Here is a 72,089-nt window from a genome sequence, read left to right on the forward strand (position 1 = left end):
AGGGTTACCAGGGTCCCTGGTTGATGCTGTAGGCCTGCGCCATCAGCCTACCCTAATCAATTTATCTGTCTGTTATAAGATGAAATGAATAAACATTAGAGGGCCCATAACTCATCTTTCTTTAAAATACTCTATTTTCAAATTGAATTACTTATTACCTTAGCTTATCAAACCATTTAAATTTGCGTAAGGATTGAAAGATAAATCAGATATTTTACTGCATTTATAACTGTAAATGTAATGCTTTAGAAGAATTTTAAGGATTTTATACAGCATTAACTATAGCTGCAACCTCTTTCATCATGTAGTCACTGAAATGTTGGAATGATTCATAAACATAAGCCATAAACATAAACTGCTCCTACCAAGGAGAGAATGAACAGCATATTTAACATCTTTTTGTGTGAAATACACATTTATGGGATCAGAATTATCCTCATTTCTGTGTAAATCTTTCTTCAGCTAATGTCTTCTCCTGCATAGCTCACCATCTGATTCCACAGCGCTTTGCACAGTCTGAAAGGCCATCACACAAAGACCAGCATTCTCTGTTACTAACAGTGTTATTTATCCCATCATACAAAATTGCAATATCTGTCCCTCCTTCCTGGGAAAAACAGTGTGAATCAATTTAGTTTCATTGTGAATTTAACAATGGTTGGAGGGCCACCCAGCACCCTGTCAGTTGCCAGATTTGGCCTTAGGGTGGCAAGTTGAATATTACTGACCATAAACATGGCATCGCCCAAATCACAGTTATCAATGTATCTATAAGACTGTTATTTGTAACACTGAAAAACAAATCATTATTACTACTCTGTACTTCCTTCTTAGGTGAAAACAGCATTAGCATAGCCTCCCATCAGCCCTAACTCTCTGGCTGTGGAGAAAAAACCCTGACATTTTCCACACTACTCTTTCCACATGCACCATGCTTTTTCTTTCTACCTCTGTTTGGTCGTATCCATTAAACTGCAGATTCTGCACCTCCCAGAGGGTCTCCACAGGGTCTCAGGACCCTTCCTACCCCCCTTTTTTCACCATCCCTTCTCGTTTTAATCCCTCACGTTATAAATACACGGAGAAGGTAATTATCAACCATCAAGGTACACAGGTCAGCACAATTACACCATTAACATGTCACCCTGGCTGCCTGCATGGAGTTAGCCTCTGCCAATAGCGAGTTGGCACCTGGGCACTAATGAGTAGCTAGGTAATTAGAGGTTGGCTTGATTCTACCTCACTCACAAGCAAACATACGCGTGCACACACACACACACACCTCTAGAAATGCAACACATATCTGGGTTTGGGTCTGCATCTCTCTTTCTCACTCTTTCTCTCAGCCTGAATGGGTGGGCTAGCCATATGTCACAGCAGTTGTGCTGCCTTACTGCAGTGGGTGATATGGTTTAATGAACCTGGTTCAAAGGAGGAAAGGGGAGGAGGTGTGCTTTTTACATTTATTTTAAATGGTAATTAATGTCAAAGTTTCTGAGGTGGGAGGGTCAACAGCAGTGGGGCACACACAAGGTCACTGCCAGTGTTTAACCAGAGTGACTGATTGCAAACGTGAAACCATGTTGATTTGAAGTGGGCTAACATAGGACTGTGATGATAACTGCATCACAGCATTACTGCAGTCATCATCATCACCGCAAATTTCACTTTTAAAGATCAGTCTTGTGTTATTTTATTGCGCATGGATCTATTAATACACCTATGGCTTAGTGCTGTCACATATAAGTCAGGAGGACAGTCTCTGATTGACAAGTCAGGAACACAGCCTCTGATTGGTCGGGACTGGTTGTCTGGCACACTGTCACCTATACTGTACATTTACTCACATTTACTGTGGAGTTTTTGTAAGGTCCACAGATGGGCCAAGCAGGAACTTCCAGGAGGGTGCAAGGGGGAAAGCACCACTGCACATATGTATACCCAGGGAGAAAACCAGGCGATCAATTCTTATTTTACTGAATGGGCACCATCTTTGCGTACTGTATGTAGTTCATTATTATACATCTATGGCTTCGGTAGGAGCACCACCACTCTCAGCTGCCGCTCGCCCCCTCTCCCTCACTTGCACGCTGCACACACACATTACGCACTGCCCTGTCCTTTAAAGAAATAACACTATTCTTTGGCTCATGACATACGCTTGTGACAGTACGCTTCAGTAATGTCTAATAAAAATGTAATTATTATTGGTAAACCGCCATCCTGCAGGAATATGTTGCTTTATCATTGTGGTAAGAAATAATCTATACCGTCACATCCTTAGACGGATGCTACAAAAAACATTCTTGCTCACCAAACACAGTTACAGCACAAGGACAGGGAATGGGGGTGTTTTTCTATTGAATCTTGTTTCAGTATATCACAGGTTTCATATGGGAACTGGGAACTGGCACAGAGATTTGCAACTACTCTCCCCAGCACAGGGTGTTTCACTAAGGTACACACTTGCTCCTAGACCTTATCTCTTCACCGGAAAATTACCACCCTCACTATATCATAACAGCATGAGTGGGATATCACACACAGTTCCTGGCCCTGGTGTGTCATTAGAGGTGGGATAAAGGAGCTCTTCTGCTTAACATTATGTGTCACATTCTCTATACTTGTCAGTTTACTTTATTTTCACGCTCTGAACCATTTTTTCTCTGACTGTAAAATATGTAATGATACAATGTAAAATTCATTTGTAACGGCTGTCACTGGCATTCCCCCAGGCAGTCAGTATCAAAAGGATGCAAGGACAGAACAGAGGAAAATGTACAAATATCATCAAAACATCTTGTGCTCAGTGTTTCCCACTGGTGGTGCAACAAAAGCCCAGGCAGCCCTTTCTATGTAGTTGGAGCTTCTGTGATACTGTCACACTACACTGACTTGGATTCATCACTGGAGATCACTTTCCATCAAACCTAGTAGGAATGAAATGATTTCTACCAAATGTTGAAATATGGGGATGCCTGGGTCTGAAAGTGTTCCCAGTGGTGAGGGAAGCAAAACGTGGTGGAGCATGCGATGACTAAAATCCAAAGAGATACAAATCAAATACAGTAGAAACGTAAGCACTTTTGGCAAATCTGTTTAAAACCTCAAACACAGCTTACGTTTGTCAAGGTGTAATTCTGAGGTCTAACTACAGGAGACATTTAAGTTAAACGCCACTATGGAAATTTATACAGATTCCTTTATAAGTGTATTGGTCACCTGAACACCAGTAGTGGAAAATCTTTTACTTAAAGGACCAGTGTGTAGGATTTTATGGTATCTAGTGATGAGTTTGCTGATTGCAAACATTTTTTGTCACACCCTTCCAAGTCTATAGGACAGGGTTCAGCAACCTTTTCTATCAAAAGAGACAGTTTTGGCTGGAAAAAGGGAAAAAGAAACCTGTATGGAGCAACAGCAATTACATTTTCTATTTTTCTTAGACTTTCTTTTTTTGATGTCCATAGCTAACCTATAGGCAGACAAGCTAACAGCAAAATTTAGAGGAAAAGGTGCCAAGCTATGGACATAGGTTATGATGCACATTTGAGATAAAGATTTGTTTTTCATTTGGTACATAGACTACATATTTTTATAACTGGTGAATGTAAGAATCACTTTAGGTCTATAACAATTACAAGTGAAAACTAGAACTGCAAGCAGTTATGAACGGGGGCCAAGCCTCCCCGCGCGAGCCGGTCCCCGCGGCCCTCGGAACCCACCGCCGCGGGCTCCGAGGGACGCGGGGCTCGGGGCGATCGCGGGGATGCGCGCCGTCGTCCGAGCTGCGGTTTTCATGACCAATCATTAGGTAACTTTGCGGTCGGCCTCAGGAGGGAACCCACATCATGCACAGCGAATTTAGTAGGAATCTGAGCAACTTTTGGGAAACCTGATGTTTTTGGGTTTGTAGCGCCCCCTATTGGCCGATCTGCACCAAATTTGGCACAGCAGCTGTGGATGACCTCTGGAACGAGCGTCTTAAGTTTGAAGTCAAAAGACTTTAGTTTGACCTAAATATGACACAACATGCGTTTTTTGAGCTAGCCAAAAAATCGTTCGGTTATAATTAGCGCATTTTTTGGTGTGCAACAATTCTTTTGATAACTTTTCGTCAGACACGTCTAGACATCGTATGTGCAAAGTTTGGCGCAGATGGCGCTTAAACTGTAGGAGGAGTTTGAAAAAGTAGGTTTTGGACATGTGGCGACTTAGCGACGGCAATTTTCGGCAAAAGTGGGCGGGGCCTACGTCAGAAAATCCAGTGCTTTTCCGGGAACACGGCAATATGAGATTTTTGTACGTGTCATTTAAAATGTGGAAGTTATAGGCAAAAATGCATTATAGCGCCACCTTGTTGGGTTTGTAGCGCCCCCTATTGGCCGATCCGCACCAAATTTGGCACAGAGTCTGTGGATGACCTCTGGAACGAGCGTGTTAAGTTTGAAGTCAAAAGACTTTAGTTTGACCGAAATATGACACAACATGCGTTTTTTGAGCTAGCCAAAAAATCGTTCGGTTATAATTAGCGAATTTTTTGTCGTTCAACGATTCCTTTGATAACTTTAGATCAGACACGTCTAGACATCGTGTGTGCAAAGTTTGGCTCACATGGCGCTTAAACTGTAGGAGGAGTTCGAAAAAGTAGGTTTCGGACATGTGGCGACTTAGCGACGGGAATTTTCGGCGAAAGTGGGCGGGGCCTACGTCAGAAAATCCAGCGCTATTGAGGGAATACGGCAATATAAGAATTTTCAAGGTGTCATTTAAAATGTGGAAGTTATAGGCAAAAATGCGTTATAGCGCCCCCTAGTGGAGCACAAACGCGATTTTCGGTAGGCGGGGTCTGAGTCCTATTCTACATGTACCCATAAAATTTCAAAACCCTAAGTATTATACTTTGGCAGAAATTAATTTTTTTTGTTTATCTTGTAATAAGCCCCGCCCACATTGACCTGTCATGACCCCCTTGAAGATATGGCCTCAGGACCAGCCCTACGTCGTACGGACCAAATTTCGTAGAAATCGGTGCAGCCGTTCTAGAGATATAAACTTCCCATATCTCTAGCGCCCCCTATGGGCCAACATTCGCCAAATTCAGCTCATAGGCTCCCAGTCTCATGCCAACCAAGGATCTCTGATTTGGTGTCGATAGCATTTACTTTGACCGAGATATGCAACATTTTCCATTTTTATGGCTAGCTACGGAAATTTGTTCGTTAATAATTCGCGGAATTTTCAACCCAAAAAAAATCTTTTGATAACTTTAGGTCATGAGCACCAGAAGAGTGTCCGGGCCAATTTTCGTGCAGATCGAACAAAATCCCTAGGAGGAGTTCGAAAAAGCAGGTTTTCCAGTTTTCGCGATTTTTCGGGTAAAGACGTCCAGGCGGAAGTGGGCGTGGCCAATTGCAAAGTGACTCAGCTCTATTCAAGGAATGTGGGGATATAAGGTTTTTGAATGTGCGACATACGGTGTGGGAGTTATAGGCCAAAACGCGTTATCCTTGGTTATAGCGCCCCCTGCAGGCGGACATGTGCAGTTCTTTGCGTCTGAGGTCCCTGCGGGGGTCTGGGCCAACCCTCAAATTTTCATCGTCCAAACTTGCACGGTTTAGGCTGCAGCATGACTTTTATCAACGGAAGAATAAAAATAGAAAAGATGAATAATAATAAAAATCTGAACAATTACAATAGGGTTCCCAGCACCGCTGGTACTGGGAAACGCGTATGCTTGCATCCGCGTTCCCCAGTCCCCGCGGGCTTGGCCCCCTAATTAGAATATATACATATTTGTTTGTCAAAGTCACAGGGAAACACTGGAGACGGGCAAAGAGCTGCATGCGGCATGCCACAGGTTGCTTACCCCTGGTGTAGGACAACCCATGGTGGCCACAAAACTGACGGTGTGGGCAGTGTTTGATTTCTCAGTTCTGAGTTACATGGTAGCTCAACATGACAGACTCTGTGAAAGAGAACCCACACCCTTTGTAGATTTAAACAGCTTATTCTACAACAACAAAAACACAACAGTTCTTATCTACAGACAGATCTCTATAAATCTTACATGGACCTTTGTAGGTACACTAATCAGTATTTGTATTAATCAAATAACTGTGCGTTGGGTGAATGGGATAGTGACAAACCCAATGATAATTATCACCTGGTACTGCAGTTCAGCATCAAACAGCTGACTGGTAGCAGCTAAACAACCAGCGATTGGTCAAGTTGATCTATAGTGAATACTGGATTTATATTTCACAGGTGGACCCAAACAGGACTCCAAATGAATGCTAATGTTACACCATGTCTGCTAACATTTTTGCCCTATCAATATATTTATATGGTGGTAATGTCACCGTTGTGTTTACAGCTTGTTGCTCTACCCCAAGCGGCCAAAAAATCAATTAATACTGTTTGCTGTAAAAGCTGTAATATGAGTGTACAATCAAATATGAGACTTGAATTTATGAAAAGTGATTGTAATCATGAACCAGAATGGCCCATTTAAAGAGATAGTTCACATTATTTCAAGTTGTCCATAGTCAGTGTATGGTAGTCAACATACCCTTGGTTTGAAGCAGCAGGATTCCCAGTGTGGGAAGCTTAGCAAAGTACTGTTGTGGACAAGGTTAGTAGAAAAATGTATTTTAGCCACCTCAAAAAAAAAAGTTTAAGTGTGATAAGACACTGAAAATATTCCAAATATAACATACACTTAAACTTTAGGTGTCTAAAATATGTTTTGCTGCTGACCCCATTCAATGCCAGTATTCCTGATGCTCATCCAAGCTGGGGAGTACCTCATACAACCCCACTACAATCTAGCGTATTCCTGTTTGACCTGGAGCTTATTAGTTTGATTAAAAATTCTTATTTGGAAGCTGATCAATTTTTTTTCTGGGAAGTAACTTGTGATTATAGCTGCCAAATAAATGCAATGTTGTAAATATTTCAGTAATAAGGAGCATAAACAGCTAATTGTGATTGGGAATGATGAAATATGTATGATCTATTTGCTAGTCTTGTTCTTTCTTTCTTTCTTTCTTTCTTTCTTTCTTTCTTTCTTTCTTTCTTTCTTTCTTTTTCCTCTCATACCTCATTCAAGAAGAGTCCAATCAATCACACTGTACTTGAGTAAATATATTTATGAGCCATATTTGTCAAAATCTGAGTCTCATCCCTTGTGTAAATACATTCTCCTTTGTAAATGGAGAGATAAAACTGACCAGCTCTCTCCAGCCGTATGAGAAGGCAACTTAAGCTGCTGTGAATCACAGTTATTTAAGAACACGGGGCAGAGAGGCTGTTAATGCCACCCCTGCCCTCCTGTCAACTGATGAGATGGCTCATTGCTATGCACATGTGCACAGAAATGAAAGGACATAAACTGACACACAAAAATGCTCTAACATAATCTCACAGAGAACCACATTTCCTCCACATTTCACTGAAGTAGTGACTGACAGAATACACAAATGTCAGCGCTGACATTCTCTATCCCTTCTCTTAGATGTGTGTGTACCTTACACTCCGCAATGGCTTAGTGTTTGTGTGCAGGCAATGCGTGTGTATTTATACCATTTCCTTTCTGAGATTATGCATATGTGTGTATTCATACATATGCATGTGCCCGTGTCTATCACTGTCTTTGTCTCCATGCCTGTCTCGAGCTCCTCGCCCTCCAGATTCACCAGCCGTATTAACATTAGCCTCTCCGTATGCTGCGGGGATGGGACAGATCTTAGCTAGAGAGGAAATGAGGGATGGGATAAATGAGGGGGAAAGAGGTCATCGTTGTCAGAGGAGGATGAGGGTGTGAATATTGTCATGCAGAGAGCACATGGGAGTGGCACTCCGTAGCCGGAGAAAGGATAAAGAGAGGAGTAGATGGGAAGCCAAGCGAGCGATTGTCAAGTAGGGAGAGAAAGAGGGAGTGGCAGGTCTTAGCTGGAGCATGGCTAAGTGGAGGGGGCATGGCTCGGTGTCACTCAGTTTGAGTTGAGTTTAACTAGTCAAACCCAGTGTACCGTGAGAGTTTAACATGCAGGGCACACTGTCATAAAAAAATATCTTCCCTTTAAAGTCATTTTCTGCCAGAATTCTACATGATTTCAAATTATTCTGATGGAAAACATTTTTGTAGGAAATGAGATTGTCCCACTGAAAATTGTTGCAGTGTGTGCGTGGATTTAAGCCCATTCATTCGCTGTTCACAGGTCAGAGGGGGATGAGGTATATGGGCGTGCATTGCTGTTTGAAACAGTCTGAAAAAGTGTCAAATTCTACTTAAGTGGCTTCAGGTTATTTCTTATTTATTTTACGCACCAAGGTGTCACGTAACAAGCTGTAAATGCAGCACTGAATAACATGTAGCAAACAATTCTTTATTTACACATCTGACGAAGACAGGGAACAATTAGCATACATCTGAAGTTGTATTTCTGCATCCAGGATGAATGTAATTTTCACTCTCCTTTTAGCTCTATTTTGGGTCTCCACCATCTATATGTATATATGTATATATATATATATATATATATATATGTGTGTGTGTGTGTGTGTGTGTGTGTGTGTGTGTGTGTAGTGATTATATTAGTGATACACTATAAGTAATAACATTATCTTCCACATAAGAGAGCAACTGATGTCAAGGAAAGAAGCAATATTATGTCAAGAATAAAAGACTCCTGATAATAGTTATGTTGGCAGTGAAGATGCTTACTGCAAAACCAAACCATTGACCTTAAAGATACTACAAGGTTCTGCAGAGCAGAGGGTATTTTTTTTAAAGGAGAAATATGTTGCCAGGCCATGATGAAGTGTGTGTGATTTTATTGGGTAGTACATATGTTTGTGGGTGTGAATAGATTTTCCCCTGTGACCTGTGTTACCATTCTACCAAGGACCGGGCATTTAATACAGTGAGAAAATAACAATTTAAAAAAAATCACCCTCCAATTGGGACATTTTTCATTTACTCAAGGAGGTCTTGGGTCAGGGACATTTTTTTCAGTTAATTCAAGCAAGTTTCATTCAACGAGGCAAGCTTTCGGTCAGGGCCCCATTCATTCATTTGGTCCTCCTTCAACGGTGGAAGAACGTCCCTGACTAAAGGCTTGGATGTACAATACAAGGGCTCTTAGCTCCTGCACCTGCAGTTCCATCTTATATGGTGAACACTGGGTTTCTTATATTGGAATTGTACAATGAGTAAAAAGATTCTAAAATACTTTTTGAAGTTTGACTGTAAACCTTGAGTCAGGTTTTTTCTTCTCTACTTTAGTTAACTTTCAAACATGATACAAAATCAAACATCCACTTCTAGCTTTACTTACAGTATCCTGTTTGTGTTGACATACTTGTCATATAGAATAATTAATAATTATTCGATGCATGCTCATGGCATGGTATTATGACATCCTACCCAGTATATCACAGTGCTGGTGGATTTGTATGTGCATGGTCCAACAGTGTTCATGATGCTACGTTGAAATATGATAGAGCTGGGGAAAATGAAGGTTGCAATGTGGAGAAGACAGTGTGGAAAGGAGAATTAAAGGGAGTGAATAAACTGTTGTAGATGGGAGGGGTATGAATTAGAAAGAGAAAACAAGGATGTTTAAGTTGTAAATTAAGGTAAGATGAAATACAAACAAATAAGAAAATAGAGTAAGGATAGCTTCATCATGAAGGTGGCGAGACGTGCCTACACTCATTAGTGGAAGCAAGGAAACAGGCAGAATTGGCTAATAGCAGGTGGCTGGCAAAAACCCAAAGGTTCGACAAGTAGGCGTCAGAGTCTAAAGTGGTCCGCTGAAGTCTCTGGACAATCTAGGAAAATTAGGTGGTTGAATAAATCACAGTTAATCACCGACCGCTCAAGTAGCCTCAGCTTGGCTGCTTGTTTCCATTATTTGTGGAAACAAGCAGCCAAGTGTGCAAAATTCTACCTGTTATTTCTAAATTTGTGTGCTTATACTCATTTTGTCTTTTCCTCTGCTGTTGCTGCTGTGACAACCTTATTTCCCCATGGAGATCATGGAGGTTCTTTTGATCTTATTTAGAGGTTAATGGAGTAAGTTAACTATTAGGAACACCTTACAAATATTTAATGGTTATCTGTCGCAAGTGATCCAGTCCCTTAGACGTTTATAGCACTAATACAGTAGTCCTGCTAGGTCTGATTTGATTTTCAAATTCCATTAATCATCCAGATTGTAAATATAATTTGTCTGTAATACCACCAGACAACTTTCAATGGTAAAATCCAGCTGTCTTCTGAATTCTATCACTTTTGCTCCTTCACCAATCTGCTGTACTGTTACGTATATAATCAGTCCATTAATCTAAATGGAGTTGACACTTTTTGTATTGCCCCATAATAGACAAATGTAAGTGCTGAATTCTATATGTTCATGTGAAACACCAGAATCAGGCAAGACTAAAATCATTCATGATGTCAGAGTTACGGTGGGTTATTTTTACCAGAGCAAAAAAATAAAAATAAAAATTCAGTGACATGTTTGTTCCAGGTTAGGAAAAATGTGTATAGTCCAGAGGCAGAGGTGAATTAGAAACCTCTCTGTGTAGAATCACTGTGATCCTGAGAGACAAAATAAAGTGTTTTTTCTGTTTGGAAATCCAAGGACAGCGCCAGCTGGGGACAAAATACCTAATCTGGGAACTGTCCTTGGTAAAACATTAAATTCTGAGAACACATGTCTTAACAGGTTTGTTTTGGGGGAATTTGTTCAAAATCCTTGAATTACAAAAGCCTCTGGCATGCTAAGCATCAACCTTTAATCTCATCAGCGATATAATTGGCCAATCGTAAGACTGCCTCTTAGCCAATTCTTTCTCTTGGTGAAGAGTACGGCCTGATGTGGCATCTGTCAGTATTTCAATTAGGCAGTTGGTCATCAGTCTTGTTTCTGACTTCTGATTCTCTTCCTCACCGTGAAAGGTTGTTGAGCAACTTTCTCTCCAAACTGCTCTGGTGAAAGAGGTGGAATGCTTGCTCAAGATCACCCAAGTAAAGGTTATAAGAAAAAAAAAAGAATCAAAGAAAAAAATGTGCATAAACTGAAGAAATGGCCACCAACAGTGAAGAGAGAGTAAAAAGAGAATGTTGGACAAGATGACTGAGTGCAAGAGCTGTGGCTTTGAGATGCAGAGAAAATGAGGGCTATGTCAGAGCCAGCGCTGGTGTCAGATGGATTTACATAAGAAACACTGCGATCTAAGAGCAGCCAGAACCCGGCTTTAGTGAAGGGGCTCAGCCAGGGCTGCTATGGCATGACATGACACAAGACCTGATTTCAATGCAGAGGTTCTTAAGGGCTTTGACACAAATGTGAGCACACGGGTGAACATGTGAGTTGTACAGATGTGTATCAGAATTTTGGGGAATGTAGTGAAAAGTAATTCTGTGGAAGTTCTTGGGATTGCATTTAACTCTGGTAAACTTTGAGAGATGAATATTTCTTTGCACTGACCTGACCTTTGAGGAATATAGTCAGGCAGTCCAAAATAGAGAAAGCTATCAAAGCTTATTATGTGTTGCACCATTCACTTTTATTAAACTGCCTCTGTTTGAATATTAACTGCTCCACAAAAGAGGGATGCTTTGCAGACAATTATATGACAGGAGTCTCATAACTATGTTTTTTTTAATTAAGTGCATGAGCCTATTGTTCTGTTGTCCCACAAGCAACCAAGCTAACAAGCTTGCTAACTGACAGTTAGAAACACTGGTTAGGACAGCTTCTGTTTTTTTCCACAAAAGGTTCATTTATGAGTATTTATGTATCCATTTCAAGCCATATAACTGTCCCCGCCCGTATACTTTCATGTGTCCTTTACCTTGGCAATACCACTGGAAGCCAATGCTTGGAGTCAAAAGTTTGTCCAAACAAGAAGAAGAGTCAAATGTTTCTGGCAACAACAAACATGTCAACAATGGAGGAGGTTCCAATAATGTACCCTCTGAAAAAAAGGCAGAAGCTGAGGCAGTGTTGTGGATGGTGGTGGTCTGTGCAGCCATTATACATTGAGACATGTGGATGGAGAATTTTTTTCACTAACTAAATGACACTGAACATCATTTTAAATCCTTTCCCAGTAGGCAAATGTATTAGTGGATAGCTAACAAATTAGCCTTGTGAGTAGTCTTTACCTCACCACTTGAAAAACAACATATTCTATTAAGTCTTGAATAAATTTATTTGAACAATGTTCTGGTGTGACCAAGCCTTAAGTCTTCATGAAAGACTTTATGATCAATGGCCCAACCCATCTCCACCATCCTTTCCACCCATTTACGGGTGATAGTGGTAGCAGGCTAAGCAAAGTGACCAAGGCTCATTTCTCTCTCATCCACATTTTCCAGCTCCTTCTGGTTGCGCAAAAAACCCCAATCCAGGCCAGACTGGATATGTCACATCTCCATGGAGCTCCGGGTTTCCACGGGGCCTCCATCCATTTCAATAGATTTGCCAGGAAAGCCTCTAAAGGGAGGCCCAAACCACACCAGATGACTCCTTTCAATGTCAAGAAGCAGCTGTTCTAGTCTGAGCTCCCTTCAGATGCCTGAGCCTCCTGACCACCCTGTGAAGTAAACCCATTTCAGCCACCTGTAGCCGTGCTCTAATTCTCTTGGCCTTGCGATCGCTTAAACTGCCACCGTGTGGGCCCACCACCTGCAAGGGTCAAGTGCACTGCCAATTTGGACTGGAATGTGATCACTTCATCTGGCTTCTTCCAATGTGATGTAGCAGTGAGTCTATTACAAACTCCCTTTGGATGTTTGAACTGCTTACCTGTCAGCTGGGAAGCTTATTCTGGCTGCATATTTTTATGAATTTCGTTGTTTTGGTCAATACCTAAAGCTTATGAACATGGGTGAGGTTTGTAACAGAGAACATTTGGTAAACTGAGACCTTTACCTTCAGGCTCAGCTCCTTCCTCATTTAGGTTGACCATCTGTCCCACTTTTTGTGAGATGCTACACCAGTATTATCCGTTATGTTAAACACTGATTGGCTCAAATTCTCAAGTCAGTCCACTATTGTCATGCTATAACCTTATTATTTATCTTTTAATAAAAATCCAAAATGTTATGCCCTCAATGTTGAGTCAGTTTTTTCCCTGTGAAATGGTATTGAATATCGATATTTTTCAAAAAGTTAGAAATTCCAGTATTGTGACAACACTAAACCAAACACACATAGGTCAAGTACAAGTAACCTGCCAACATTTTTGCTACCCTACACCCAATGGGGAAAGTTATGACTCACTACAAAGTACCAAACTATGCAGATTCAGGCAGAATATGATGGAAATTACCACAAACAAAAGGAAATACAGCTACAACAAAGACTGGGAAAATATTTATTTTAATATTGTCATGCTATTAAATCAACCAGGCCACAGAGTACAAAGATGTTAAGAGCAAAGGGGCAGACATGTTTAGTTTTTAATATTGAAATTTTAGGCTACCTCTCAGCAGTGGTAACATGCCCCACATTGTCCCACACAAACATACTCTAATTTTGTTGGCATCTGATCACCCTGTCCTCATCACAAGAGTCCAGAACCATGAAGCACATGAATCACTGAAGATGCCACACCAGTCTGCACGTTCTGCATGAACTCTTGATGTTCATCACATTTTATCTTCATGAATGAGAGGTCTTATCCTTAACGCACCACTGACATAACATTTGGCATATTGGTATAAGAAACTTCCACAGTGAGTTTTTCTTTCAAATAGAAAATTTAAGAACAGAAAAAAAGGCTTCTAAAGGTCTATTCAGGTCTGTGTTACACAGGTGTGAAATGCAATGCAACCAAGGTGAAACACACACACACACACGCACGCGCTTCCTCCGCCTCATGACCGTACTAAAATCCTTGCCGGGCTTTGTTCTTCACTTGAGTGTGAGATCCTTGTTCTATTACTGTGTCTCTCAGTCTCACACAAAAACACAAGGTTACACATACCAACACATGACACAGATTCACATAACAACATAAACGCACACAAACTAATTCATTCTCTCACACAGTCACGCACACACACTCACTCACAAACTCATATACACACACCATGCCGCGCCCCACTTCTGTTTAGGGAAAAAAGTAATTACTTTCTCTCCCTGCCTCAATGCCTTCAAAAGCCTCAGTGGGGCGATTCCCCGGTGAGCCAGTGAAATTCACTTAAACAGCTTTTGAGAGAGTAAGCAGTCTTATTGTTGCGCACTGAAACTTTGATTGGAAAGGGAGAAAAAATGAGAGGAGGAAGAGGAGGGGGCATGGGAAGATTGGTAAATAAAACTGTTGGCCAGTATTATTTTTCTCTGTCTTTTTTCCCCATTTCTTTTACCTCTCGGAGTCTCTGTTTTCTTTGACGTGGCTAACGACTGTAGGCAGACAACAACGGCGGGTTAAGCAGAGCCGCACAGTATCATGCTGTGTCTTTTAAAACACGGGTGCACCACGGCATGCGCGTGCGTGTCTCCGTTTCTGTGTGTGTGTTGCAGTGCTCGAGCCGTCACAATCCCCCCTCCATTAAAAATCCATATCTCCTCAATCTTTCAGAATCAATTTTCATCACAAGTCTTTATGAGCACACAACTCTATTTTAAGATTGCTCAACCTTGACTATGAGCCGCTCACTTGGTCCACCTGCAAGACTTTTCCTGTTGGGGCTCTTTAAGTGGCATCAAAGTCGGCACACAGGATGAGTAATATCCCGCCGATTCCCACTCAGGGCGACTAACAGGAGAATCCCAGTGGTGTGCCTCCGGGAGAAAAAGGACTAAATAAATTAACAAAGCTGAGTCTAAAGGCTCTGATGATGTGTCCCATGGTGGACTTAGAGAGACGGGTATGTGTGTGTGAGTGTGGGGGGGGGGGTTTCTTTGAGCAACTTATCACTACAAGTCTTATGACGCACTGGAGAGATTTGCAGCGCTGTGTTAGGAATTTCATCACGTTGCTGTAGTGCTAATATTTTTCTGAAGTTGTGCAAACAATGTGTGTTCACACACGCAGTTCTTATGAATGCATTAAATGGACATTCCAAGACGCACACGCAGAAACCCACACACACACACCAACACACACACACATACTCCCTCTTGGTGCTCTTGATCATGACATGTATGTGTGCATCTTGCTGTGTTTGGAGACTATACAACACTCTGGGGGAAATAGAAAGGGATGGATGAAGCAGCTTGGAGAACAAAGAAAGTCTTGAGGGACTTTATTAACATATAAAGAGTTTGAGTGTATGTAGGTGTAGGGTGTGTAGTTGTGTGTGCCTTTTTGCACGTGGGTAACTATCTTTGCACATGTGTATATGCTTATATTGCCATTTGTTGAGGTGTGTGCTCATGTTGTTTATGTGCTATAACAGCTAACTCCCCCTGCTTTATAGTTAAAAACAAAAAGAAACAAAAACAAAGACACAGACACTAATAAGGCTGTTGAATTATGAAGAGAACAGAGATGCCTGGCCCTCTTGGCAGCTCCGGGGGCTAATCATCTCTATGTATGTGGGAGCTAGTCTCTATTCTCTCCTCCCATCCCTTTTCTTCTTTATTTCATCTCACAATCTAGTGAATCTTTCAGAGAAAGCTGGTTTATCTTTTGCGTGTTCCTCATGTGTTGGAGCATGTTTTGAATGATTCCCTGGACTGACGTCAGCTGTAACGGCACATATTCAGATCAGAGGAGAGCGAAACAAGGGGAATAAACGGGGTAAAAGATGTGGCGCAACAGGAAAAAGGCAGTAAAAGTGAGATGGCAGGGTGAAGAGTGTAAGAGAAGGAGGATAAGAGGGAGGAAGAGAAGGAAAGAGCATGTCGAAGAGATGTTTAGAGGACGACAGACTCAGATTTGGCAGAGTGGAAAAGAAAATTGTGGGGAAGATATATGTGTGGGGGTTAGCTTTGCCTCTTTCCATCTCTTCCTCCCTTTGATCTCTGTGACTTCTTGCCTGCAAAGAAAGTAGGAGAAAGTGAGAAAGGTAAAGAGAAGGGGTGAGAGGCCGAGTCACGAAGCAACAGAGAAAGATGAGAGAGAAGGGAGCAAATGAGAATTTTGGGCGAAGGCAGAAAAGAGAAGGTAAAGCCAGAGAGAGAGAAAGAAGGAAATTCATCAAGAAATGGAAGTAGAGGTGAGAATGAAGTGAGAAAATTAGAGAGAGGGAGCCTGAGTTAGAGTTATGGAGAGGGAGAGAAGCTGAGTCACGGGCAGAGATGGAGACAGATGAGACAGCAGGGAGTAATGTGCAAGAGGATGGCGGTGAGAAAAAATGGTGACAAAGTTTCACGGCACTAATTACTATTAAGCAAAGCGACCGACGTCAGTTAGCATTTGAAATCTAATTAGTTGGTGGTTATGCAGGTGAGACTATGTGCATGATAAAATGAAGCTGAGAGAAAAAAAAAGGCTGTGACCCCTGAGGAGGAGTTGGCAGGACACTGTGGCATCTTTCAACATGCCACACTTTCTATATTTCTTAGAGAGGTTATGGTTGGTTTGGGGAGTGGCCTCGGGAAAAGAGGGAAATGAATGAGTCGCCACTGAAAGTCAAGCAATTGCATTTATTGGATAAATGGCTTTGGAGAAAGACAAGGGTTTTAGGCATTAATAATGTGGATTAAATTTTATGAGGAAATATAGAGTAGTAAAGTGGAAGGAGTTATACGAGAGTCAAAAGTACATATTTTACCTCTAGCCTGTAGTTCTATTTATCCATGTAGATAGTTTGGGTGTGAGTTGCAGAGTTTTGGAGATTTCAGTTGTAGGGATCTCTGCCTTCTCTCAAATATAATGGAGGTGGTTCCCGAAAGAATACATTTGGAAAACTCGACAGTAATGTCTCTTTCCAGAAATCATGACCTGGTTATTCAAGATAATCCACAGACCTTGTTGTGAACTGTTTCATTTGAGTAGAAAGAAAGTAAATTCCACCATAGAAAGAAAATAGTTCCTACATGAAACTGCTCACAAAAACGAGTGCAAAAGTGTGAATGATACCCTGTGGAACCTCAACTTTGAAGATGACTTGGTAGCTAATTTAGTTAACTAGCTCACTATTTAGCTATAATATTAGCTAAAATAAGATGTATATATACATATTCTACAGGTCCCCTAGCAACTTTTTTTTTTAACCACCAAATTTGGTCGTCTTGTTTACATAGCTGAGCCTAGTATCACCAGATACAGGAATTCAGAAAAGGAGAACGCTTGCTCAGCTGTTATTGGAGCACAGAGCAAAAAGGGGCGGGACTTAGGGAGCACCAATAGTGCCTTTCTCTCTCAGTCCTATCCTTCTATTAGTTACTTAAAAGAACCAGTTTTCTCATCATCGGGGCGCTCCCATTGACCATCGTCCCTGTTAAAAAAAAAGACCAAATCATCTAACTTGTAATGATAAACTTTCTGCAGTTCTCCATTAGCTTTACTGGGTGCTTTAGGGTCTTTCAGCTCCCTGTTTTACTGCTTGCAACTTTACTGTTTTGGTTCATTTTACACACAACCTGCCCGGCAAAAAACAGCTAAAAGACAAGTTAGCATTCCATAGTGGAATATTTAGGTGCTAAAGTGGCAGATATTACTCCCAGGAGTTACCGAAGACAAAAAGAGATCTAGAATGAGCCTGAATATCGGACTTCAGTCTCCAGAGACACACTTTAAAAGAAAGCCGTGTGTTGCTGTGTGTCTACTGGATGTGTAAATTGGAAATCTGTTTGCTAAAACGAAAGCCATAACAATTTTATAAGGCACTAATGTCAAACATTTGTGATGTTCACCTTGTTATGGAGTTCTTCCCCAAGTGGCCGAAAACTAATACTGATAAATGCTGCTATAAAGTCATAAGTCAAAACAAAATCCAGGTTTTCAGTAACATTAAAAATCAGAGAGCTTAAAACTGTGGTGCATGTGCTGCTAATGACAAGCTATAAAAACCTGATAAAGCACTCAGCTGTTAAAATCTGACCACTTTTGGCAGCTATGGATCTTAGTTGAGCTTTCGCCCCATGTGCTGAGGCTGGAGTCCTCTGCAGCGACCGTGGGTTTGACTCCCTTTGCTACATGTCATGCCCTCACTCTCTCTTCCCCTTCCCTGTCTTCACTTCAGCTGTCCTGTCTAATAAAAGCATAACCCCCCCAAAAAATCTGTTTTAAAAAATCAGTTCACTTTCAGATTCTAGGACAGTTGTGCCTGCGGTTGGCTTCTTAGGCTGAGTACTTAGAGATAATTGCCATACCAAACTGACAGAAGAAACCAACGTGATTTGTCATAAACAGAATTGAAATAATTAAAAATGATGACCATAATATAAAAGTGAAATGCTGTCAAATAATCAAGGAGATTTCAGATTGTTCAGGTACATTGAAGATGTAATTAAAGATGTCCAATGGGGAATTTATAATGGTAAAAAATACTCCTAATTCTTAACGCTATTAGACATGTGTGAGGCAGGAGTGAAGTGAACTGAACTTCTGCTGCAGCTTCATTAGCAGTTTGGAAGAAAGAAGCTTTAATCATGAAAGTGATTCGCCTGCGCCCTCCATTTCCCTTCTTTCATATCTAGACACAAGGCTCTCCGTCTCATTCTGCAAATTTTAATATCTAAATATTAGTAATTCAACAAGAAAGTGACAGGGACTGGAATGAAACAACTGTGCATGTGTTGGGTGATTTCTCTCCACAAATGAATGTGCCCTGTGTGTTTGTCTGGATGAGACTGTGTCTCAATCTGTCCCTCCGTGCAAACCCTATGGCTTAAACTCCTGGGCTCAGGTGTGTGTATGACAATTTGCCCTCAGTTTGTTGGCACATCCGACAAACAATTGATCGGCTAATTGAACCTGGGAGCTCTTTCATGTTTCGACATGTGTTCCTGGATAGATGATGGTGATAGGACGTTTGAAGAAGAAAGCTGCCGCCGTAATCAGGACGCCCTGTCAGCTTCAAATGGATTAGCGCTTGATTTGCGTGCCGGCACTTCAGAGTTCAATTGCGAAGGGGTGGAGGGATGAAGGGGGTGGGTTGGAAGACAGAAAAGGAAATGCATTTCAGAGAAGGTGGCGCTTGGTGGATCCGAAAACAGGATGCATCCTTTGCTCATTAGCAAGAGGGAAATCTGTTTGAAGTTGGGATGTTTGGCAGTGTTGGCAGCAAATGCGACAAAAAGGCTCCGCAATGAAATGAAATTGAGTTTTCTGACGAGCTTCGAGGAATGATAGGAACATATCAAAATCCCTGTATGACAAAAATCCTGTGGCTAAATGTTTGCTTTGGATATTAATATGGATATTTTTTGTGCCTTCAGAAGAGTGTAACTGGGTTCACAGCACTATAGGGCATTAGCTGTATGATGGTAGGTATCACTGGAGCTGTAAATTATACACAGTGTGAAATCTCAACATTGCAGTACTGTGCCATCTGCTTAATCCTGAAGAATTTGGTATGCAGCGCTGCCTTACACATGCTACTTTAATACAGAAGTGTGATTGTTTTGTTCATGCATTTATTTTATAAATTTCTACTTTGGGAGTCTGTGCATTTTCACAATTTAGACAAAGTGTTTTGGTTATTTTTTTCTTTTGTTAAGCATTACATCACTGTTTCTATCAATGTACTTAAGCACAAACTAGTAATACTAGTCACTAGTACTAGTCATTACAAACTCTTTAAGTGAAAAGAGACTTTGTGCAGATACTATGCAACCTTTTCCTAAATAAACAAAGTGCAGACTCAAGGGCTGGGTATCATATAAAAATGAATAAATAAATATATAATTACAATACCAGTTAATATAGCAACTATACAGTGTTTTGGTGGCATCTCAACTCTCTCGATTTCACCACATCACAGGCTGTATGAGTTGTAGCTGTTGCTGTAGTGGGTAAATCATGCATTGAATTTAATTGAAACCATACAAATTCATTTCTTCTAGATCTGGGAACAAAAAGGATCGACTGGAGGTATTGTGTAACTGGAGAAGTTTTGATACTACTTGGTACTGGGTTATTTCAATTGATACCTTAAAAGCCCTAAGAGATTCATAAACTTAATCCCTCCAAATCATCGATTACCACCCACTAGAAGTGTGTGGAGGACTCTGTATTGACAGAGACCCTGTCTGTATTTTCATATTTTCTCATATTTGGCTTTGTTTTGGAGTGTGTCTGGACTTTTGCCAGTGGTGTGTTGCCCCCAGCCAATGCAGCATGCAGGTTTTGAGATCAGAGCTCTATGAAGATGTTGCAAACAATGGTTACATTGCATTCTCTGTCTCTGACCTCTGCTCTCACCTGTGAGATCTGCAGAAGAAATATGCACACATGCAGGCGGAGCAGACTGAGGATTGCTTCGGCTGTAGGTTCAGGCCTGTGTATTTGTGCTTAAGAGCGTAACTGCTGTGAAACAATCGGAAAATAACATTTTATTTAGCTGATTCATTTGTTAATGCTGGTTGCTCTCTTAATTCACTCAATGATTTTCCCAAGAAACTTTCCTGGTTTCTTCCAGTGGTCACAACTGTCCTCCATTTCTCCTACTTTACAACAAATTTCCTACAACTCAAAAAGTCAGCTGCACCAAATGTTTTTCATGACAGCTGGAAGAGAGCTGCTTGAGGCTGCTGCATGGATCTATTCAGTTCTTCCTATTACACCCATGCTCACAGATCATGTCTAGAAGGTAACCCCAGAGCCAGAACTTTCAGGTGGGAAAACCAATATCTTTCCCAAATCCTATCCAAATGTTTGTCGTCCCTAAACCTTTTTGTCCTTTAACCTGCAGTGAAGTCACTTCATAAAACATAAGTAGTTTCTACAAGGTGCACAATGATGAGACAAGTACAATTCCATAAGGGTTTCACAAATCTAGGGTGTCCTTATAGACATGACCAAGCTTGCACCTTGTCTATATCCTCAGTGAGTAAGAGAAGTGGAGAATAGGCCTACAGAGAAAGAAATACTCAACATATTCATATGCAAATTTTAGAGGAAAATAGTAGCCTGACAAATACACCTTAAAAATGTTCACTTTCTGTGTTACTGTAGTCAAATTTGGAATTGAACCAGGTAAGGCTAAATGCTGTGGTCCCATTGTATTTTTCAGCAAAGAAGTGTCAGTTATAGGTCATCTGCAGGCATGTGTTTGCCAAAAATGTGTACTGATTATTTTTGGTATTTTCATTCTTTAAAAGTCACCGGGAACAAAGTCTATGAGTAAGTTTTTTTGTTTTTTTTCTGGGGGAGAACCCCAGGATCCCGCTGCTTTGCTTTTGAAATCCTCATTATTTTTGAGGTCTCAAGGTTGGCAAGTATGGCTATTCAGATTAGAGCCTTTATACGTATATTTAGAAGGTTTGAGTGCACGTTTACATGTCGGTTGATTTCCTCATCTATAAAATGTACATAGTCAAATATTTAAACTAGCTGTCATTTTGTCTGGTAAAATCAGAGTGAAAATACTCTAGAAGTTCAGTTTTAAATTAAATTTGTGCTATAAATTGTATATAAAATGAACAGGCACTTGACACATGAGAACAGAGTATCATAAGTCTTTGTTGAACACCTACTAATGTAACAAGTTGTTGATTATCACTCTGACCATCACTCATGGGAGCTTACAGTCCACATGGGCACCATTAATTTTGACCCAGCTTAATAACTGATGAGACAGGAAGCAAATAAAGAGGAATAAATAAATGAAATGAAAAAGCGACACGCTTATTAGATGCAGAACTGCAGACTTGACCGATGAGTGTTGTGCGGGCCAATGCGTTAATTAATTCTAATATGAGTCATAATATCAAGCAAATTATCCAGTGTCATAAAGGAGGGCTGGCATCAGCAGCCAAACCGTTTAGTCAATTACAGGGTTGCAGTCACCTGATGTGGGAACGGGAACAGGGTCAGATGCTTAGCGACAAGTTAAAATGCAGTGGCAGTTGGTGATGGGGCTTCTCAAAGTGAGCATATGCTGATCAGAAACAGGAAGCACAGTGTTTCCTTTAAGGTTTAATTAGTTCTTTTGGGAACTAACACTAACCTTCTTCTCATCTGATCGTGTCAAAACAGTGACTGAAGAAATCACACAATTGAGCAGCAGTTAGTCATACAGAAGAGACACACTGGTACAAGACATCAAGATCATTTAGCATTAAAAAAAAATTAGGCCTCATCCAAGAATATTTCAGTATTCTTACCAGAAACCTCTCTTTTTCTGCGAATGTTGTTCAAAGAAATGTTCCAAGTCAGGTGCAGTAGTTCCTCTTAACTGAACTAACTCATCATTATTATGGGTGGAGTGGTGATGTGTATTCATGCCGAACTATTTGGTACAGGACTTTCAGATCAGAACCTGACTTCCTCGGTCCATTAGAGTAAAGTCACGCAAACCATCAAAATAGTCAGTTTATGTCTGCTGTTAGCATACGCGGAACAGAAATTCTAGATTGCAAGTTTTACCCAGAAAGCCACTGTTGTGCATCAGCTGTAATATGCTTCTGAGCTTAGCCTGGTTTGTCAAGCTCATAATGGTGTTGCTCCTGGTTAGTTCTAATAAAAATGGCCAAGGATTATTGTCAAACTGTTTTGCTGGCATTGCTCAACTGAAGTCAAAGTTGTCTGTAGAAACACTTCCAACACATCATTTATGCGTCACCTAAATGTGTTGATTAGTGGAGTGGGACTGAAACCTTTTCTAGCATGCCCGCTTTAGAAGCTGAAAATATCTTCTTGACCCACAACCCACATTTTTTTTAAAATCAGTCACTAACTTTGAGCAGCAACTAATAAAAAAGGATCTGAAAATTCAGGTCCATTACTTGAGCAAAAGTACTAATACCAACCCCACTATAAAAATAAAATTTTTGCGGAGTAGTAGAATAGTAAAACATTTAATTCATTTATTTAAATAATTCATTCATTTACATAAATTAATCCAATTAAATCAAATGTAAACATATTTTCATCAAATTAAAACAAATGTAAACATATTTTCATCAAATTAAAACAAATGTAAACATTTTCAGCTAATTAAAACAAATCTTATTCTTGTTTTTCTTATTATATCTTATTCCATGCATAAACACACAATGGCACTTTCTTAGCAAGTACTTAATTGTACAAAATGTCATAGCCAAGATGCACATTAGAGCTGGGCGATATGTTAAAATTTTCCAAACGATCATTGTCGGCCCATCCATTGGCGATTGGCGATATCATCATTCCACCCCACCTCCTCCCATCCTCTCCAGTCTCAGCTCGGAGATGTGCGCATGTGATGAATTCACCATGTTATGCGTGCTGCGTACGTTCACTACGTCCAATAGACAAAATAAATTCACAAAGTGTCCAGAAATTACATGTTCTCACACTTATTTTCCATTTTAAAAAGAGAAATACAAAAGTTCACCTTCTGAATTCAGGTTTCTCTCTTTTACCAAACTAAGATGAGCTTAATTGGCTCATTAACGCCTCGGAAAACACACTTCATTTAAACTCGACAGAAAAATATGTAAAACTCACCAAAACCATCTTTGTTAGTCTGTCCACTCTTTCAACAATCACCAACTCTGGTTTGGTCAAAATAAATCCTTAACTCTCCACATGAAAAGAGTGTAAAGAGTCTGACTCTGCAGGCTGTTTTCCTCTCACTCGTCACCCAGCTCAGAGCACTCCTGGTCGGATGAGTGGATATCGCCCTAAAAATCGGCCAAAAAAGCAATCGGCGATGGATTCAGCCCATCGTTGATAGACGATATTGTTGTCCAATCACCTGACCGTAATGCACATCACACTGTAATCATTTTTCATTTTGTTAAACTGTGAATCTCTTTCCAAATCCATTCAGGTGATGGTGTTCTTAAGGCAAAGAAATGTTGATGTTAACATTTATCTCAGAGCTTTACTGTGACTAAGTAGAGCCTCAGAGGGCTGCTATGGCTGAAGACTCATTGTTCCACATGTGGAGGAAGGGAGCTGTCGGTGACATGTACATGACCTGGACCACTTGTGAATTTAATCATGCCTAAGAGAAAATTCTAAATAAGTAAAAACTGATAAATTTGCCAAGTTCTTTCAAATCATTCTCACATTTCACTTAAGATTTTTTCAAGGCACAATGGTTGCTGTGCGAGTGTTTGACCTTTTCAACTCAAAAGAATTAAATTCAGTAAGTCTAATCAGTGTGAAGATGTACCAGGCCTTCATCATATTTAGTCAAAAGAAAAAGAAAAACAGACAACAAAGAACAGCCTGTGAAACGCTAATAGCCCATCCGATGACTTTATTCCACTTTTTATTTATTTATATCCAGTATCATTATGTTCCCAGAAAGACAAAAGTGGTTCTGAGATGCTGTCTTGTTTTCTTTTCATTTGCTGGAGAGGGAACAGAAAGACAGAGAAAACAAGGTCCTGAATTGCTCTCCCCCAAGAGAGCACTGACGTGGTCTTCCCCTGCTGCCACCAGGGACGTCTTCCATCCTCCTTCGCCCACTTTGGGGAGCGCCGTCTGTCCCCAAAGACTCCGCCACATCCCCGCTCCCCGGAATAACTAGGGCATCTGGGTAAAACTTCACAGCATAATTAAAGGAGTGTTCGTGCCTTACACCCTCGTCTCACTTTTGTGTGTGTGTGTGTACGTGTTTGTACGCCCCGGCACAAAGATACTTTTGGGAAAAGAGTTAAGTGATTAGTCGCAACATGCAACACAAATGTGTATGACAGCCTTCTCACTACCTGCTTTAACTACAATTCTTAAACACTGATGAATAGTGCTTTAGATGATGCAACAATCTGCTGTTTTTAAAAGCCAAAAAGAACATCTTGCTTGGTTTTAACTGGTGCAAAATGCCCCCAAAACTAACACAATAGAAAACTGTTGAAGAAGACAGAAGCCATTTGTTTTAAATCAGGACTACAGTGGCAGTAGCACATTATCTTGTTATCATACTCCTTTCAGTCGCTCCCTTTCTTTTGGCCTCATTACCTTTTGTACACTCCTCTCCATTTGTATTATTCTCACCCCCTTCATCTCTGCAGCTCTCTCCATCTCCCCGTGTGTTATTTCGCTCTCCTCCTCGTAACTTTAATGACCTTCCCTCCGCTCTTGTCTTCTGCTGTGGGAGGTGAGGGTGTGTAAGAGTGAAAAAAATGAACGCTGAAAGACAGAAGAAGTATGAAAGGGAGCGAGACACTGGAAGCGGGAGCAGCTGCAGAGAAGAAGAGACCGGCAGCATGAAGCTCAGTCATTTTCCCAGTCAGTCAGTCGTTAAGTTAGTCAGTCAGTCCGAACAGACTGTACCCACACAGTGGCTTCCTCTTAACTCTCCATTTCATGGATGTAGAGGGAGAGGTAGCACTCACTTTGCAAAACATGAAAGAACACTTTACATGGCGGGGTCCCCTTGGATTCCTTCCCCTCTTCGCGCTCGCTGTCAAAATATTGACACAGGAGAGGGGAAAGCAAGCTGCATTTTACTCTCATGTATCAGACACTTTGTCCTTTTGAATTATTGATACTCCTAGAAGGGGGTTTGTGCTGGACACAGGCCTATCCTCAGGTCTTTTTTTTTTTTTTACAAATCTTTGGTGGTAGTACCTGTGGAACCAATCTGTGGCTGCCTGCAGATTGCCAGCTCAAAGCTCTCTCCTGTTAGAACTGTAGTGTAGCTCTGGGCTAAAAAAGCGACTGAGTGGCTCTTAGTGAAACACCTGGCCTCAGGGCTTGCAGCGACTTTCAGAGTGTTTAGCTAATGGCAAATTGTAGGGGTTGCAGGTTCAAGTACACAGGGTGGCTGAGTTGCCAAAGTGCCCTTAGGTGTAAGGACTGGCATATTCATTTGGAACAGTGTGGAGGAAAATACAGAGAGAGGGAGAGTATGTAAGGTGATGGCTGGAAGTGACCTTAAACTTGTCATGAAATGTTGCATAATGCCGTGAGCAAACAGATCAGTGGACTCAACACAGAACAAGCACGTACAGATAATAGCTGTGATGATAGATGACTGTTTAAACGTTTGCACACACACACACAGCCACACATAAAATACGTCTTTTCAATAATTGATACTGATAGTTTTTGTGTGAGTTGCAGAGTTTTGGATATTGGCTATAGAGATGTCTGTCTTCCTCTCTCCAATATAATGGGACTAAAAGCCACTTCATTTTTGGTGCTCAAAGCACAAAAAAAAAACCAAAAAAAACAAAACACATTTGAAAAATTCAACACCAGTGTCTCTTTCCAGAAATCAGAACCTGGTTACTCAAGATAATCCACAAACCTTGTTGAGAGCAGTTTCATACAGGAACTATTTTATTGCTAGCAGAATGAAAGTGTGTAGTTCCAGTAGATTTTACCATAGAAAGAAAACAGTTTCTATGTGAAAAAGCTCACAGTAAGGTCTGTGGACTAGTGTAGCCAGTGGTTCAAGAGAGACACAACCACAGGACGTGACAAAGAAGTTTTCATATCGCGACGTAATTAATGGCCACACAGACCGCCGCCTACAATTCTGCCTCTGCTTTGGAACATTAACACAACCTCCTTCAGCACTGCCATGTTTGTTGTAACTTTTGACTCTTCTTCTTCATCTCTTCACTCAGTACAGCCCCCTCTAGTGGGTGTATAGCTTAACATGACATTGTAAAGGATGCATGCAAGTATGTTGGCAGTTACATTGTTTGAAATGGATGCATCTTTTTTTATACATAAAAAGGGCTTAAATTAGGTTTATGCTTAAAAGCAGAACATGAAATTGTACATCAGTTGTGACTATCCATGATGAGGTTAGAGTCCAGGGACTCTAGTAGTTAGCAGTTTTGTGATTCGAGTTCTTAGTTATGAAGTTACATTTCAATTTCAGATTACATTTCAATTAAGAAATCCATTAATATTGCAATTTTATCTTACCTCCGTGACTGCATGAAGTACTGTTGCCTGCCCCTGTCACTGAAGGAGAAGCTGAGGATGACTTTTTTGCCTTAGAGAGGGAGAACAGACAGCCCACGGTCTCTGAGAACACTGATGGATTTTCCCAAGTTTGGTCTTGAGTGGATGTATTGAACAAATTACCCATGATCAAGAAAATCTTTCTTCGAGCTAATAGCTACTCAAAACATCATCCTGACTAATGCGCCTGTGGAGGCCTTTTAGCCTTGGAAGTCTCGTCAGAGGAACCGACTATCTGACACAGAAAAACTACACAGAACATTGGCAGGGTGAATCTACGTGATTTGAAAACCCTCTGCACTTTTATAGTTTGTGTTTTGAGAAGCGAACTGGTTTATTATTTGCATGTTGAACCATGATGTGCTGTAGGGTAAACGAGCCTGTGCTTCTGCCAAGTTTACTGTTAGATCATCAGGACAATATTACCAATAGGCGTGAAGAATCGACAAGGGGTTTTCATTTGTAGTAACACAAAAGTAGTTACTTTTCTCAATAGGTGATGCTGTAACTATATCAGATTTTCACTACAGGCTTATTTTGGCCAAAAAAAATCATGATAACAGTATTATTGTAGTATCTATAGAAAATCTAAAAAGGATGAAGCATCAATCAAATTCTTCTTTAACTTTGTGTATTGTGGGCTTTTTTTCTTTTTGGGCCAATGAATTACACTCCAAATACTAGTGTAGGGAGGTGCAGAGAGAGCCTTGAACTATAACTGTATAAGATGGTACAAGAAGAGCAATTACAGAAACACACTGAAATGATTTAAGACTATACAGTATGTGTAAGAGGAACAATATTGTCATATGTGTACTATTAACATAATATCAATATTTTCTTTTTTGAATACCACAGTTATCTACCAATAAATCACAACACCTCCAGCTTTAACATAAGTTACTTTTTTATTTGCAGGAATCTTGTAATGTAACAAGTTACTTTTAAAGGTATTGCTGGCCAACACTGGAACTGGACCATGCAGTATATTTCGCATTGGCTGCCATGATTGAATTCAAATAAAACCTTTAGATGCAGTGCTGGTTGCAAATTCTGTCATCTCCCTGGCAGACATTTCATTAGCAAGTTCCTAATGTTCTCTAAGCCGATCATTACCTGTTTAACAATAACTAATCTTCAGTGTAACTGCTAACATGGCTTCAAGCACGGTACCTGCTGGTGTTTGATTATCAGATGCTACACATTTCACACTTCACTTTGCAAGAAGTCACGCTCACAGCTGTGGAGTCTGTGGAAGAGTAAAAATAAACAGGTAAACTTCTGCTGTATAATCAGGAAGCAGCTATTGCCATGGATACAGGAAGACACCTTGCTTGCTCAGTAGTTGTGGTATATAATTTCCCGTTAACCTACATGCAAAGCAAAACAATGAACACATGCTAGAAAACTGAATTTTTATTATCAAATTCACTACAGTTCTGTTAAACACAGGTGTTATACGTAGGTGTTACAGTGGGACAGAGAGGCATTAAGTAAGAGGAAACTGTTCAGTGTAAGGTGTTGGTAAATGTGTGGACGCTTAGATGTGTGGATGGTGAGTATCTGATTTTATTTGTGACAGTGTTATAACACTTAATGTGACGATTGTTGGTTTAACTTTCCATAGTAATTGGATGTTGGTGATGTAGCGATCACACACATCCAGCACCCACATCCAGTGTCCCTCCAACACCAGGGATGTAGGCTAACACCAGGCTAACACTACTTTTTTGATGAGTGAAGAGGCACTCACTCCACAATCAAGCGCTGCAAAGCGCAGCTACAAAATGATTTATGCTTGAAAATAAGCAACCAAGTTATGCAACACATATTTATTCTGTTATCCACCTGAATGACTTAATTCAAACCTGCCTGAAAGATCCCCAAAGAGCATACAAACTCCACAGCTGCTCGGGATCAGAGGAGTCAAGAGCATCTCAAAACTGTATTCCAAACAGGACCGTGATGTCAAGTCTGGCCAAATCTGTTTATGAAGCAATCCAAACTAAATAGCTAACAGAGTGTATGCAGCTTTCATAAATTACTATCATTAAAAGAAATTCAAGCACACTGTCAAAGTTTCTCATCCAAAATGTGCTCTGGGGTGTTATGCAGCTTGCTATCTAGTTAATCAGGTGTTATCAATTCCTGCAGTTTTTCACGCTCTTGTGATCATAGAGTTCAACACAAAATAAACAAACTAATGCATTTTTTTTTCACATGACAACATGATTTGCAATTTTAATCTCATAATTTGGCATTCTTCCGCACACATATTGCATTCAATTTCACAACATTGAAACCTGTCAAAAGGAAAGAAATCTTTAATTAAAATATTCTCGGTTCCTGTTTTTCTCTTGTAAAGGTGGTGGGGCAGCTGAGGAATTGTGTTATTGAAACCACTGGTCCTGATATATCACATATTGTAAGAATAAAGGTTAGCCCTCAAGTAAAAAGCAGACTGGTGTCACTTGTCTTCACCCTCACCTTGTCCACACAGATGTGCAGCACTGTGCGTTTGGCTTTAAACTGACCGAGAGAGTGAGTTTGAACCTTTGGACCTCAGTGGTATCTCTGAGTGCTGCCTGGGGGTATCAGACGGTGTATGATAGGAGCCAGGTGGGCCCTGACATTTAGCTAACAAAGAGATCGGTAACGTAACCCCTCCGGGGTTGTAGGTGAGTCGATCACTAAGCCATGTTGCCGTGTATCAGATGAGCCGCTGACATTTTTTATTTTTCATCATTATCACACCCACAGTCCCTCATACTCTCTCGCTGCGAAAAGTCAACTCCACATCCATTTACCTCTCAATGCATTTACAATGAGTCACAAGAGCGCACAAGTGCTGAGAATCAGGGATGGCTGAAAGCTATTTCAAATTATCTTCAGTTTTCTTAACACTTTAATGTACTTTTAAAGGATTGTTCCTGTATTTTTTTCTTTGCTTTATCAACCACGTCCCATAGGTTAATTGTATTTGTTTTCTTTTAATATAGATTAAATAGATCAATGAACAAAGATATTTATTGTTGTTTGTTTTGTATTTATAAAAAAAACAGTTATAGTAAATCACTTTTTATAAATATTATTATAAATGTATTATAAGTGATCAACTAGATTGATTAACTGGATCCATGTTAAATTACAAAAAATTAATACCAGCCACAACCTAGCACTCTAAAAGTTACTGTACTGTTAATAGTTTATAACTGATCTAAAAAGCTTTGGTAAATGATCTGTTGAACAAAAGTGGAGCCATTAGCCACAACTCTTAAACCTTTTAAAAAGAGCAATTTATTAGAAAGTGTTACCAAATCATTTCTACTAAAGTCAGGGAAAAAAATAAGGTTTTTAATAACACTGCACTATTAGCACAACAGTACTCTTTTGTTAAACAGTTTCCCTGCTGTCCTACAGTGAGCATTGTTCTCTGGGGAAAAGCAACTTTATCTGTGAGAACAGCAAATCTATGTGAAAATTAATTTCTTTTGAATATTTTAAGTGCAAATTGGATGTTCCAAACTGGAGGAAGTGAAATGTTATTGAAAAAATAGTGACTTTGCATGTGTAGAGAAAATGAGATGATCTTTCATGCAGCTTGAGGACACTATTTATACGCTCATGGTCTAAAATGCATGGTACAAGAACATTTAGGTGGAATCCAACTCCACTTTGCTGTTTCAGTGGTGCATAATCTGGATGCAAAATAAGGTACAAGGTGCAAAGGGGTTGTATTTAGTCTCTTAATTAATTATAGTTTCACAGTGTTTTGTGCATAACCTGAATTAAACCATTGTCATCTTCCATTCTCTTTAAGAACCAGGTGTGCCTGCCTCTGGCGCATCACTAATCAAATACCAGATTCAGCAGGTTGTGAACGTGAATGTTGAAATGATTCACTTGTAGTAATGTATGCACCGCGGTTAATCTGTGAGTTGGGCAGGTTGGGTCACAAAAATTAACATTATTAATTAATAGTGAATGGGGTGCTGGTGGATGAATCAGTGTGAAATGTTACCCCATTAAGAAAGACACTGTGTGTGCATCTATGCACAAGGCACAGCAACATGTTGTGACATTACCGCATGCATGGAAATGTTACTACATTAATATCTGAAAGCAGCCACTCTAATCACTAAAGTGAATAGTTCAAGAAATCATTCATACATCAATACAACACGCAAAAAAAGGTTGCACTGCTCAACATAATTTAAAAGTCACTTTAAACATTTCTATGCACGCAGTAATGTCACTGCTGAAAATGAAACTAAAAACTTTGGTTATAAACTTGACAGGACAAAGGAAACTCTCCAGAGGGAACAGGTAATTACTTTTAGCCCACTGTTAAGAGAAGAATCTTAATTTTTGGATACATGGATAACTGTAGTGAAACAGTGTATATGTGAATGATGCGCCCTTTAAATAGCAAGAAAATACAGCACCAACGACTTTTTACCAGGTTTTTTATGATCACTGGCACAATGCTGCTGCCTCAACATAGCAATACACTGACAATGTGCCTGACCACACCTCGTTTTATGACCAATACACTCATCAGGACAAATACATTTGCTACCTACACAACGTGGGCATGAAAAAGACAACTGTGTCAGTCAGAAAATAGCAATGACAGCTGCATTGCACAGTGCAAAACTTTGCACCAGGCGCAAAATAGAGCCTTAAGTGTTAGTTAAAGGCAGCAAGAAGAAGCCAAAGGAAGAGCTGCACCTGCTGATGCCTCAGCAGTCAGCTGTGGTGATTAGGGGTAGAAAATAATAACAGTGTTAAAAAGCATTAAAGTGGTTGCAGCGGCATGGAAATTCAATACACTTGGATGTAAGCATACATGTACATGTCTGCACTTCACTCAAAACAGACCTGTGACCCACTTTTGTGTCATGACCCACCAATAAGGATAAGGGACATAAACGGTAAAAGAACTTGCTCCATATGTTAAACAGTAGTAATCGAATCAGTAATTGCCTAATTTACATGTAAATCGTTGCAGAAATAGACGTATTAACATATGAAAAGTACACCTACATACACAGGCTATATTGCAATATCAAGGAAAAGTGCATCATTCCTCATTGTCCTATTACTTCCCCATTTCCTCCTAGGCATGTGCTGACACACACAGACTTTGTTTCACAGAGCAACGGCTGAATAATTTCCGTTGACTTCCTGGTGCATTGGCCACCGGAGGCAAATTCATAAAAGCAAAGATCTAAGACATTAATTCACATGATTTCATTAAAGATGTGTGATTGCATTAAGCCCATTCGTTACACAGCAGCAGCGGTGTGTATACTGTATGTGTGCCGCCCCTGTTGTGTAATTTGATTCAGGGGATTTCCAAGCTTATTTCGTCACTTAATTAACTACAGAGGAGTACCACTGGTAGGCCTTTTCTTTTCAGTTTCAGTTTTGTTTATCTCTCGGGCACAGAGGTGCAGAGTCATTTGGAGGTCTTTGGCATCGTGCGGAGATTAACGTCTGTCTACCACTGTGGAATCTTACGCTTCAACACTGATTAGAAGATGACAAAATCCTCCTAATGAAGATTCCTTTCTCAAACACCCCCATTTTGTCTTAATGGTATCATGTAATATTCCCATGTGAAAGTGCCCATTATGACAGCAATTAAAGGCACATTTTTTCAAAGCCCACACAATGGAACATTTGAATATTGTACCCAATGATATTTCTCATAATAACATCAACCTTCACAATTATCCCTGCCTTGTACTAATTACAGACAATTAGTCACAGCGACAGGTAGAGATATCAGACTCTTTCATCAAGTATTAGTTTCAGCTGATTATGAAGAAGAAGCATCTCTGCGCACACAACTCTCCCCATAGGCCTAATTGAGCCTTGGATGATTCCAGCGTTGTTTGTTTAGCCCTGATTACACCTGGGATAAAGGCTTCAATTAAAACCCGAGCTGTAATGATCTCGTCTCAAATGCCAGCCTTGTACCACCGATGGCCTCTCACAGAAAGGTCACCAGCACTCACGGCGGCACATTGTGCAGTATCAGTCTGTTTTAAGATTTAATGCTCTGGCATCTGAGAGATAGTGGCCTTGTTGAACACTAAACATCATAAATACTTAATTACAAACTTTCTTCTCACAGCCATCAGGGAGGAAGACAACAAAGTTAGTCATTTAAAGGTACTAAAATCAGATATTTATTCTATCTGTGTTTATATCACACAGCGCCTCAGGGCTACAACTATACCAAAGCCTGATTAACATGCTGGCAACAACAGCTGAGGAGATGTGTGTGTTCATGTGTGTGTGTGTGTGTGTGTGTGTGCGTGTGCTGGAGAGGAAGAGTGCACTTGAACATTTCTCATTTTTTCCCCTTGTTTACCTGTAGGGCATTGCACTACAGCCGAAACATGAATAGCTTGCTATTGACAAATCACCCAAAGCTGATTGCTGCATTAGCTCCGCTTTTAAAACGACTCCTCTCTTTGATTGCTTCATCGTAGCTTTCTCAAAAAGCACAGTGTGATGAATTATGAATTTTATATATTTATCCTTACATTATTTTGAGGTTACGAGGACAAGGAATGGGGACTACAATTTGTTTATCTTCTTTCTGAGTTTTTTTTTTGTGTGTGTGTGTGTGTGTGTATGTGTGTGTGGAATAATATGGTTAGAGAGAGATGTGTGTGTATCACCGGTGGCTACAGACACACAGGAACCTGATTAGGCCACACAGGAAGTGTGCTTTTCATCTCCTATTTCTCCAGGTTGCATCAGTGCGGCTTGTCATTGACACATCCTTCCTCGCTGACAACACATGGGGTCTAAACCAACATTTCCCACCTGTCAAATTATTTCCTTTGTTTCTCGATAACATCATTGTCGTCCTGACATCGTGCATATACCTACAACTGTCAATTGAACTAATTCTGACACAGCGCACAGCTGTAAAGCGGCTTCCTTCTCGTCCTCCGTGTCACAGATAGCCTTAGCAAAACCGTGTTCCACCTCTAATTGTCGTTGGGAGTGCATGAAACATTTCCTGCAGCATGATTCACCCCACATACAACCTCCCCTTGCATCATGGGAGTCCCTTGCATCCAGTACTGTTCTAGAGGCAGCTGCAGACTGACTTCTCCTATCACCATCCTGCTTATACAGTATGTCAACCTTAATAATGGAAAAGTAATAAAGAGATTTTTTTCCTTTTCATTCTGATACGTGCCCACTGTATAATGAAATATGACATTCCTACACTGTGATGTTGTACTGTGGTCTCGTCATGATGTTCCTGCCTTTTGGAGGAACGTTCAAACAATGTGTAATGCAATGAAGCTGTGCTTCCAACTCTGTGGTGTACAGAGAAAACAGTTATATTATTCATTTCATTATTTTGTTAGGCAAAAGATTTTAAAACTGCTGATGAGGATCCCTTGAATATTAATCATCTCAGAATGTTTATTAAATAGCACTTTATTCTGGAAGGATACATTTTAAAAAGGTATGATGACTTAAAAAACACAGGGAAAGATGGGAAAGGGTTACTGGAGCTGAAGGATAGTAAAAAAAAAATAAAAAGAACCAAAAGAAACTTAAAGGGTAGAATTCATTCAATAATGTCCTACATATGTATTTATTCCTCTCCATATAATAATGGAATTATATTTAATTTATTTGGATTTATAGGTTTGATTGTGTGTCTTTGTTTAAGTGTGATTCATGTGTTGTCTGTCTTTGTTTTTACTGTTTTGTTTCTACCCTGGGGAGTTATGTCATGTTTTTGTTATTATTATTATTATTATTTTTTAAGTGAGACAGATTAAGAATGAATTGTCAAAATTAAAGCAGTAAGTAATGTAAAGCAATGTAAGTTTGCTATTGGTTGATCTGTTGGCAGTACTTATATGCCGATTGAGCTGCATCCTTCACAGGAGTTTGCAGTACTTTTTCCTAACCACACACACACACACACACCACACACTCCACAGCCACAGTCAACCTGTGCCAAACACCACTGTGACCTGAAAACGACTTGAAACGTGGACACTCTCTCGTCTAGCAGCTGCATTGGACATGTTCAGACATGTTTGAGCCACCAGAGCCAGGGGATGGTGACAGGATGGTATTTTTTGTTCTTCTGTGTTGTGCTGTTTGAACTGAAGTGAGCTGAACTACTGGGCAGATTGGACTGAGAGAGTCACTTAAGGTATTTTCATACCTGATCATTCAGGAGGTTCAGGGGAAGGGCCGGTGTCATTCATGTGTAAGTTAGCAGGGCTTATATAGTGTTGGGTGACCGTGGCTCCAGGGTGTCACCAAGTCATATATCAGGTCCATCCAAAAAATCCTGAACACAGAAATCATGAACATCAGTCTACTGGTGTAACTGTTTAGAAGTTTACTTTTCACTTACTTTTATTAATCTGTTTTCTAGCTGGCATATTATTCTATTTTGTTTCTTATTATTTTATCTTATTTTAGCTCATTTATTTGCTTATTTACTGATGGATTTAAAATTGTTTTCTATTTTGGGTTTTTATCCTACCTCTGGTGTTTCCTCACTTATGATAGCATTTCCTCAGTTCCCATGCTGTTCTTACTTTAGTCTTTACCATTACAAAGTCTTTGCTGTGTGTGTGTGTGTGTGTGTGTGAGTTTTATTGTTTTTATTGTGTGAAGCACTTTGTGTTGCACTCTGTTTGCATGAAAAGTGCTATATAAATAAAGTTTGATTGATTGATTGATTGAGAAGTAAACCTCCCTTTCCTTTAAATGGACTTTAATGTGTATAATCAGTGGAGTACCCCTTTGAATCTCTTCAGACTTTAAACAACGTCTTCAGGGATTTAAAACCTGCTTATTTAAACAACTGTAGCAGATAAAATATTATTTGATAAATTGCCAACCCTTTCAAGTTGCCAATCAAACACACAAAAGAATCACCTTCAGATTTCAGCATTTATATGTTGTGACTGTTGCTACTATCTGGCACACATTCCTCTGTCCTGTGTGGCAAACCCCACCCATCTGTTACTCTTAGCAAGATACAACAAATGCTAAGAATATTTTGCAAACACCATTTAACCCAGCTCTGATTCCTACTTCCTCAGCAGTGAAACACAGATGATTTGGTTTATGTGTTGGGGAAGGAACAGCAAGCCATATTCCATCCAGATTGAAATATTTGTCATCATGCTCTCACTCGTGAGGCTATCTCTCCCTCCTTCTCTCTTTCTCTCTCTGACAAATGTGTGCTGTACTTAGACTCCACAAGCAGCTTTATATGACTCACCAAGTTAAGATTTATTCCTTCCATTACCTTGCGCCCTTAGTGTCTTAATATTAGGACTTTCAAACTTGTGCCAGAGTGATGAAAAAAACAGGAAGGCTTGCCTTATTTTGTTTTTCAGTGCTCATATAATTTTCTATCTTAAAGCGAAAAACCTTGAGATATAAACTGTGTTTTTGTTTTCTCTAGATGCATCCCCCCTTCTCTCCCTCTCTCTGCATCCCTTGTAGTCAAAGCGTGCTTGGGAAATGCAACTGACAGGTTTGCGTTCCTGGTAATGTATTTGCCCTTTGCATATATAAATCGGATTCTCTACGGCGTGCAGACTGAAGCTTTTAAATGTGACAGGTATCAGTGTTGAGATCAGCTCATCTGAGGGTGCGGCACTGCTCGCTTCTTTCTGCTAATTCTGTTAAAGCCACTGGGACTCCTAATAAGGAACAACAGCGCCTTGATGTTTGGCCCTCTGGCGTGCGAGGTTTATTTGTGGGCGGTGTGGGAAGACACACACACACACATGCATATCTATACACACATATACGCGTATTTAGCAAACGTGCATTTCCACTTGCTTTTCCTCTCCAACAAACACACACAGTCGCACACAGCCACAGGCATAAAAGAGGTGCAGAGATGCTGGAGCATTCATAACAGGCTCACAACAGAAATAGGCCCTGTAATTTACCTGTGCTAAATGCAGCTTTTTAGTAAGTGCCAAAGCGACCAGCAGCCTCCTACTCCTACTCTACTCTTACTCCTCCTCCTCTTCGCCCCTCCTGCCCCAGATTGTAATTGTCTCCTGAAAGAGCACACAGTAAATAAAGCTAATGCAATATTTTCTCCAGAGTTCGTCTTGTGATGTAGTGCTGTGTTTGGCTTGCCAGAGAACGGAGTTTTGAAATTGAACTTGGGGGCTGGTTAGATGAATAATGGCTTTTCTGAAATAGTTTTCAAGGTTAGCATTCACTGAAAAGGACACACTCGCACATCTGAAGTCCATTTCCCTCGTGTGGAAAATATACACAACTCTTCAAAATGGGGATTTTATTTTTTCCTTTGCTTTAGTGCTACTTTTTGCTTGTAAAAAAACACACACATTGACAGTCCCTCCCTCTGATTTTGTCTCTCATTCTTCCTGCCTCTCTGGCTCTCTTTTCTGTATTCCTCTGTGTCAGAGCCTCTCTCAACTCCGTCACCTCCTTCCTCTCACCCCGGCTGCCCTGCACACAGCCGCCGTGACATCTCCTTCAGCATTTCCTCCACTTTTTTCTTTGTACCAACCGTCCCCCCCTTACCTACCTGCCATCATCTTTCTCTCATCCCTAAGTGCTGCTTTCCCCTCTCCACCCTCCCAGTCAGCTTCCCACTGCTGTCTCCATGGTGTAGTGATGGTCACCATGGCAACTGTCAGGCAAATGGAGGGTGGCTCACAGGACTGCATTGGGTGGTGGTGGTGGTGGGGGGTGAGGTTGTGGAGGTAAAGAGACCACTGTAGTATGTTGAAAGGCTTTGGCAGCATCACGGTGAGGCAGCACATTATCAAACACCACTGATAGCTCTCACACATACACACACACACACGTAGTGCACATAGATATACACACATATATATACCACTGCTACTTACAGTATGAATGTACATGCACCCCCACTCTCTCTCACACACACAGACACACACATACACACACACACGTACACTTAACAGGCACAAAGAAGCTCTCAGTGCAAGAGCATTAGAGTTGAGAGGCTTACCAATGGAAATGGGGTTTTAAGACTACCTGTGGATTCCCATACAAAGAGAGTGAACTAATGTAAAATTGGCTTAAATGGAGAGGGAAATGCAACATGCGATTTCATGAACTTAAACTGCATCACAGAACTGAAAGGGAGTCACTTTTGCTAGAATGAAGTGAAGAGAGAGGAAAGTGCCTATTACCTGTACCTGAGGAAAAACTCCAAGCCATTGTTTTATTTACCAATCTCCCAGCCTCTGTCTCTGTCTTCTTCTTTTTTTTTTTTTCCTATCTGCGGGCTTTAATCTCGGTATGCAGCTGAGCTCCCTATGAAGAGACATTAGATTACATTGGACAGGTTGGTCAATGAAGGTAGAAGATGAGAAACACAAGCAGGAGATAAAAAAGGGAAAAACAGTTGCTGCTGATGGGAAAGGGAGGACAGTGAGAGCAGGGCTGAGGTAAAGACTAGAGATAGGACCAGTCCAATCCAGTATTGGTATTGGGGTCTGATATTGATGTAAGGCATTCATTGATATTGGGCCCGATATCGACAGGTCTTGGACTTGATGAATGAATGGACTCTGATCTAAATTTTACAACACCACGTGTTACCCACGTTTTCTATTTGTAAATTCTAAAGATGGGGGACTTCAGTATCATGACTTGACTCGAGTGAGACTTGCTTGACTAACTAAAAGTCTTGCACTGACTTGATTTGGTATTTATGAATTGTGACTTGACCCCAAATTAAGACAGATGACTCGAAAGGACTTGCTTTTCTTTTTTAAGTAAGGTTAAGTTTGGGCTATGTTAGACTGGCATGAAACCACTGTGTTTTACTGATTTAAATGCATAAACTGTGGAGATGATCAGAATTTCATATGACCTGGCTTGTGACTTGTTTAACCTGAACAATGACTTCTGATTTGCTTCACTTATAGGAGGGACTCTGCTTGACTTGCTTAATTCTTACTGCAGTAACTTGGGACTTGGGACTTGCTTGAGATTTGAACTTAAGCTTAGTGCTACTTTCTGTTTATAAATACTCCAGTAGCAGTGCAGACAGAGAGATGAATAGTACTTAACGCTTCTACTCTTCATGTGCATGTAACGTAAGCGAAAAATGTTTTAAATTTCTGTGAAACGATTCAGCTGAAGTGAGGAAATGTACTAGCCACCTCACTGATGGTATAACAATAAATCAACACAAAAATGAAACTTAACCACGTAAGCCACCATAAACCACCATGTTCTGAACAAATGTATCAGAGATTAAGCTATTAACCTTAATTTACTTCAGGTTCAAATTCCCGGTAGCTGAGGGGAGTAAAATCAGTGCCCAGGCTGCCCTATAGTTGGCAAATTCAAATGTCGGACAATATTGAGTGATCACTTCCCTTTACACCATGTAATGTGTACCCATCAACAGAATATGCTGCCGCTGCCACTGCTCTGCCGTCACCTTCTGGACCCGATGCCTTCGACACAAAGGTAAGCAGGACTCAGAAAACACTCAGCAATCTCTGGAGGACTTAACACACACACACTCAGTGAGGAGGAAAATACTACTTTCTTAACTTGAAGGATAGCGAGCGTTGACACAGCATTCATCAGCATGAGGAGAGATGATCCCGTCCACAGCAGTGTGAGGAGAAGCGCAGATCCAGTCCACAATGAGGTGGGACAGCAGCAGCTTTCAGCAGCAGGCCATAACTGCCTCTTGGCGAGAGCGTTCGATGTGCAAGAGACCCGGTGTTTTCCTTTATTAGGAGTGGGAGCAACAACCAGTGAATGAGATTTCTGTTGTAATAAGGCTCAGCAGGTGTGTCACTTGGCAACATGTGCCTTTGTTGACATTTGTGAGACAGTTCGTGAAAGACAGGTAAACACATGAGTCCACTGTGAAACAGCAAACTGTACAGTAAATTGTCCATTGTTTTCATTGTGCACAACATGTTAGTCAAAATAACACAGCATTAAAAAATATACAAAATTCATAATACAGGGTTTACCTTAAAACAATAAGTAGCATTTATAGATGTTTACCATAAATCACAGTGCTAAAACGACAAAGTAACATTCTGCATACTATGACTCAAACATATTACAAATGCTAACATTTTCATTATGAAACATAAAACAGTAAACTTAAACTCTCAGCAATGCATCATGGGAAATTAATCAAATGATGGCCATCTCTCAGCCTATCAGCTACACATGTGAATGTAACAAGCCAGAATCCTACAAATAACACTTCATGGTTGATGTCATTGCACAAGTGCATTACACAAACTACAAAAGCTTTCCAGACTGAAGTTCAGTTTCAGCCTCATGTAATCTTACTACTAGTACGACTACTACTAATCATAATAATACCAATGGCAACAACAGCAGCAACAACAATAATAACCATAAAAAAATAAAAAAATAAATAAAAAAATAAATAAATAAATAAAAAAAATAAAAAAAATAATAATAAGAATAAGAAGAAGAAGAAGAAGAAGAAGAAGAAACATCAAGAAAAAAGAGCAGTGGTATCTGTATAGACGAATGCAGCAAAGTAACGAAGTTAGCAAACATCTCTCCAGGTTATGAGTCCGAATGATTGCAAGCCAGCATAAGAAGTTTAAAATGTTCTATTTTTACATTTACATTTGCTTTTTATGCAACATTACTTTGGGAAGAATCTGTGCAGTTCGGCTGCTTCAACAGTCGTGTAAGTCTATTGGAAATTGTCCAACTTGACAACAGCTGTTGCAGCTGCCTGATCTCGTCTGCTCTCCAGGCGAGGCGCAGCTCATCTCGAACGGCCTAGTATTAGAAAGTAACAGCGGACACAGCATCTAGAAAGGAACCCCAGATCCACAAGACCTCGAGTGAACATTTTGACCGAAACCATGAAAAATCTTGCGAGTGGACGGACATGATGTGCTACTGCAGCAACGGGGGTGCCGCAAGATGGCAGAACACACAAAGCAGTCATTGGATTTGTCTGTCTGTATTGGCAGATATCCAATTTCACATATAAGAACTGGATTGGAACTGAAAAAAATGGATCAGTACATCTCTAATGAAGACCTGCATATACAGAGACAGACATACAGTACAGCCAAAGATGGACCGGTATAAGTGCTGACACAAACAACTAGGTACATGGCAGCAGATAGGTGAGACTGACAAAAAGTCCTCTGAGAAGCAACCAGGCAGGTTGACAGACAGTCCAAGAATATGTCAGACATGTTAATAGGTGGTTGTCAGCCAGCCAAGCAATCATAATCCATAATTTCCATCCTCCTGCCATCCGAATAAATGTATTTGGAACCTGTTTTCATTAACCTTGTAGACCCTTCTGTTAGTGCATTGCATATATGCAACACTTGCAAATTCACTGAGGGCCACACACACACCCACACTCACAGCTCAAATTCACTTGCACCATGTAAGCCTAATGACTGGAGTTTATTTGTGCATGGACACGTAAAATGGTTGACCAGCCGGTGCATAATTTCTGCAAGGCCTGACTTGTTAGTGCCAGGCCATATTTTAATCGACCAGCGGACACCACATGGATGCTGGCCTGGTGATAGGAATGGTAGCATTAAGTTTGCAAATAGATACAGAAATGTGTATGACACTCAGAAACAGCCAATATTAAATAAATAAATAATACTTAAGAGAATTAATAATGAATGACTAAAAATCTAACATTTTTAAATATGTTAAGTGCTAAACCTGAATTAAATTCCACTCAAATCAAATCAAGGCTAAACTCATCGTGACACAGTTTTGTTGTTTTTGTTTGTTTTTTCCATCGCAGTAATTTTATTTTATAGTGCCCTTAATAACCTTGTTTCTATTTCATATTCATAATAGGCCAATTCCACACTTTTCCAGGGCCTGACTAAGCTCTTGCTTCTGTCTGAGGGTTTCCATTTTGAAAATCCAGTTTATTTCTCAGACCCCAAGCCCTGAAGCATCAGTTACCATATGGGAGGTTTTATTTTGAAAAGCCTGTTAGGCTTCTGTTACCAGAGATTTTACTTTCAAAGTCTGTGGTGTGTGTGCGTGCCTTCGTCTACCCAACACACAAGTCCCAGTGCATAACCCATGGAGGGCGATAAACAATAGCACGGGACAGCAGTCTGTCACCCTCTCTCGTGGTTACACAAGAGAGGGTGACAGACTGCTACACCTACGATGAAATTTACTCTGACCAACCAGAGGTCTGCAGTGTTTGTTGGCTTACCTTCACCTTTTGGGCTGAATCCAAAATAATCAGAAGCAGACATATATTGAAAATCATACCATCAGGTTTTCTGAATACCCTCGTATACCTTAATACCTTTACACCACCCAAGCCTACTGCTAAATAGAACAACAAGTATGTTAAAGTAATTAAAATCTAGCCAACTAACTGTCTCTACAAATACACACAGTGCACAGGCAGTTCAGTGCTAGAAAGTCTGTTAGCTAGCATTGCTAACACCAGAAAATGAAAACTTTTTTTTATTAAATTAAACAGCTTATCATCTCAGATCTCTGTATGTCACTATGTGATTTGGTTATAAAGCCTTCACATCACAATCCTTTGGGGAAAATCTAAACTTTCCTTTACAAGTTATTCAGCAGGGGGCTGCATCTTCAAAGGAACTTTTGTGATCTCACAAGTGTCCACAGTCTGCCTGAAATGATAAAGTGCTTTTCCAAGTTTTATTGCTAAAAGCATTAGTGAGATCCACACAGCAGGTAATTGTATGAGATTTGCAAAGAGAACTCTTAACCTGACATATTTCTTTGATTGACATTAGAAATTTTAGCTGCTCTTAGCAACCGCTACTGCAACTTTCATGTGGACTGAAAATGATGTTGGACGGATGAATATTAAAAACACTCATGAACATGATGTCTGATTAATCATAATATAATTATATTACCACATTTATTTATGTAATCATTTCATAAGGTCTTATTTATTTATTTGTTATTGGCTGGTTTGGATTTCCATAAATGTGTCTGAGAATACAACCAAGTACAGTAAGTGGTCACTTTGATTAAATCCAAGCTAAGAGAGGACAAACTGCAGGGGACAGACAGACCAACCAACCAATAGCATCAGACAGACACAAAAAAATTGAATTTCAGAGAAAATGAATCCATTTCGATAACATTGAAGTCAGGTGTGAGAAAAGAGAGCGAAAAGAGAGCGAAAAAGGAGCAAGGTGCTCTGTGCTCAGAATACAAGTGAAGTAAATGAAAGAGAGTCTTTGGTCAATCAAAGTCAAAAGTTGACTGGAGTAACTGCTCTGCTGCAGGCACAGGTTAGATTCCATCTCTTTCATTTCTGCCTGCCAGTGAAGACAATGCTGCCGTAGAGTTCGCCTAAAATTCCTGTTATTACGTGTGGGGGCTGTGGTAAGGGGCAATCTGTCCAAATTGAGAATGTGAGAGTGCACTGAATGTAGATTTTTAATAATCATTAGTATGTCTGCCATCACACAATGGCTGATTCAGTCCACTCCCAGTTTGAACCTGTGAAATGATAATGATTAAGGTGATATATGTGTGCATGTGTTGTGTTTATGTTATACACTGAATATGTGTGTTTCTTTGCTTGAGCACACACATTTTGGTATATATGCAGAGTTTGGGGGATTGAGAGGATTTGTGTGGCTGTATAGTTCACACTTCCATAAAGCTTGAGCGTTTTGCATATGCATCTGCACATTTTTGTACTTTTTTGTGACAACTGCCTGCACACTTGTGCTTCTTGAGTGTTTCTGGTTGTTTAACTTTTCTTAGTAGTTTTGTATGCCAGCATGCATGAATGACTTTGTATCAGTGTGTGTGTACGTGTATGTGTGTGTGTGTGAGGATGGGGAATGAGCAGTCTGTCATGCCTGAGAGGGAGCCAAGCCTGTTTAAATTGCCTTCTGGCTTCCAAGCCTCTCATCTGCAAACTGGCACCTCTTGTTCTCTCTCTCTCTCTCTCTCTCTCTCTCTCTCTCTCTCTCTCTCGCACCCATCCTCACTCTCTCTCTGTCTCTGTCTTTGCTTTGTATGTCCGCCTCTGTCTTTCCTCCTATTTTGTATGTATGCCTCTATTCTGTCCTCCCCCGTCTCTTTTTGCTCTCCTCTCCTCCTCTGTCTGTTTTTCCCCTCACTGTCAGTTTCTGTCAGTTTTCCGCCATGATGCACCTCTGTACTGAGAACAACGACACTATCAACTTTCCCCTGCAGACACAGACACGTTCACAAATTCACACGCAGATAATGTTGAATCATACTACTTCGGCTGCAGCCTCATCTTAAAATTGCACAAAGTCAGAGATGCTGTGTGCCCACTTGTTGCCCACACCTAATTTGTAATACAATACCAGACTGACAGAGCTATTTACAAATCAAACCAAATTTTGTAATTACACTGAAAAGTGTCACAAATCTGCTAAAAGCAGTGGGCTTTTAGTTCATGTGCTCTATCCACAATCCCTATTGATCACATAAACTTTTGAACAGTATTTACTGTCCCCCATCCATGTATCTATCCCTCTATGGTGTGGTGTTGCCTCGTGGTAACATACTCATTTTTGGCCCTTTGCACTCACATAATACATCCTCAACTATGGTGCAATTTTTACAAAAAGGGGCAGGCTTTCCTGTAGGTTGATCCATAATGGTACAGACTTGTCTGAGGGTACATCCAGACAAATTAGCTTATGAAAAGAGTTCATTTAATGTTTTTCTGTTTCAAATGGCATACACTCTAAACTGGTGAGGCAATTGAATATTTTCCGTAATACTATTGTAATTATTATTATTTGAATTTTAAACAATTACTAATTTTTTTCATTCCTTACCATCATGGCACAGTGTTTTTTTTTAAGGTAACACACCCTAAAGTGTCTTCAAATTACAATAATTACAATTCCCAAAAAGTTGTAAAAACAAATAGTAAAATAAGTAAAACAAATAAAAACAGAAAGCAACGATTTTCAAAAACTTTTGACTTATATTCAATTAGATTTCAAACTGGTTAACTTAATTGTTTTGTCTAAATATACATGGAATAGGGCATGTTTACCACTGTGATATTGGGAACTGAGGACACAAATGGTTAAAGTCATGCCGACAGCGGTTTTCCAAAGTGTTCTTGAGCCCATGTTTTTCAGTTTATCAGTTTTGGACATGAAATATCTTGTCTTTGTACCGTGTTCATGAAAATGCTTTGCAAATTCTGTTTTATTTACATTTTACAGAGTGTCCTGACTTTTGGGAATTGGGGAAGTAAATTTACTTGGTCTATGTTATAACAAAAAAAATTGCTTATTTTTTTTTAACCAGCTGGTATTATAATGTGTGCCACAGAGAGTTAAATAAAAAGCTATATGTCTGTGTGTTTGTGTGTGTATGTGTATCTAGACACTAGGTGTGTGTGTGTGTGTGCATGCGCACGCACATCTGTTGATACACCACTAATAACCCCCATTTGTTTGTCCTTCAGAGTAATGGCCTCCATAAATCACATCATATTCTCCTAAGAGATTCGCCACCGGGCCCTATGCTCCCTCTCTCCCTCTCATCTAGCCTTGTGTCACCCCCCCGCTCCTCCCACACCCCCGCCTCAACCTCCTCACATGTAGTCTCACTTTTGTTTTCTTCCCTACTCTTCTTTGCTGCTTCTAATTTCTCACACTTCTGCCTCTTTCTCCCCGCATGTCGTTCAAGGTCTCCAACGAGGCCTGCTTGATCGAACCTCGTTCTTTTCGCGAGGCCTCTTTTATTTATCAGCTCGAGCGCTTTCACCGTCTGCTTTTCTCTTGCCATTGATTATCCCATTAACAAGGCTTGATGTTTGAGTCACTGCCCTTAGATTTTTTGGTTTGCGCGAAGGTTGTCACCGGGTTGTGGCGCTAAACGAGGTGAAAAGGCCACATGTCAAATGGAGTGATTTGCTTCGTTTGCGAGGAGTTACTCCAAAGAAAATGGTTAAGCGGTGTGCTTTAGGATCCAGTAGAAGATGTGTGTGTGTGTGTGTGTGTGTGTGTGTGTGAGTGTGAAGGAGGGTATTCATGATTGTCCTTGGATACTTTGGCGTGATATAGAATTCTGAGTGGTTTAAAAGCTCCATGCTGTTTCAGCCAAGGTTGTTTTTCACACTGAGTAGTCCCCTCTCTTTCTTTTTCTTTCTCCCACCATCTCTCCCTCTCTTTGTCTCTCTCTCTTCATCTCTCTCTCTCTCACTGTCACACACACACACACACACACACACACACACACACACACACACACACACACACACACACACACCTTACTTGTTTGTCCCTTACTGTGAACTCCTTGTGTAAAACTTCCCAGTGAGGTAGACTTACTACTGTACACACGCACAGACGCACACACTCTCTCTCTCTCATGAATTTGTTCACAACCTAATGCTATTACTCAACCTATTCAGGATACCCCTTATCTATTGAACTGCACCCACAAACACAAAGACACACTCACTCACACACACACACAGTGACACAAGATAAGCACATTTACAGTTTCACCTACGCATACTGAGTACCTTATACACTTCAAAGTGGGGCAGCCTATCTCTCAAGCAGGCAATCGCTCTGGTTACAGCATTAGAACCTGGATAAAGAAATATTTACTGAACCTGAACATATGCTCGCAAATACACCTAAACCCTCCAGTGGAGGAGAGGGGGAGGCTTTTGAAGATCGGTTGAGGGAAGCAAAAGAGTGAAAAGGGGAATGAGCAGGGAGGTGGTGGGGCATAAACCCACTCAATCTTATTTTATTCACCTTCTTTTATTCGTTAAATAGGGTTAAGCTGGCTTTTCAATTTAGTGTGACTTTTTTTTTTTTATCTAATTCAAAGAATTTCTTTATTGAATTATGGTCATGAATAGTCATGATAAATCTTACAGCAAAAGCTTATTAGCTCAAATCAGACCTGATTTGCCTGTTTGAGCTGATCCTAAAATATTAATGCTGATCACTCAACACGATACAGCTTCCTTTTAAACGTTTTGTATTATTTATGTACTGAATGTGTTTGCGGTGTCTGTTTTTGACTGTTTTCTAAGTTAAAGGTGCTGTATATGACTGTTACTTCCTCTAGAGGTCGCAGTAGACCACCAGCAACTCAAACCAAAACAAATGCATACTGTGTTTACTCAATAAAAAGGGAAAAGTGTGTCATCTGAAGACACACACTGCTCACAAAACTCAGATGCAACTGTGAAACTAGGCAGTGCTGATCAAATGTGGATGTATACTACATTGCTTATTTCTTGCCTAAAATGTTTTAGTGCACTGTTTAGCTGTAATATGTAATCTCTGTTTTCAACATAGACTCACAAATCTCAGATCAAATGTCAAACTAGACAATGCTGATCAAAAAGATTCTGTTCATCACCTGTTTCCTTCCTGAAATGTTTTCAGAAACAATTTTAGTGTACTGTTTAGTTGTAATACAAGATAACTGCTCAGTAGGCTGCCATATTGAAAATGGTCACATCGGTTTCCCACAAAAATACTCGTCTTCCCGTCCCAATCCTGGAAGAATGGCTCCCGTCCCGTCCAATTTCCATCAAGCAACAGTCAACACACATTATGCGCTGCAAAAGTGCAAGTGCCTGCAAAAAATTAACCTATTGTTGTTATGATTCCAGTGAAATTGACTGGTCAGCCTGTAGAACATATACATGCACAACAATTCGCACACACACATGCACACACAGCTATCCCAGATAAACAGAGATACTTGGATAACAACATACACACAGGGAGTGTCACTTCATTCTCTGTTCAGGAAGCCATTACTCCATTCTATCTCTACATAGAGTTGTTTGCTGACATCTAGTGAGACTGAATGATGTATATCGCACCTTTAAAAAATAATCATACATTTTTAGAAATACAGCTTCCCTGGAATTCTGATAAATACTGTATTATTTAAGGCCTCCAGCAAAATACACAACAGAGCAGAGCAGCCGCCTCAGTTTAAACTCCTATAATAGACTGAATGTCACTTAAGACTCAGATACTGTCACCTAATATGGTAATCATCTGTGATATGAAAAATACCACAAAATGAAAGGCAAAAATGTTCTCTGTGTTCTGTATTCAGTAGTTAAAATCCAACGTACATTTTAAAGACTAAAAATAATTCTCTGCAGTATTTTCTTCTGTCATTAATTGTTGTATTCACCAAGGTAAAAATAGGCCCAGCAGAGCAACAAGTTGTCAGATAATTTTTTAAAGGTGACTAAGGTTAATGAAAATCTATATATGAAAGTGAAATGTGAAACAGTGTGTAAAATCACAACCCACACTATCCATTGTGTACATCCATCACAGTGTAAAGCCTATAAAAACCTGACTTTAAACCTTAAGTATTTCTTTTTTACATGAATATTCATAACCAAATAAGAAGTAAACAAAAAAGCATTTTTAGATATCATTAACTACACATTTAACATTCGAAACTCACATAATCTGCCTCATCTGGACTGTGTGGGTGTAGTTTGATCAGATTTGATTGACAGTGACCAAACAGCTGTCAGTGATTTTGTTGCGAAATCCTTTTTGGTGCATGGACATTTTACGTGACATCAGCTTTTTCTGACTGAACCCCATCCACCAGCAAGAAGAGCAGAGACAAAAACAAAAATACAGAAATCTCTCATGTGAAATTTGGCAGAAAACAGTGTGCTCATGGAGGTTCCCATCACTCAGAGCAAGAATCAGATTGAGAAAATATGTTTTCAAGATGATGTTGGCCTGCTTCGAAATCTCTGCAATTACTGATGAGTGCAATGCTTTTGTAACTGTTTATTGTAAACATCGATCATGTTAACTGAAAGAGTTTATTGCTGTAGTTACAAAAATAAAACCTAAATTGTAATAATCTGCAGTTTTCTTCAAAAGGAACAGTCTAACATTTTGGGTAATTTGTTTACTTCCCAGCCACAGTGTGTGGTATTACAATAATTTCTGTGATTAATTTTTTTCCCCCACAGGTACTGTAGGCTTTGAACATGTTATCATGGTCAGAGGACACCAACATCAAGCATTTGAACTTGAATAAACATTTTATTTGAGGTCTTGAGATAGTGGCTTCATTAAATTACTGTAGCTTTTAATTCTTATAGGCTGCACCTCTCTGGATTGTTGTGATAAAAGCACTGGCAGGACGCTGTAGAGCGCTGGGATGACGCGCCTGTGTGGTTAAAAAAGAAACACAGCATGTGGGTTTTGTTTCTGTGACAACAATATCTTGAAAATTCCTATGACTGTAGTTGTTGCACAGTCTACCAACACCCCTTTGGATTTTATCATCCATTTGTATTGATTTGTTTATCACTTTTTTTTTTTTTTTTTAACTATGAGCACCAACTGGAAGATGCTGGCTCTCATACAACCATTTTCGAGTCGAGTAGCTGTAAAGTGCTGGTTAACCACATTTCATATTCTGTAAATTTTTCACAATAAAAGTCCCTTGATCCCTTGTTTTGTTATATAAAAGCTTTTATTATGAAGAAGCAAAATCAGGAAATGTTTGCCTTTTCAAAAATGTCTCTGCTGTCCCGGACATACCTGCATTGAGTCTTGGCTCTTTAATGCACATCAGAAAAAAAAAACAACAAAAAACAAAGGCAAGCAGGGTGACAAGTTCTCATCTCATATATTGATAATGATGAAAAAAAGCAAAAGTGACAATGCTAGTGCCTTTCTGAAAAGTTTAGAGATCTCAACTTCATATCAAACATTGTAAGATCAATTATGACAAAAGTGTGTTTGGTCTTGGCTCCTTGTCTCTCAGGGGAGATTTTGGAAATCACTGAAGCTCTCAGAGTGGCTGCAAAATCAGCCTTGGCATTCAGGAAAAAGATGCTGGGTGCAGCAGGTCCTTTTCTCTAGGCAGCCCCCTGCTGCCACAGATACTCTCTTCTCACTGGGAATAATTGAAAAAAGAGGTTGGCACACAAAAACGGTATGAGGACACAAGGCCCTTAGCCACCCAACGGTCCAACAAAGAGTCGCCTGGGCTTTATTTAGAGTGGAACCCACATATTTGTGTTAGCAGCACAAATACTTTTTTATCACTTTGATAATTGTTAATAATTCTTTTCTCAAGGCCTGAAAAACTGTCTATCTGACAGGGGCCTTCTTGATCACATCACATCTGTAGCAGCACCTTGTCACACAGAAACATTCATTTAATATCATAACTTAAATCAGTTTCTACACATAATAGAGATACCCCTCGTAACTTCAAAGTAAAGAAAAATCAATATGAATGCTTGATATCTTATTTATTTGATGTTTTTATTTAAAATAACAAAGCAGTGATTGAAATATTTCAAGCAACAAATACTAACTGCAGCCTGTTCACCTTCATATCAAACACCGTAAGATCACTTATTACAAAAATCTGTTTAGTCTTTGCTCCTTGTCTCTCAGGGGAGATTTTGTAAATCATTGTCCCAGAAACAGGTTGCAGGCAATGAAGCAGACCACAGAGCAAAGTCAAATAAAAATACAACATTGTTTGAAGTCGCCACTGCAGACCGCCTCCTCGCAGTAAATGGGTCATGCCTCAATATTTCTTAAAGTTTCAAATTATTGCACAGCCTTGCCTTGTTGAACTCTCCCTTAATTTAAGGTAGAGCAGTCTGGGCGACTGGAAATAAGAGGTATATGAAGAAAAGAACATTTTTTCAGGGCTCATGTTGTTCTGTGGGATTAATTTTCGTTCCTCTGTTTGTCCTCTATTTCACTTTCTTTCCTTTTGTTTTTAGCCCCACTAGTGGCATGTCTTTAGGGACAGTAATGGTGGTCAGTTGGTCGGTCCAACATTTCGCTCCAACTTATTATATTACTTATAATTCATCTTATTAACTGGATGGGATGCCGTGAAAATTTGTTCAAACATTCATGCTTTCCAGAAGATGAATAACACTGTCACTTTGGTGAGCTCCTTACTTTTCTTCTAGTGTCACAATGGAGTTGACATATTTGTGTCAAACATTTGTATCATTGATATGAAAGGCCCCAATAACTTGTAATTACTTAAGCAATAATCGCAATTTTCCTGGAGCGCCACAAGTAGGCCAAAGCTGGCACAAAACTTTCATGGACATTCATGGTTCCCAGATGATGTATCCAAACAACCTTTTGATCCCCTGACTGTTTCCCATGGGGCCACAACGAGCTTGGTCAGAGTGAGATATCTTTACAATTATTAGCTGGATTGTCATGAAATTTTGTACAGATATTCAAGGTCTCTCACAGATACATTCTAATGACTCTAACTGTTCCTCCAGCGCTATTAGAAGATTAAATGTTTATTTTTTTAGTCAAATATCCTGACATTTACCAGATGGAGTGATGGTCCCAAGAGGACAAACAGTAATAACTTTGCTCTCCTGACCTTTCCTTTGGAACCCCGTCAGGTAAATATTCACATATAAGACGTCATCAGTTTGACCAGCACTTTGGTTGATGACCATTGGCTGAAGCTGGCACAGTCAGTGGCGCAGTATTTCCTGCTAATTATTTTGAATATTTATTATTAGTTTTTAGTTTTGCTGCTTAAATATTGAGTGACATTACTTCACACATAGAAACATTCAAAATGACGGAAATCTGCCTCTCTAATCATATAGTCATCTTTTAAATGATGTTGAGTAGTGCTAGCTTTCCAGGTGATTTCTTTATTGTGTGTTGTATTGATGTATGAGTGTTTTCTTTAACAATTTTCTTTAGGAGTAGAGGAGGTGCTTTCAGTTACTAATGTTCTAACATTTAAATGCACACAGTTATGTCAAAGTGGTCATGCTGCAGTGTGAACACACAGCATCTCTCTGAAACACTTAACCCTACTCTACACACTTGTAGCCTATTCGCTATTAATTATAGGTTATTTTAAATGACCCGGCCTGCCAGACCTGTGGATTAACTGCAGTGGCTACAGTTTTAACATGACCATTTTAGACCATGCACTGCACATCGTCTAAACTGAACCCCAAATCTCCCAAACATCTATATCAGTGCATGGCCTTGCAGGTTTTGAGCAAGAAAGCCACGCATCACATTTAATCTTAAGACTCATTAGCTCTCTGTCGAGTGACACTGTTTCTTTCACTGATTTCTTCGATGTAGAAAAAGTAGGATGGAAAAAAAAAGCAACAAAACAATCAGTTTCTCCTTGGACTAATGTCTTCGATGTCAGCAAGTTTGCTCATGCAGCTGCTCTGGCTTTAGTTACTATTTTTCCCCACTGTTTAATGCATTTATTTTTGACATATAACATAACTCTACTAAGGTGAGCAGCTGTGCATTATGACCAGGTCAAAGGTCAGGTCCAGGTCAGCAGCCAGCACTCTGACTAACAGTCTAACAGCTGCCGGTGTTCTACTTCCTCCTGCTGTTTTTCCATTGCTCCCTTGCCTCAGTAACAACAACACCATCAACATAATATACACGCAACATCTGAACTATCAAATATTTATACGATATTACTGTACGTAGGGCTGCCTAAAGCCAACAAGACCGTACATCTTCATAGGAAGCGTTTACCGCTTTGTCATTTTTACTATACACTACAATAGCTGGGGTATAAGGCAACATTGCAGCTTATTGTCCATATGTGGTTTGACTAGCCGTAAATCCACTGTAGAGAATATGCAAGAGCATCCAGTATGCATGTTATGGGAATATTAAAGTAAAAGGATAAAACAGGGAAAATAGGCAGCGAGGTGAGGGGAGGAGAAGGGACCACAGTGAGTTTATGAATCCTGCTTTAATGGCGCCACATTATTCAGAAGTCCTCCAGGCCAAATCCAGCTGTTCACTCGTAGCCCCTTGCTTGCACTCGCTATAATTCTGCGCCCCGCCCTCTTTTCCCTTCGCTCTCATTCTCCTTCTCTATTGCCCCGACTCATATTCTTGTTTTCTCCCTATATTTTTAAACGCTGCTCCAGCAACCCACCTTGCTCTCTCTAACTCTCCATCTCTCCCCCTCCCTCTCTGTCTTTCCCTTAATCCCATCCACAGTAGTTGAGTGACAAACCTAATTGGAGTGCAGAGAGGGTCCAGAGGGAAACCAGACATGAAGCAAAAGAGACACTCACTTCTGTAAAGAAGCATGCAACACAGAGGCAGAGACAGTGATGGCCAGTCAAATAGACTGGTGAGAGAGAGGCAATCAAAGCAGACTGAAAGCGTGATATGTGTGTGTGTGTGTGTGCGCACCTATATGTGTGTTAGAGTCTGCGAGTGAGTGATACCTTGTTTAGAGTGGAAATGTCAGGCTCCTGAAGTAAACTCTGTCCCAGTGGAGGCCATCAGTCATCCTGATTTCAAATTTGTTGTTAATAAGTTGTGTTAGATTGCTTAGTTCTGCGTGAAATGCAGCACTACCTGCAAGCTTTGGTGACTCACTAACAACTGTTGCTGCAGTGTTGCTATGTATGGATTTGATCTGTGCTGCCTCTGCTGTGTTTTTATGTTCTGTCAAATGTCTGTGTGGAAATGCTGTTGATTGCAGGCTGATTGAGGAAATCTGCCAGAATATTTCATTTAGTTGGAAAATTGCTTCAGGTTGGTGCACCAGCTTCCAAAAAGTCTTGGGCAAGATGGCTCAGCGCAAATAGAGTTGTTAGGTTCAAGTCAACAATGACAAACAGTGCAACTTCTGCCAAAAAGCTAAATATATTTTAATTTTTGAAGCTGACAATAAACTCCAGTATCCCAGGTAATTACATCCATATTGGACGTCCACCTCATTGTGTTCTGAGGTAGAGGAGAAACACTGGCTGCTGCCTTTACCTCCATGATGTTATGTTATGTCTTTTTCCTACATCCTCCATAACTGACATGAACATGGACAGGAGGGTGGACACTGGACAAATGTCTCACTGGGTGTCTGTATACACATATGTGTTCATGTGCGCAGTAGAGGTTAAAATTATAAATCACCTGATTGATTGGTGATTGATTCAGTTCAGTTAACCAATTCATATTTGCAAATGTTGTGTTTTGTTTATTTTTTTTCTATGGATGGCTGTTCTGGCTGGGTCATAAAAATTAAGATTGTGATTAGGAGCAGATGGGTTGCGGCTGGAAAAGAGGGTGCATCTTCCCATTTAGAGAGATGCCGTGTGTGCACAAGGCACAGTAGCACAACTTAAAGCAAAGGTGAAGGTGAAGATCTCCAGTTCACAAAATACTCCAAGGCGCTTCAGCAGAAAACAGTGTTGCAGGCAAATCCAGTACAATTGAAGTGAATGTTGACCAGTTTTAAAATGTAAAAAAAAACACACACAAAAAAACACAAAATCAAACTCATGTGGTGTAATCCAAGTGTCTGTAAGCCGTGACATTAAAATTTGACCCAAAAAGACGCCATTTACACCATGTTTTTAGCCTGAATGTCAACTGCAGCCTCTCAGACCTGATCCACGTGCACACGCTTGAAGCGGTGTGGCTGCAGCAAATAAATTATGTTCCTCTTCTATCTTGAAGTCCTCAGACATTTTCCTCTTTGTTGAGAGTTTGCAAAGTCAACTGTACGCATAACAAGTCACTATTTCTCTCTGTTGTCTGAGTTGCTTCCAGGTAGCATGTGAACACAGATGTGAAGGTATCGCGAGATCTCGTATATCTCGTGTCGCATTTAATTGTTATTGATAGGTAAAATTAATAAAACCCAACTTTTTTGACGCCCCAACATTCTTGGTGCCTCAGAGTGACACTTGTGTTGGACAATCATGGATATATTATAGAACCATGACAACGATGAGGAGACTGTCAGAGAGGACACAGCTGATCATTAGTAATCTCAGCTGAATGTTTGCTTTGTCTCAGAAAAGACAAAAAAACACCGCAAGTGAGCATAAAAATGAAATTAATATTTATTAATATTATTTCCAAATAATTTTGGTTTCCATCTCCAATTTTCTAAAGCAACAATTCCAAACTAAAATACTTAAATGGAAACACAGCTACTGTTAAAATGTGCATATATCACTACAAGAACGCATTCATAAAACATGATGTTCAGCGCTGACGCTGACTGTCTTTACTTACGTTGCTGATTAAGAATTATGTTAAGCTCAAGCACATACTAATACGATTTCTAAAGTTAATGTGATTCTGTGTTACAGATTTGTTCAGACATGTACTTAATGCCTCCGATATGAAGGTGACGTGTGATCAAGACTCTGTGCTGGCTGATGATAAAATTGGAGCCACAGAGACCTTTGCAACTATACAGAAAGTATAACTTGAGCTTTACTCAGCCTGAGTGGTTGGCAGACAGCAGTGAAAAATACTAACTGGCACTAACACTCTTCTCAATCATTTCTTTGCTTTCAGACACAATTATTGTTATTTTTGTTATGAGGCAAAGTGCCAGCATATGAATGAAAACAAAGATTACATGCTTTAGTCTCTCTCTTATGAAATGTTATTTACACATAATCTTTTGGATCTAATAAATAAGTTTATAATGAAAAAAAAAAGATTTATCGGGTTCTTATACTATATGTTCTTCTTTTGTTTGAACATTTCTGAAACCTCCAAAAACACAGGCACATTTCAGCTCTCGTGTGATTGTCACAATCTTTAGAGTTCTACACAATGTGTCTGAATGCGAGAGGCTTTTTAATATGTGGGTACAGTGAAGAGCGCCTCCGTCGTTGCACAGTCTTGACAGACAAGCAATGACAACCACTCATAACGGCGGTAATGGAAAGCTTGAATTTGCCTGTGTCAAGGCAAAGATTGGAAGAGTTGTATGGGAACATTTATAGTCAGTGGCGCACAGTGTGTGTGGGAGCGCCCCAGGCCTTAGCTGTGGTTAGACTGTCAAAGATGGAGTCACAGAGAGGTATGAGAGAGGTTTCCCTTTTGCCCATAAAAACTCAAACACCACCCCCTGCAAATGCAAACACAAACAGTAACCCTGCCACGTTAGATGGCTGAGATGACTGATTAAACTTTAACTTAAGTCTCATCAAACATAACCAATATATTCTGACAACGCTTTACACTGGAGCTGCCTTAAAACAGAGGAATCTGTGCATCAGTGGGATTTAAAGCAGCTGAAGTTGTTGAAAGATAAACGAAAAGAGCCATCGAAAGATGTTTAATGAAATAATTAGCTGTCAAAAGGCAGGCTGTGGAGCTGGCAAGAAATCCATCACAAGGAAGGGTAAAATCCCTCGGTTTATGTTATAATCCAAGCTTTCAGGGGCCTGGGTGATATGGGCCACTTTTTTTCTTTGACTGCGTTTTGGCTGGATTAATTGACAGGCTTGTCACAGGAGTGAAAGCTGTTTGGGGCAGCTGAAAAGTCAGGACCTAACAGGGAAAATCTGTGGCTTAAAGAAATGGGCTGCAGCACAGCCGATATTGGTGCCAAAAATCAAACCCTGCGCATGAGAGCAGTGTGTGTCTGATTTTGTGTACTTCTGTATTTTGGTTGTGAAGGTTTTAGTTGGTTTTAATGTGAAGTCTAGCACGTTTGTGACATGCAGCATTGCAATTGCTTTTCGCGTCCCAATCTTGGTTCTCATTCCCAAACTTGGAACTGTCCATCATTGTTCTGTCCACTTTCCTGTCTTAGTAAATGCTACCTGACCATCTGGAGACTCACTCTCTGCTCTGCAACATAATGTCCTTCCTTGAACCTGGTCTTATCTCACTGGTTTCTGAGGGTGAGTGGTAAATTCAAAGCCCGGGAAAAGCTTCTTTAGCCTTTTGAAGTTCCCAGACCTGTTTGCGTGAAATCAATCGTGGGCACCTTTTTTCAAATGCCTCACTTCAAAGTGCTGTCCTGTCCCACTGCTGCTGCTGAGGCCTCCCTCCATTTTCATCAGTGAGAGATTGGTGCCTCTCGGTTCTTAAGTAAGATTCTGCTCTCTGATTACACTTCCCCTAGTTGAGGGATCGCTAATGGAACATAAAAATAACTGACCCTGAAACTGTGGATGGTAGGGTGCATTATTTAACTACTCCTGCCATGGCCCCCAGGGAAAGGGAGGAAGGAGGGAGGAGATAAAAGTGGGAGAAAAGACTAAACAGAGGGAAGGAGGCGTAAGAGCACGTACTTGACAGTCTTGGAGAGACATTTCACAGCTGTATACAGTGGTGAACCTTTGCTTACCCATTGCCAGAGACAAAAACAATTTTGCAGCTGTGCAATGTCCTTGTCTGAAACTTCTAGCCTCCCCCTGCTTGGTTTGAGTAATTCTTTAAGGGTCACACATTCTGATGTTGTTGTAATTGGTCTCCTGTGTGCAGATGTTGCTACAACACTGGGAGTGCCTCAAGGCTCTGGATCTCTGTGTCGGCATGTGTTACTGTACAAACAGGTGCTATGGGAGTAGAATAAGAAGAGTAAAAAAAAAAGCAAAACAACAATGGTTGGACAGAACGGGTTCAGAGAGAGCCATTCCCACTGTTGATGTACAAGCTATTTCACGTCTGTTTCATGAATTATTAACAGCAAAGCTCTTTTGTGTTGCCCATAACAAAAACAATGGAGACAAATGAGGGAAACTGAGGGAAAGATTGACTCTGTGGGAGAGTGTCTGTGTCTCATCATCAACACCAACACATAAACTGTAAGTAAGTACATTTACATGCACATTATAGAGCACGACAGTGAGGATCTGGAGGAGTATAAATCACATTCATATTCTGTATATAACATGCATATAACAAGAGTCATACTAATTAAGTTGCTATGCCACAGTGCATATAATGTATGTGCACACAAAACACAAATACCAATATATTATGACACTGTTATTAACAATGTAAACACTTTAATAATAGTAAAAGTTAAATTTAAGAGGAAGCTGTATCAAAGATGAGTAGTTCTTTCACTCATATACACAGTCTTGTACCTTTGCCTTTTTCCATTTTCTAATCTTTTTTTTTTTTTTTTTTTTTTTGCTCTGAATCAAATGTTTAATGGTCACGATTCATCTTGGAGTTGGTTGGCTTGGTTCCAGGCTTAAAACTCTTTATGAAAGGATTTTGTGAAACATCAATTACGTGAATGAATGGGAAATTCACTTCCTGAACTGGAACCTTTGAAAAAGTTGGCTGTCACTGTTGAGCTCTTTTTTTTCTTGTTATAAGCCTTATCCTGGTTTTAATCATGTTTTGGGACATGGTACAAAACATAAAAAACCTGGGATTTTCATATACTTCTGAAATTTTAACCATATCGGGTTTCTGATTATATAAGAGTGTCTCTGACTCCTCAACATCTCAGACAGTCTCATTCATTTTCATCATGGCTGTCTGTATTGACGGGAAGGTGTCAGAATCAGTTGTCATCTTATTGGTGTCCTGGCCATGTTTTATCATTTCCCAGACACAAAATGGTGTAGCAATTTAGATATGTTTCACCTCTGAGAAGGTCTGTGTCACAGCCTTCCTTTGGTGATTTTTCAGTAATATTTTGTTTAATGTCTTATAATAGGAAGGAACTTTTTAACCAACCAGGACTTGGGTGTATAAAACAGCAGTTAGCTGTATGCTTCACTGTTTGTCTTTTCAACTAGTAGACTATGTTTTACTTTCAATGTTAGAAAAGGCTTTTTAGATTAAAAGACTTACAAGGAGCTGCTATGTTACCCCACCCTAGAAATACTGAGGACCACCTTCAACACAGTGGGGAAACGTGCTGAACAGATCTTTTTTTTTTTTTTTTTTTCAAACCACAACCTGTAACTCCATATAAGAATGCTGTATGAAATACTCATTGGAAGTAATGTTGGGTTAGGTTACAACTATAGGTTGTAAGCTAATTAGCTGGACACGCTAATGTTTGCAACTCATGTAAGAGAAGTCAGATCTCTTACACTTTTGTTCTTCTGAACCATGAAAGTAAAAAAAACTAAACTTTAAATGCAGTGTCATTCTTACCACAGCCTTATGCAGACTGTTTCAACCTGCAAAGAAATCCAAAGCGTGACAGACCTGCCATGCTTATTTACAGCACGGTTACCAAGCTGTACCGAGGGGTGATTAGCAAATGTTCAATTAATGCAATGCAGAACGCATCAGTCCCCAGATTGGCCACAGCATCAGATGTATAATCCTGTGCAGTGGGTTTATTGAAAGGTGCTGTCAATGACATTTACTTTGGAGGTCACAGTAGAACACCAGCGTCTCAGACAAAACAGATGCATGTTTTGTTAAATCAATAAAGGTGGGGGAGGTGTCATCTGAACACGCACTGCTCATTAAAAATAAGATCAAACTGTCAAACGAGGCAGCGCTGATCAAGTATAGATCAAGACTTTGTTTTTACATTTCCTATTTCTCTCTTAAAATGTTTCCAGAAACATATTTAGTGTACAGTTTAGCTGGAAGATGAGAAAGATACTATTTTGGGACTCATGTTTAAAAGGGAACCCCAGACCTGTGAAAGATCTCCATTAAACCTCTGTCCTCAGGCTGTGAAACTCCTAAATTCTATTTTTATGATTTATTATTTTAGTAAATTACCTTGTAAATTAAAAATAGGCCACATACAAAAGAAAATAATGGTCCCACCTCTCAGTAGACAGATAATCAGTCATACTTGAGGATAATAAGGTGACACATGCAGTTATCAAAAGAGCCATTTTTGATTCAGTTACAACACTGCCTATTTCTTGGTTACAGTGTTTCCAAAAACGTGTTTTAATGTACTGTTTGGTTGTAATATGATAAAATTACTCACCAGACTGTCATGTTGATAACAGATATTGGGGAGACCGACGGACTTCATTCATCCACTATATCTTTACATAGCAAATAGTTTGACACCTAATGATTGACTGGTGACTTAACGTTGTATTTAGCACCTTTAACAATAATATGCAGGTATCAAATGTCAGTCTGACAGACTTTTAAAATTACAGCTTGTCAAGACCTAAAAATATCCCTGCCTGCTGCTAAAACCAGAAATATGCACAAGGAATTTATGGTGGAATAAAACTGGGTGAAATACATGTACTCATGTCACATTTCTGCATTGAATCATGTATGCATGTACACATACACACACATACACACAGCAGGTTTTTGTCATTCATGGTAGGAGTGTGTTGGCCGTGATAAAGGACATCAGGTGTCCAGCTGTCTTCCAATAGTCTAAGGGTCCTTGAGTTGAATTAGCTTGGCACAGTCTATGGACAGTTTGTATTCTGCTTTAAAGGGAAACCTTGAGCTGGTGGGTCTGGTGCTCAAACACACACACACACACACGGACACACACACACACACACACACACACACACACACACACACACACACAAGTGTGGTTATGCATATGAGCTGACATGTCCAGAACGCACTCATACATGCACACACTTGTCCACCAGGGAGTCTCATTCACACACTGGACTTGTATTCTGAGCACAGGCAACCTGCTCCTTTTGCTTTCTCTCCTGTCCCTCACTTCTCACTTCTGTGTCATCGAGGGGATTCAATACATTTTGGTGTCTTCAGACCTGAACTTCCTCATGTCCATCTGTCTTTGCTTCTGCATGTCTTTTGCCCTGTTTCTCACCGCCTGATTTTGTCTGTCTCGCCGTCTGTTTGCCACGTCTCTTCCTATACTTGAATTGTGGACTTCAGAGGTAAATCCAGTTCAGATTACGCATATAGAAATTATACTCTCTTTTCTTTATTCCCTCATATTTGTCTGCACCTGAGCATGAAATCACTTCGGCTATCTATTGATCTTTGGACATCAATATGACACTAGAAGACACAGAGTGATTTATTTATGTGAAATGAATTCAGAGCAGCAGTCTGATGCAGTAAGAAAAGAAGAAAAGTTCAAAGTTTCAAGGGCTTGAGGTACAAGAGAGGAACCTCCTTCATACACAGACAGTGGATATACACACAGCAAACTAATACATAAGACTCACACATTGAGTCTTATGTGGCTTCAGGGTATATACTATAAAGCACTGTCATAGCTACTTATCATATTTTTTTCCATCTATCCATCAATCTACTTACTTAACATTCAGACTTGAATAACAGACCTAGCAATTTTACTAGTAAATTGTATTTGAATAATTTAAATAGAAGATCCGAAATCTGCCTCTGCTTAGCATCACTGTCTTTTAAAGAAACTGTTGTTTCAGTTTCCGTAGGCTTCACTATTACCAGAATGTTATTAAGACTGATGAACATAATTTTAAAACTCGCTGTTTTCTCAGCACAGGTGCTGGGCAATGATTTACTTACTAGGGACATTTCTATTCCACACCGAGTGAAAACCCTAAGAAAAAGAGGTTCACATTAATATTCAGAGAGATGTTTCAGGAGTTTGCTGAGCGAAGGTCCTTCTATCAGCAGGCTAGATTTTAACAATAGATGTGATGTTTGAATGATTCTGCTTTTAAAAATTGAAACCAGGCATGACCAGTAAGGTCAGTTCCTCTCTGGAAAAATATCGTACTTTTACAGCAAGCCTTTCATCTCAGATCTCAGAGTGATCTCAGGTATTATACTGCAAGACACTTAGCTGAACACAGGCTCTCAGATTAAGAAAAAAAAACATACACGTCTGTCATAAGTGGTGCATAACACACATTAATGATTCTGAGAAGACAGAGAATAATGCAACTTGCACTACAGTAATACTTTCAAAGACTTAATTGGTCCTATGATGCCACATACAACTATACAAGTACACAAGGTTAGCATTAGAGGGGCCTGAGTGACATTAACTTTTTTCAAGGTAATTTAATTTTATAACACAAGGTTGCACCAACAAAATAATTAGTTCTTTCATGTATATATGTATATTGAAAGGGATAACAAAAATAACACAAAAAATACATGTATATACCCAAGCAAACTAAAAGTTGTATACACAATTTTTATCCCTGCCAGGCGTAAGTGGGGAGAGTATCTAGAGCTAATCTTGAATACTGCTCGACTGATCAGTGTGATCCTTTTGTCCACATTCATGACTGTATGCTGAAGGTCCTCTGTGATTCAGAACTATTCAAAAACCCTGAAAAACTTTTTATCTTTTAATGGCTCCACATCAGCAACGGCCGTGGCAACAGGCATTATGTTTTCAGGTCAACTCATTCTTGTGAGTATGTCAAGAATGCCATCGGGGAATTTCTTCAAACTTTGCACAAATGACCAGTTGGACTCGAGTATGAGCGGATTGAATTTTGTTGAAGAAAATGGTGACCTCACTAACCAGTTATGACAAAATTATACACAAAGATCTAACAGGATAAAATGATGAGGTGATGACATTTTATATCCAATGTCAGGTTGAATGTAAACAGCAGCAACAAGATAACTCTGATAGTATGGTTGATATATTTACATAATTTTGACATCTGTGACACAGATGAGTTTGTGCATCCAGTAAACAAAAAATCTGCCTTCCTTCATCCTGCTGGAGTCTCAAATGTTGTGTCCTGTCAGCTCAGGACTAGTGCACCCATCAAGTTCTACACCTTGATCTAGGATGTTGTGGTAGAGCACATCTGTATGTGGGTACAGCAGTCTCTGATAACCCGCTCCCATTTTGTCCTTTTTATTTTCCTGAGCGAACATCACCCAGCAGAAGCCTTAAATCCAAGCTGGGTTAGAATGACTCTCATCCCCGCTCTTCTCCTCCCCCACTGAAGGGGTCCACAGTGGTGTGTTCGGCTAATCTGAGTGGTGGTTGATAGATTCTGTCTGCATTGTTAATCATCTCAAGGTCTTCTCTTTAATCCAAACCCCACACTTCCTTTTCCAATGCCTACCAGTATATTTCTGTTCATAGGTCAGACATATTTCACTATTAAAGCTGAAAAATAATAGATTAAGACAAATGTAACAAAATTTGAAGGAGCTACCGGCCACAGAATCTGTGTGCGCCACTGCAGCTGTCACAGCCTTTCTCTGACATATCGTCCAGGCGTATGTATAACTTTGTTTTGCCATATTTACAACCAACTTCTCCTTCCATTCCTGTTCCCAATAAATAGGGTAAAACTGTATTTTTGATGTTGAGAATATATAATTTAATTAAAATGTTCGTTTACATTATTCAGCTTTATTCTAATGATGTGATCCCACATGTACTTTTTTCTTTGTGTTGAGCTGATAATAAGCCTGGTCCTTAGGACATAAGTGATTTAATTATAAGTTAAACATCAACACATTGCCCTTCTCTTACCTCATTTGCATAGAACAAACAAACTTCATGGCACCTCTCTTGCTAATCTTGTACCATTTAGCATTTGTGCAGTAAGGTGCTAAAAATACCAAAAGAATCAGCAAAGAATATTCAGAAGCTGCACCAGATTACTATTTTTGTATTAACAACGGGTCAACTACAGGATGCAAGGGGTTTCTTATACTGACAATCCAGCATGGGTTTTGCAGTTTCTCTTAGCTGTATGTAGAGTGTTAGCTTCTTTCAGCTCAGAGTTTTGGTTTACTCTCACCAGTGTTGTTTTCAGACACAACAGGCAGCTGTTATCAGTAAAAAAAAACAAAAAGTTTTGATAAACTAACTGTCCACTACCTGCCCACCACCAAAAAAAAAAAAAGAAACAGAGAAAGCTGGTGAACAAACTGGAGCTTTTTGCAACTGAGGAGCCAGATGTTCCCCGTAGAAGTTGGTGGAAACCAAAAGAAAGCTAAAAGGAGAGTGAATATTGGACAAACCTTCTGTATATCAACAGAAACATGATTCAAGTAAATATTAATGTGGCTCTGTGTGTTTAGGATGGTGGCCTGTAGCCTACAGACGGCCTGTATGGGTTAAAAGATGAACATGAATCGGAAACAAATCAATGCAGGACTGGTGTATCGATACACCTCATTAGGACGTGCATATGTTTCATTTTTGGCATCAAGGAGCTGCCGCTGTAAGTTTCCTCTGTTTTCTTTCTCCCTCTGTCTCTGCCTGCACCGCTCTCGCTGGATGCCTGCTGCCTCTTCATTTCATCTAAACAGACCACGCTGAAAACAGCGACAGAGGTGACATTGTACTGCGTCACACCAGCAAGTGTAGAATAAGTTTGGGTTTTTTTAAGAAATATGAGAAACGCTGCTGCAGATCATTTATGTAAAACGTGTCGGACAGCAGAGAACAGAGACACGAGTCTGACCCACAGAGACGTCATGTCACTGTGAGAGCAGGTAACACTTCACTGTTCCTCCACACTGATCAAAACCACAGCACTCTTCATATGAAACAGAGCAGCAGATCATCTTACTGCAGAAATACTGATATTTTAAAGTTTGTTCACAGATTCTCAATTAGGCTACAGGATCTCATTTACACATAAGACTCATAATAAGATGTTAACACCACTGTAATGACTCCTTCTGTCTGTGTCTACTGTTACTATATTTAGTAAAACTATCAGGATTTCTTTTTGCAACTAATAGCACTGGTATTGCATCATATCATATTGTATCGTAATGTGACAGAGCTGAATTATATCGAACTGAATCATTGGCCATTTGAAAATTTCTAAGATGTATCGTATAATTGAACATGTGTCGAGATATGAATTGAATCGTCTCAGTTAGTGAGATACACACCCCTAGTAGATAGGCAACTGTTTGCTTACATGTTTGCAACAAAACTTTATAAGCTGTTAATATGTCAGTGTTATGTTAACAGCTTATTCTGCTGTGTCAGAAAAAAAAAATACTGCTTTAAGGTCAGTGAAAAGAAACCTGCCATAAAATATTCATGGAGGTGCATGCTTTGTTTGGTCGGTTTCTGTAAGTCCTTTCTATGTCTATCATAGAAAGGCATTTCACATATGGTCACGTCACCTTTTTTGCTTTTTGCATGTAATTTTACACCATTTAGTTGTCTGACTTATGAAGAGATAGTGTTATTTAACACACAAATGTCATAAAGAAAAAGAAATGTCTCATACTAACTAAAGTGTTTTAAAATCACCAAATCACAATATTTTCCTCAACCTAACCAAATTGCCTAAACTTAATCAAACAGCGACGGTTTGACATTAAAATCACAAGATCACCATAACAATGACAGCTGTTACCATGCCCAAAACTCATAAAGTAGAAAAACATACTGTCATGGGATGCGCAGGACCCAGGACAGAAAAACTCTACAGCAGGTCATTGGTGCCCATGAACCCAGCATCAGTGATATCAGTGAAAGAAAGGGCCTGCACAGAGCTGAAGGATACTGAGGGACAACAACCACACCAGCCACAGCCTGTTCACCCTGCTGACATTAGGCAGGATACAGGAGGATCAGCAGCTTCCTCCCGCAGGCTATGAGACTGCTTCATTCATCCTCAGCTCTCCACCTTATCAATGAGTTTGCTCTATATTTCATTTATCTCTACAATCAATTCCAATCAGTCAGTCGATCAAAGAGTGAAATACAACAAAATCTCATTTTAGAATCTTGTTGTAAATGGCAAACAAATGACAATTTATCCTTGTGTCTTTTAAAAACATGTACAATTAAATTATTTTTGCGATTTACGGAAATGAGGAAGGGGGGTGTAAAGCATGTTAAGGGTGACGTTGTTATTGGCTTTCTGTTCTCTTTTAAATTGTTTATTTTGGAATATTAGTGATTTGGTATGAAGAGGACAGACACAGTGGTGTAATTGTGTGGATGGCCGCTGGGGAGAAGAGTGGATTTATGTACTTGTTTGATTATTGATGGATTAGTATAGAGTAGGGCGAGAGAAGAATGTTGCTTCTTCTTACTGTTTTTCAGACATGAAAACATCTGTTCATAATGTATTATTATATATTTTATACATGTTTAAATGTTTGAAATAAATAAATACATAAATAAATACATTTAAAACTCAAGCCTTGTTAATAAAACCATAACCAGCATACACAGCCATCAACTAAGTCTGACTACACACAAATACATTTCCACACACACAAACCACATAAGCACACAGAGAGAGTTTAGAAGACATATCAAGGCAAAGGCATGCAAAAGCCTGCAGGGACAGAGTCACATAATGAGCCAAATCTGAAATGTGTGAATCTGACAACAAAATCCATCAGTGCATTCTCAAGGCCCATCTCACCCCTTCCTCCCTTCTCTCTGACTATCTCTCAACTCTGTTCTCTTATCTTCTGCTGCTCGCAAAGTTTATCTAATCACAATACCAAAAATCAACTGAAACTTCTGAAAGTTGTGTCGCGGCAGATACCCCCAGACTGTTTGAGCCCCGAGTTCGGTGTGTGCACACATGTGAGTGTGTGTATGTGCATAAATATAGTCCCTCAGTCACGGCCTAATTGGAGTATCTGAGGCAAGGGACACAGCGATGTGAAGTGCTAATTTGATTTGTGTTTGTGGCTCTCTGAGAATGGCTTGATGGAACTGATGCAATTAGTGGTAACACAATTGTGTCTTTGTTTCTTTATGTGTGTGTGAGTGTGTGCATTGCAAGGCATGAGATGTGTGCATTTTTGTGTGCGTGTGTGCTTTGTTCCTCCACTATTTAACATGTTTTCAAAGTTGTCGGTTTTCTGCACATTCAAGTTTGTCTTTGGTTATTTGAGGAAGACAGAGCAGGGAGGGAGTGGGAGTCTCACCACCCCAGCAAAGTTTGCCGTCAAGTGGCAAAGTAAACATGGTTGATATCCTGTCTTAATTGATTTGTTTGTGTTTGTTGATTGAGATGAGAGATGCAGCCATGGAGTGTAAATGTTCAAATTATGAAAAGCAGACTGCATAATTACATCTCTGAATATTTCCCTATGGGAAACTCCCTGTGGGGCTGAAGTAAAGAGAGGTAGGAAAACAGAAAGCGAGCGGAGATGGATACAGACAGTGACAGAAAGGCATTCTAACAAACTACGGAGTAAATGGGAAAATAAATAAAGTTTGATTAGGGGGATTTCAATCATTACACGTCTCATGGCTCTGTCTCTTCCGCTGCCCTCGAGACTAGTGGATTAGATCTAAACACTGGATTAAATTAATCCGCAACCTGGGATTAGGATTATGAGTGTGGGTTTTGAGAGATTTATGGCATGTTGCATAATGGATTTACACGATTTTTACGGGTTTAAACCAGTATATTGAGATCCCTGGGGGAGCAGAAAAGTACAGTAGACTAAGGAAGGAGAGGCAATACAGAGTGAAGAGTGGATTATTTTTAATTCATTCTTCCAAGGTATGTACTTAGGCCACATTCACATGTCGAGCTGGAGAAAATACTGAGAGAATTTCTGTGCAAAGTTGGATTTGTATTTTCTTAGAAATGGAATTTCATCTAGCCAGTGATTAATATATCATTTCATATTGAAACAAGAGAAAGCCACAGAGGGACGGACAGTGTTTTATTGGTTTCAAGCTGCTTTTTGCTTACAAGAAAACAAAGACAGGAGAAAACAGGAAGGCAGAGAGACACAAGGAGAGACACATACGAATAAATGTTGAGGTTATCGATGGTCAATGTAGTTCTAGCCACATCCAGTGGTGGACTCAGCCGGTCTGACTGGCAGGGGCAAAAACAAAACAGAGAGGGCACCAGCTGTTTGTGGTTAGGCATCAGTGCGCTGGTGGCAAATTTCTAGACAGGCCAACTAATTTCCTATGATATAGGGCAGCCTATATGGCACAATATCACATCCTTTCCACTGGAAGGACATCCCAGAGCAGTGGATCTCAAATAGGGGTCCGGGGAGCCTTTTTATAAAAGGCTTCATTATAGCTGACGTTTATTTTATTATGAAACTTTTAGCAATCATTACTCATTTACACAAACTGCTTCCTTTGTACAAACAATTTTATAGGCCTATCATAATAAAGTCCCAAGCTAGACCTATTACTGTTTTATGTCATATTTTTATATTAGGCCTATTATATATTCTCTATTATTTATAGTTTTTATTTTTTGTCATATAGTATTCAAAATATTCAGAATCCACATTTTATTTTATTATGCAGTAAGAGTGAAACACAACACGTGTCTAATAACCTTCCTAATACATTTGTGTGGTATTCTACATACATGAGGGGATCCCCTGTATATGTTCTATCTTGACAGGGACCTTGGATTAAAAAAAAAAAAATTGAGAACCTCTGCCCTAGAGGGTACTTTACCATGTTTTATCCAATGGAAGGGCACCCAATAAGGTACTTTATCATATTGTGTTGATTGTCCAAGACAAGTTCTGTTTCATGTTGCTCTCAGCCCAAACACCTATGCTCTTTATCATCTTCTATAATCTTACTCCACATTTAATCAATTAAGGATTGGGCAGGGTTGCACCTGCAGTATCTGAGTCATATCTTAAAACAAAGGGGCTTTTCACCAACCCAAGACTAGGAGAAGAGCCCCACCTGTCTCCCTCTCTTCAGTATTTACAAGGTCACATGAAAGGATGGAGAAAAAAAAAACTTTTCAACGTGTGTTTTCGGCTCTGGCAAAAGCTAGTCGATGTATGCCATTACAGTGTGGTTGTCTCTCCTTACAGAACATCCATCAGCCTCAAAGGTGATCCTGCAGGACCAGCCAGGCTCCTGTCATCTTCAGTAAGGTAATATCATACCTCTTGTGTCTACACTCCGCTTATGAATTTTATTACACAGGTTGCCATCAGGGAGTCATGCACAGACAAGGACTTACACTTTGCAAAGGTGGTATTTAATATTGGACTCTGGGTTATCCAGCTGTCCAATCGACATTTGCGATTTCATCATTTGTGCAGCAATCCGGGTGCAACTACAGCATGAGTCACTTTCACATTGAATGCAGGATGTGCATGAGTCAGAGCTGGTAACTCAACAAAGGGCTTTTGTGTGGGTTCTTACCCTGCTGTGACAAAATACAACTTGGACTAAAGGTTAGCCAAAGGATAACCTGTTGCTCACGCAGGCCAGTCCCAGACAGTGAAGTAACTCGCTGTGGTAATTTTGGCACCAGATTTTGATCTAGTTTAAGATAAAAATGTAATTTTATTTGTTTGTGAAGACATTTTGGTTGAGTTTTGTCTGTGTAGTAAAATTTTTTGTCAGACATTCTGGCTTTTATATCTTTTCAGGCAGAACTAAACCGTTCTCTGTCAGTCCTGCTCACCTAGCATTAGCATTGCTGCCATCAATTAATATTAGTGATAGTCATGGTGAAAGTGATCAATAATTAGTTAATAATAGTGTTAAGATACAGTTCATTGTGTCAGAAAAGAAGTCAAAACATCATGATATCTCCGTAGCAAATATCTAGAAGATCCCTATTTATAGCAACATGAGTCACAGCTGATTGAAAGTAACGTTCACAGCACAGGTTAATAGTACATTTACTTGCCTTTTTATAAATGTTGCTGTGCTGCCTGTATGTTTTCATAATTTGTCCCAGCTGCTCGTTTCAGCTTCTTGTCTAATTCTCAGTAATTTAAGATAAATCTAGTCCGTACGCTAAATCTTTCTTCCAAGAGCCGGCAGTCAGATAACATTGATAACACAGACTTAATGTCACTGAGTGCAAGATGCTTTTTTTTATTAATGCTTGCACAACAGGTCAACAGACTAAATTAACAAGAATAATAAATATTTTGTGCAACAGAGGATACCGTGGGTCATTAAATAAGATTTTGCATTAAACAGTTATTAGTTATTTTGTCCATTCATCCGTCTTTTAAGTTCTCATTTAATTTTTATTCACTGATGAAAGTGTAACACTAGGGGTGGAAGCATGCACCTCCATGAATATTTTATGGCAGGTTTCTTTTTCACTGACCTTAAAACAGTATTATTTATTTTTTGGCACAGCAGAATAAGCTGTTAACATAACACTGACATATGAATCTCACGTGTAAATGAGATACTGTAGACTAAATGAGAATCTGTGAACAAACTTTAAAACTGTTCAAAAATATTAGTAATTTTGCAGTAAGATGATCTGCTGCTCTGTTTCATATGAAGAGTTTGAAAGTTTGGTGGTGCGACGCGGTACAATGTCACTTCTGTAGCTGTTTTCAGCACGGTCTGTTTGAAGGAAATGAAGAGGAGACACAGGAGAGGGAGGAGGGAGCGCTTGTTTTTGTGAGTGCAGCAGCAGGCGTCCAGTGAGAGCGGTGCAGGCAGAGACAGGACGAGAGAGAAAATGGAGGAAACTTACAGTTGCAGCTCCCTGATGCAAAAAAATGAAACATATGCACGTCCTAATGAGATGTATCGATACACTAGTGCTGCTTCGATTTCTTTCCGATTCATGTTCAGCTTTTTTCTGATATAGGCCGCTTGAACCGATGTACTCGTATTTTACACATTAAAATCCGATGCATTGGATGCATGAGTGAATCGTTACACCCCTATGTAACACATTTCATCATAGGTCTCATTGAGAAAGTAAAACACAGATTACTTGCCCACCTGGACCTTTTCCCACAGCGCAGTAATTTAGGAAACATTAAGCTGCAGCTCCAGGATGGCCCACATATTTCTATTTTCAGGTACAAACAATAACTAGATGATATATAATTGGATAATAGAGAAACCTGTTAGAATGAGTTAAAGTTTGTTAGTTCAGCACACCCTTTCTGTAGCAGCATATGGTCACATTATCACCACTTTATTCAAAAATGCAGAGTTGTAACTCACATTGGATAAAGAGCCTGTGCCAAATACCATAAATGTACAGAACATGGGAATGTAACCAGCTGCTAGTTATGACGGGCCACTGTGCATTACATTTATGGTGCTTGAAACGGATCTGCACGTGCATAACACATAGAACTTGGTCACGATCACGAAATCACATCAGCATGCGTTTTTAACTAACTGTGTCAAATTGAACTCCAGATTGTGACAGGGGGGGGCACAGGATCAAACAAGAAACCTCAATTTTAGCCTGAAAAAGTACACGTTCATCTCTTTAAGTAGCATCTGACAGACCTTGCAATGTTGAAAAATCCTCAGCAGTATCCCCTATGACCGCATCCACCTCTCCTGTTCTCAGATATTGAAGATTAACCATCTCCTTCAGTGGCTTCTCAGCAAGTACTGTCTGATTAGTTTTAATTTAGCTCCACTGTCGCATTTTTGACAGATGTCACTTTGCTTGGCTTGCTTCAGGCCGTGGTCATACATCCCAGGGGAAATTATTCTGCTGTGAATTTCATGGACCGGTCTCAGTTTGCTACGCTAACTTCACTCAGCCTACTCTACTTGAATGTTGCCAAGTGCTCGAGTAACGCCTTCATATTGCTCATTTAACGAAAGAAATATTTGGTGCATTTCATTTTTTTTCTCTTATATGTGAACAGAACTTTGGCAGAAAGAAATGAACCACACTTCAGCCGCACTGTTTCTCATACACAGACACCCACTCGCTCTATCTCTCACTCCCCATCATGCCTTATTCCCCTGAGTAAGGCATGGTTTATTCCACCAGTCTTAGAGACCTTGGTCGCACTTTCTATTACAGTACATCAATAAGACGCAACAAGCTGCGGTTTGTATCAAATTTGACAAAAATTAGACATCATATGTTTTTTATTTGACAGTAATCAAACACAATGAGACACCATTCACCCAACGGTACACTAATAAGATGTAAGAAGCCATACTTTAAGAGAAGTTAGACAACAACTGGAAATAAAATGTTCTTTTTGAGACAGTAGTTATGCTACAGTTATATTAGTTATAACTAGACTCCATACACCCAGTGGTAAACTAAAGTGTTTCCCACTGTTAGACCCTTATTAGACTTTATTAAAGGCTAATTTGGGACACATTACAATAGAACTGTATCGTAAAACTACAGTGAAATCACATATCTGCTATGTCCCTATTTAAAAGCAATATGTGAACCAGATCTACCAAGTAAAGGCCAAAATTATCGAGGTAGTGTAATATTTTGTCTGATGGTGATTGCACAGACTTATTGTAATACTGCGGGCAAATAATATGATGTGATTAAAGACGTAGGCATTAGTATTTTTTAAGATAATTTTTGAGCATTTTTGCCTTTATTTGACACTGACAGCTGAGGATATGACAGGAAAGAGGGTAGAGAGAGAGGGGATGACACGCTGCAA

This window comes from Lutjanus erythropterus, chromosome 3, assembly GCF_056507025.1.
Source record: "Lutjanus erythropterus isolate fLutEry1 chromosome 3, fLutEry1.hap2, whole genome shotgun sequence".
Taxonomy (NCBI): domain Eukaryota; kingdom Metazoa; phylum Chordata; class Actinopteri; order Lutjaniformes; family Lutjanidae; genus Lutjanus; species Lutjanus erythropterus.